The sequence below is a fragment of the Tursiops truncatus genome, chromosome 8 (assembly GCF_011762595.2).
Source record: "Tursiops truncatus isolate mTurTru1 chromosome 8, mTurTru1.mat.Y, whole genome shotgun sequence".
Taxonomy (NCBI): domain Eukaryota; kingdom Metazoa; phylum Chordata; class Mammalia; order Artiodactyla; family Delphinidae; genus Tursiops; species Tursiops truncatus.
The window spans coordinates 82,589,651-82,660,819 of record NC_047041.1 but is presented as its reverse complement, the minus strand read 5'-3'; the positions used below and the strand labels follow the sequence as shown (position 1 = coordinate 82,660,819).

The 71,169-nt window shown below is 45.8% G+C and overlaps 1 protein-coding gene across 11 annotated transcripts; it reads left to right on the top strand.

Annotated features, from left to right (window-relative positions):
• Positions 1-22,053: 22,053 nt before the first annotated feature.
• WT1 (WT1 transcription factor) lies at positions 22,054-70,281 on the top strand. 11 transcript variants are annotated; one of them, XM_019947897.3, is made up of 10 exons: positions 22,054-22,632; positions 28,312-28,434; positions 28,879-28,981; positions 38,924-39,001; positions 40,053-40,103; positions 59,802-59,898; positions 62,291-62,441; positions 66,135-66,224; positions 66,840-66,923; positions 69,633-70,281. In XM_019947897.3, the coding sequence occupies exons 1-10, from the start codon at positions 22,188-22,190 to the stop codon at positions 69,752-69,754; spliced, it is 1,344 nt and encodes a 447-aa protein (XP_019803456.1). In that variant the 5' UTR covers positions 22,054-22,187; the 3' UTR covers positions 69,755-70,281. The 11 variants fall into 11 exon arrangements, with proteins under 11 accessions (XP_019803456.1, XP_073664039.1, XP_019803457.1 ...); XM_019947896.3 differs by having other exon boundaries at positions 22,079-22,632; positions 66,840-66,932; XM_019947899.3 differs by lacking the exon at positions 22,054-22,632 and adding an exon at positions 26,525-26,534.
• The last annotated feature ends 888 nt before the right edge of the window (positions 70,282-71,169 follow it).

Here is a 71,169-nt window from a genome sequence, read left to right as displayed (position 1 = left end):
CATAAAACATCAGAAAGAAAAGACATTAGGGGTCATCTAGTCCAGTCCCTTTATTTTATGGACCAGGAAGATCAAACCAAAGCTGCGGGAAGAGTCCACGTAGCTTACTTGTGGCCAGGCTGGGACCTGAGAAGCGCCCGGGTTCTTGCCCGCTGTCCCAGTGAGCACGGAGCAGCCTGGCTGTGCCTTTCCAAGCATCCTCAGGGAGGTCATCCTTCCTCCCGCTCCCTGCACTGTATCATTATCAAACCTGCGCAGGTGAAATCAGCAGGCCTTTCAATGGAGCATCACATCGCGCCTCAGTAAACAAAGAGCAGGAGCTAAGGCAGCCTTTCCTTGACATTTGTATCCAGAATTGGATTCTGTCTGCTCAAGTGCTCGCTACAGTTTCAAGTGTGCCTTTCCCACCTCCCTTCTGCTGAGCACAGCCAAGTCTTAGACTCAGGCAGGAGGAAAAAAAAAAGGGGTGGGCGTGTTTTGTTTCATGCAGAAATAAACTCCACCGGTCAGCAGTTCCTGGTCCACCAGCTCAGAAACATTCCATCTTTAATGGGAGTCACTTTGGGAGGGCAAAGGCAGAAGGGCGTGAAGGTCTTTTTGGGGGAAGGCGGTTCCTTCTAGCCACCCTTGAGCTGGTGGGGCCAGTGTGATGCTAGACGCATCTCACGTGCCAGCAAGACGGGCTTCTCCTGAGGACTTCTTCCCTACAGTTTCCTACAACTTTACAGAGCCCATGAACACAAGCGCTATCCCATAGAATCCTTGTGCGGTAGGCACCACGCTCAAGTGCGCATTGGTGGCAAGAGGCTGGAAACCATCTCTCCTGACTCCATCTCCAGGATGCCTCCCTCTTCCACATCACTCAGCCCCCGGCCTCATCACATACCCTTCACAGCTACCATGGACCTGGTTCCTCTTCTTCGTCTGTTGCCTACACCCCCAGCCCAACTTCATTACAGGCATTAAAAATAAAAACTCACTTGCTTAGGCTAACTCATGTATTTAAAAATCAATTCAGACATCTTAATTCTATTGAATTTTTCTTCCTTTCCTGTCATACACCCCCTCTTTCTGCCCAAATATAATACTTTCTTCACATATGGGCACCAAAAAGCCAAAATCCAGACAGAACTCTCCTGTTTTTGCTATATATTGCCAAATAGTTCATACTCCTAAACTTGGTGACTCCTTTTGGCCCTGGTTTTTATTTTTTTGATGTTTCTTTATTATGTGAAGAAAGGAAAGAGATATCACAGTAGGAAAAGATGGAGGGTTATGAGAGCAGAAAAGCAAAATAAGGATTTATTTCATGCTGTTTTAGCAGGGCATTATAAGGCTTCCAACTTTGTCATCCAGAGCCTGTGCTCCACAATGGGAGAGGCCACAGCAATGAGAGGCCCGCGTACTGCAAAAAAAAAGAAAAAGAAAAAGAAATATCCAAGTAATTAATATTTACATATATGGCAATAGCGGAGGGGTCACAATCAGGTGTAAATTTCTGTACAGACCCCATGGGATGGCAAGTGAGTTGCCTTCCACTGGCTGATCGGGAGTAACTGCCTGGACCGCTGGGCTGGGAAACATCATGAGGCTGCATCTGGGCCCAGTAGGAAACTGTGAGGGATTAGAGATGTCTGTCCTGAGCCAAGTCGTGGCTGGAGTATGGAGTGTATTGGTTTCCTACCGTAACAAATTATCACAAATTTAGTGGCTTAAACAACACAAATTTATTATCTAATAGTTATGGAGATCAGAAATCCCAAATGGGTCTCATTGGACTCAAGGTGTGGGCTGGACTGCATTCCTCTCTGGATGTTCTTTCTAGGAGAATCCATTCCTTGCCTTTTCCAGCTTCCAGAGGCTGCCTACATTTCCTGGTTTGTGGCCCCAATCCAGGAATTGCATCACTCTCACTCTGCTTCTGTCCTTACACCTTTGTCTTTGTCTCTGACCCTCCTGTCTCCCTCTTCCACTTTTAAAAGGACTCTTGTGATTACATTGGGCCCACCTGGACAATCCAAGATAATCTCCTCATATCAAGATCTTTAATTTAATCACATCTACGAAGTCTCCTTTGCCATGCAAGGTAACAGGCACAGGTGCCAGGGCTTAGGTGGTGGACATCTTTGGGATGCCATTTTTTTTTTTTTGGAGGAAATCTTTTTAAAGAAATCTTAATGGGGTCCCACATCTGGGCAATGCCAAAATTAATGGTGGTAAACTGAGGTTAATATTCAACAGACCTGGGAATTCCCTGGTGGTCCAGTGGTTAGAACTCTGAGCTCCCACTGCCAGGGCCTGGGTTCAATCCCTGGTCGGGGAGCTAAGATCCCACAAGCTGTTGCAGTGTGGCCAGAAAAAGAGAAAAAAGAAGAAAAAAAATATTAAGCAGAACTCAGTGCTGAATGAATTTTTAGATCTGCCCGTTGTCTTAACCAGTTTGGGCTGCTATAACAATTTGCCATAGACTGTGGCTTACAAACAACAGAAACTTATCGCTCATAGTTCTGGAGGCTGGAAGTCTGAGATCAGGGTGCCAGCAGGGTCCGGTTGTGGTGAGAGCCCTCTTCCAGGATGCAAACGGCTGACTTCTCACGTAGTGAAAAGACAGCAAACTAGTTCTCTGGCCTCTTCTTTTTTTTTTTTAATTAAAAAAATTTTTTTTTCTTTTCATTTATCTATTTATTTATTTTTGGCTGCGTTGAGATACGCAGGCTTCTCATTGCGGTGGCTTCTCTTGTTGCAGAGCACGGGCTCCAGGTGCGCGGGCTCAGTAGCTGTGGCTCATGGGCTCGGTAGCTATAGCTCGCGGGCTCTAGAGTGTAGGCTCAGTAGTTGTGGCACGCAGGCTTATTTGCTCTGCGGCATGTGGGATCTTCCCAGACCAGGGCTTGAACCCATGTCCCCTGCATTGGCAGGCAGATGCTTAAACACTGTACCACCAGGGAAGTCCCTCTGGCCTCTTCTTATAAGGGCACTAATCGCATCTGTGAGAACTCTGCCCTCATGACCTAATTACCTCCCAACGTCTCCACCTCCTAATACCATCACGCTGGGGATTAGGATTTTGATACAGGAATTGTCGCTGTTAATGTTGTTGTTGTCAGGACACAAACATTAAGTCCAAAGCATGAGTTGTTTCTTGACATTGCTGTCTTTTAACTGCACCAGAGGACAGCGGTCTGATAAGAACGGAAGTGTGCAGCATCCATTTACTCCTACAGAAGACAGTGGGAAGGAAGGGCGAGTTGCTAGCCTAGCAACAGCCTCACGCTTCCATGGGGAGAACGCCTCTCTTCTCCCAGCTGTAGCAGTTGGGTCTGGAGCAATACCAGGTCTTTCAGGAGCTCTCCCTCTGCTCAGGATATGGTTCAAGATTCTCATCAGGATTTACAAGGTCCCACGCGCTCTAACCCTTGCCCACATCTCCAGCCTTACATTTCACCACCCCTGCCCCCCACCCCTCCAGTCACCCCAGCCTCCAAGACCAACTCCTTCTGCCTCAGGGCCTTTTGACATCTCATTCCCTAATTCTGGAATACTCTTGTTACCTTCTTGTGCCCAATTAATCTCTAATTATCCTTGGGCTAGGCCTAATATCATATACTGAAAGAAATTTTCTTTAATCTGCAAATCTAAATCAGCACCCCTTCCCCACCCAGGTCCTAAAAAATGGTGTAGTGTCAGGAACTTGAGGCCTGGACTCAACTGCCTGACCCCAATCTTAGGCCCACCACTCATTAGCTGTGTGACCTTGGGCAGGACATGCAGACCTCCATGCCTCCGTTTCTTCATCTCTAAAGTGAGACTAGCAATAGCTTCTCTTGCAGAGTATTATGATGAGGATTAAAGGAGATAATCTATGTAGAAAGTTTGGAAGAGTGTACTACGAGTATAAGCTGTTATTTTCCTTTATAGCAGTTATCCAAATTGTAATTATAAACTTGTTTGTGTTATTATTTGTTTAATACCTGTTTTCCCACATGCAGTAGGTTCTGCAGTGGCATGGCAGTGTCTCTCTTGTCCTCCACTGTACCTGCAGTACCTAGTACGCTGCCTTCCATGCTGAAGGCCCTCGATAGGTATTTCCTGGGTGGATGGATGGATGGATGGATGAACATTTGACCTATTCCTGAAGTGGGTCCCATGAAAAAGTGTCACCTTGTCAGAAAATAATCAATATGATTAAAGAGAATTATCTGGAAATTTTTGATTGTCAAATTCTGGGCTGATTAGTAGCCTAAAATGAGATGCGACATTCACCATCTCTCCCTTCCTGGGGCCTGTTCTCACCCAGAGCCTTGTGATGCCCATTGCCAGGCAGATTTATGAAACATCTCAACAGATGCTTACATTCCATATGTCACCATTTACACATTCCTGCTGGGGTCAAGGTGGGGAATGGCATGTGTGCTAATAGCTGCATTTCTCACGTGAACTTTCTCATAAACCCTCTTCTCAGCTCATTTTACTGATACATTATAATATGCTTTTATAAACAAGTTTTCAAGGTCATGAATAAATGCTTCCTAATTTCCATTTTTTGAGGATCACAAGTCTAGCAAGGGCAACTAGAGGTTTCTTAGCCTCACCCCTTCCACAGGCCAGAACTCCATCTGAACTACTCTAGAAGACCTCTAAGGAAATAGGACAACATTTTCCAGTGATTCTAAGCTCTTGCCAGTTCCTCCTTCCTTAGGTCTCAAGGATACTACGTCTATACGTGTTAACCGTGCATTTCTTCTGTCTGAAGTCCTAGAAAAAGTGCTCTTTTGTGGGCTTCCCTGGTAGCGCAGTGGTTGAGAGTACGCCTGCCGATGCGGGGGACACGGGTTCGTGCTCCGGTCTGGGAGGATCCCACATGCCGCGGAGCGGCTGGGCCCTTGAGCCATGGCTGCTGAGCCTGCGCGTCCGGAGCCTGTGCTCCGCAACGGGAGAGAGGCCACAACAGTGAGAGGCCCGTGTACCGCAAAAAAAAAAAAAGTGCTCTTTTGCCAGAAAATAGCCAACAAGATTGCCAAATCCAAAAGGCCACCGTTGAGCCTGTTCGTCAAGTGGGTGGAAACCTCCCACAGAATGTTTGCTTCTTGGCAAGGAGGTCAACCAACATCAGTCTTCCTGTACCTTCATTTTCTTTCTGACCTGAATGGTCAGCCAAGCTCTATCTTTGTTTCATTTGTCAAAACACCATTGTTCTCTCTCCTCCCTGTGGCAGTTTCATTTCTATTGTTAAAAAAATCAGAAGTCAGAGCAGCCTTGGGTTGATGGACGCCGGTCTTACTGACTGTGCAGTCTGGCTTGTGGCCAAGAGCCGGTCTCATCTTTGGTGTTCAACTGACTGTGGAAATCATCTCATGCCAACCAACTTTGGTTCCATCGGGGGACTACAACCCACAAAAGAAATTTCTGTCACCAATTGTTCTGCACTGGGGCAACAATTTATCGGATGGTGGTTTCTAAAACCGGGCAATCTCTTCTCCCAGCTATAATATCTTCTCGTAAAATAATAAGATCATTAAGAATAAAACATATCATTTTTCTAAGAGAAATGTCTGATAAGTCCGCATTTTGGAGAGTCTGAGGCCCCAAGTTATTGAAAAGACACACACAGCTCAGTGCTAACCTAGGCCTATCTCATTCAGCAGCAATTTTCATGTGAGGATAGGATAACTGAGGCATTTTTAGATGCTGAATAGAAATACTATGATTTTTGGATGCTCCCACTATCATGAATTTTTCTCTCCTCATCTCTTACATCATTTGCCCAGAGAATGTATTTTTAAACTGAATTTAAAATTCAATACCTATGTTAGATTGGGCTTTAAATGCTACTTAAGGGAAAAGGGATTTCTATGAAAATGGGTAAGTTGTTTCTTCTATCTCTGTAAATTCTCATTCTAAAATTGTTGGGATAATTTATTTAATAGATAGATTCTTTTTAACAAAGATTATTGGGAATTGAATTGGGCAGTTTCAGGAATTCCTGAGGAAAAGATCCTATCAACTCCTGAGAGAAAAAGCTTATTTCACATATGGGCGCAAGAATCAGATGGCTTTGGATTTCTCAAAAGCAATGCTAGAAGCTAAAAAGCAAAGAGCGATGTCTTCAAAATTCCAAGGGAAAATGATTTCCAACCTATATAGCCAGCCAAATGTCAGTCAAGAGAAGGCTAGAATAAAGTTATTTTCGGACATACAAGCCCCCTGCAAGTCCATCTCCACCTTTCTTCACCCGACCCTGGGCCCCAGGAGGATTTGGCCAATGGGAAATACTGGCAGAACTTGGAGGGAGAAAGAAGGTGAGGTCAGGCTATTTGTCCCCTGGCTCCCTCCCTGCCAAGTCAGCTCAGGTTGACTTCCTTACCCGAGGTCAGCATTCCTGAAAGGTGGGCCTCTCCACTCTCTCCAACAACTTCAGTTCCTCTCTCTGGGCTCTGGGAATCACTTCCTTTGCTTGCCTCTCTCTCAGTCCCAGGGAAGGTAACAGGATCCCTGCAGTGACTAGGGTCAGGGGTCTTCACCACCCCTTGTTGGCTTCCCTTAACCCTGCCCATATCTTTTTTTTTTTTAATATTTATTTACTGGCTGCATCAGGTCTTAGTTGCGGCACATGGGCTGTTCGTTGCAGTGCGTGGGCTTCTCTCTAGTTGTGGTGTGCGGGCTCCAGAGCACGCGGGGTCAGTAGTTGCCGTGCGTGGGCTTAGTTGCCCTGGCACATGGGACCTTAGTTCCCTGACCAGGGATCAAACCGGCGTCCCCTGTATTGCAAGATGGACTCTTAACCATTGGACCACCAGGGAAGTCCCACCCATATCTCTTAATATAGACCCTTGACTAAACATTCCTCAATTACCCCATGTGAATGTGTCATTCACTTGTTTCCTGCAGGACCCTGACCTACGCAGATGCCTGGATGACCAGTAGATGGTTTCCCTCACTCCTTGAAGGCAGTACAGTTATGATGAAAGGTTTCAGTATCATATCAACCTGGACATGTATTCCAGCTCTGCCATTTTGTACCTGTGGGACTTTGGACACATGACAAGCTCTTTTGTCCTCTCTTTCCTCACAGATAAAATGGGGATGTTTACGTGACTTTCCTCCCAGAGTTTCTGTGAGGATCAAAAGGAAATAATCCAGGAGAAAATGTATTGCAGTCCCAGTCATTTAACGAGCACTCAATAAAAGGTAGTTATTAATTATTATCCTTGTGCCATTCTTAGCCTGCCAAGAGCTGCCCATTCTTCGAAGGGGCCAAATGACTCAAAGGGCAGGGATGCCACCCTCATAAGCCGCAAAGCCTCATTTGTGAATCCTGAAGGGGTGCCCAAGGAAACTGAACTAAGTGGGGAAGCCTCGTGCCCAGCCCTGAAGCGTGGTTTGGGTTGAGAGGGCTGTTCTCGCTTTTGGGGGCGGACCCTGACGGGCAGGGTGGGGCATCCTCTGGCAGCTGGCTCCAAGTTCCGCCCACCATCCTTCTGTTGGTGATCACAGTGTTGTTTGCAAGAGATAAAGGGGAAACTGAAACCACGATGCATTTCTCAGAGGAGTCGTGATCCCAAATACCTGGCTGAGGATCCCTGGTTACCTTCCTAAGGTGCTCAGCCAGGCCGAGCTATGTTAGCTTTTGAGAGCTTGACTTCCTGCCTGGGGTATTTAACCCCGCTCTCCTACCAACATATGAGAGCCTCCGTAAAGTCAACTTTGATGGAGTTCTGTCTTTTAGTGTAATTGGAAGTTTCCAACTTGCCCCTAAGAAGCCATCTTCCTTTCTAAATTTGCAATACCTTTAGCTCAAGACTTGTGGACTGTTTGTGTGAAAGGGGCTGTGGAAGGGAGAGGAGGTATAAATAGAAGTTTCTTTTTCAGTAGAGGTAAAAATGAGAAAGCCCAGGCCTGTAAATGTTAGAAATGTGCATATGTGCGTGTGCACGCATGTGAATGTACCCTCACGGGAACAGCTATATGTACATATGAGCTTCTAGGTTTATATAGGTGCACTTCCTTCTTCCTGTGACCACCAGAAATAGCCTAGTCTGAGATCTTTCGAGAGCCACCTTGTTAAAAACCTGAGTGGATTCTTCAGTAGAGCTGCCTCCTGCTTTATTTCGACACAATATGGGTGTGCTCCTACATTCCACCTCTGTCCCCATCCCATCCTGGCCTGTAAAAAGTCTGGAGAGAGGGAGAGAGAGAAGCATGATTCAGGGGAGAAAAAAAATCACCTTGGGATTCCTTGAAATAGCACATTCTTTTTGTAACTCCCCCACAGTGCATTGACATGATATTCACATATTTAACAAAAAAAGTAATTTCAGGGACACAGCCATCGTATGAAGTAGGGTATGCCAGGATTTGATATAAACAGGAAGTGGGTGGGTTAGACTTTAGTTGACACTTTGTGGTGGAAGCAGACCCTGTGGCAGAAGCAGTTTGATTTTACTTTGTCCCGTGGATCTTGTCATAACTGGGCAGGACAATAAGTCTGATTCTGAGGATAAGCTCTCTGTCAAGGGCTGGGGCCGAAGTGGATCCCTGAGGTTTAACCCCGTCACTTCCTTCCAGAATGCAGAAGCTACATTGTACAGAAATGATGACTGTTGCTCCGGCTACACCACCTTCTAGATGGCCAACAGTGGACAACCCAAACCTACTGGCATCTATTTCCTCATCTTGCACATGGTGATAATAACTGCTAATTAAAATATGAGAAATAGAATGCATGAGAGCGCCTAGGCACTTAATAAATAATGGCTGATAATAATAACTATTATGCAAAGAAGAGAAGGAGGAGGGAAGAAGGAGGGAAGGAGGGGGAGTGCTGAATTTAATTACATAAAGAAGTCACCCACAGGGCCATCTGGGGAGCATAAGAGTGATTTTATAGTACCCTTTAAAGAAATCATATTCAACATTCTCTTAAATAAGCTTGCTAATTTCCCTGATGGGATTATTTCTTTGTTTCTAAGCTTCAGCATTTTATTCCGTTTTAATTATACAATATTTCAGGTCTGACATCAAAAAGTGCATCATCTGTTTTTATCTTTCTTAGCCTCATCCACATCCTTAGTTACTGTTGCCAGGTATCCTAGGGTCACCCAAAGTACTTTTGTTCCAGAGACCTTTCGAAGTAAGCCAGTGCAGCAGTTTAGAAAACTTCTCTCATTTGTGGACAAAAATACATTAAAACAACCAAGGGAGTGATCACTCTTTGGGATTTTTGATGCCTTACTGGACACGTTTGCAATGCTTTTCAGGTCCTTTGGGATTCAAATTAGGAGAAAATCTTTTTTTGTTTTATTTTGTTTTACATCTTGGAACTTGATCTTTGGTAAATGTCTGTGATGTTTGCACATTGTGTAACACTCCATCCTCCCACCCCCACCCGCGGTCCCCGTCCCAAATGCTATCAGGATTTCATCAGCTTAAAAAGGCAACAACAAAATATACTGTGGAGAGAATTAATGGTTTCTTTGTGGCTTTCTGGTTATCTCCCTTTGACCGCACTACTAAATGCAGCTCTGAAAGAGCCTTGTGCTTTTGGGTTTGATCAGCCAGGCACTTCAATTCAGTTCCAAACCAGAAGAGCTCCCCCTTGGGGTATCCTTGTTGCTAAACCTCTATGAGGCATCATTGACTAATTCAAGCGAAAAGATGCTGTCAGCATCTTAGGTATCTTGTTGAGTCCTCTGTAAAGTACACTGATGCTTTCCTAATATTAACAATATTGTGGTTAGTTAATTATTTTACAGACCCACAAGAGGCCCTCTCTCTAAAACCTGATGAAGTGGCCTTTAGTTTCCCTGATCACCATACAGAGCATTCTTGGACTGGGTCTAAGTGAGGGCTGTTACAAGGATACTTCTTATAGCACAAATTCCACATGCTGCTTCCATTGTGACCAAGTCCTACAGCACAGCCGGACTGTGAGCAAGTTGAAAGCAAGGACTATGTATCTCTAATTCAGTTGCTGGGTCTGTAACAGGTACACAGTAAGTGTAGAACAGTGAGTGCTATTCTACAAAGATGGTTCTCACCCTCCACCAGCCTTGCTTTAGGGACAGCTCTGCCACTACCTAGTTGTGTAATCTTGGGTAAATAATGTAATGTCTTGTCTGAAAAACAAGGGGTAGGACTAGAAGCTTTTTAAAGTCCCTTACAGCTGTAACCTGCTGCAAAACTGCTGCTTCGCCTCGGAGGGAATTTATCTTACATATCTTGTGTGAAATGAGTGGTACCTGGGAAGGCACCATATTGAGTTAGGAAAAGGACATGGTGAAGAACTTACTTAGTAAGTGATATTTGGATTCCTCTTGCCCCAAATGATTACTTAAAGTACGTGCAATGTGAAAAAGTCCAGCTGTCTCAAATATTCTCATCTTTTGAAAATGGTTCTGTTGATAGAATCCACAAGGTAACTGAAGTCTCTATGGGATTCTCCATGCAAGTGACCCATCTGAGATGAGCAGGTGAATTGTTTTCTTTTTTAAACCTGGTCTCAAACACAGAGATGATCAAAGAGCAGTTATGGCATTATAGATCCATTTTAGATCTATCTGTGACAGACATAATTAGAACTGTGTTCAGTGAATTCAATTGCCTTAAGGAAATGGGGCTAAATTGACCTAACAGATGTTCATGCTTCTCCAATAATAATAATAATGATACACTGTTTGTTTGGAACACGATTAAATTGTTCCTGCCGACTTCAAGGTCCCAGTGCAAAATCCTGGATTCAGATCCTGTGGATTTATCACACCCACTGGAGGACACTGGCTTTCCAAACCTCTGAATAGATTATCCTCTTCCATTAGAGTGGGCTCATCCTTTACAAAAGATAACATCTTGTTTCTCTGGCCTGAATTTCCCTTGACTTCTTTCAAAACACAATTTGTGAAAACAATGTGTGAGAACACATGACAATGGGAAGTACTCAGCGGGAATACTTCAATAAACATGTCAGGTATATAAACTAGCTGATGCTATTTATTTGGTCCTTAAGAAGAAAGTATTGGGATACGATAAAGTGCAATCATCTTCCAACATCTCAGATTTCTCCAGTAACGCATATATGTTGGCAGACTTTAGTGGATCATGCTAATTTATCTGTAGATCATCAAAGGAAAGAATAAAATATATGACTTCAGGCAAGTGAATGGACTGGAAAACCAAATTGGGCAACAGCAATATTTTCTTACGCCAGAAATAAACATGACAACACAGTGAGGAGGGTTTTGTCCCGCTCCTGGCTGAACTTTGAGGGGTGAGATGGCTAATATCGAGGGACCCAGCTTCGTGGTCTTTTCTCACAAATCGTTCCACGATTCAAGAAAAGGACAATCTGCGGCGTGACATGGCAAACTAGGTCAGAATAATATTTCTTCATGGCGATTCCTACAATGTTCTATTAAGTACAGCGGTGGTTCAGAATTTTCTGTGCCTTGATAGGTTGTATTTTTAAGCAGGCACACATTTTTAAAAATTTAATGTGATATATAAAACTGAGTTCCAAGGAATCTCTAATATGGAAGTGGTGAAAATGATGTGGGGGAGAGGAAGCAAAACATGTGCCTATCCTTATACACACCCCAAGCCAGTATTCCGAAGATGAGCTTTGTGAACATAAAAGTTTATGCTGCCTTGATTTGTGTGGTTTTAAAAAAACACTAGCAATATTTAGGGATCTTGGAGCATAACATCAGAACAGAAACTCTTTGCCCTAAATTTGCGTGTATTCTCTGGCTTTCTCTCTTATTTGCTCCACATGGATTCTCCCTCTTTTCTAGCTAAGTTAGTTGACCCCCAATTCCCTTTGTGGATGGCATCCCTACAACACGCCTTACCTCTTCTTACCTGCTTGTTTCTGTTCCCACCATTTCCTGAGCCTGGGGAGAGGCATCCTCCAGCTCCTCTGGGGTGGGGTGGGGGAATCTAGTTCAAGGGCCCCTCTTCCATGAAACGTTTTCCTTTTTACCCCAGCTAGAAATAGTGGTCTCTTCTACTGGTAATACTCTAGAGAAGGGTTTCTCAACCTCAGCACGATTGATGTTTTAGGCTAGATAATTCTTTGTTGTCGGGGGTAGACTGCCCTGTGCTTTAAAGACTGTTCAGAAGCATCCCTGGCCTCCACCCACTAGATGCCAGTAGCACCCGCCTCCTACTCCCACAGAGTTGTGACAATCACAGATGTCTGTAGACATTGCCAGATGTACCCCCCGCCCACAGGGGGGGAGTGGGCACAAATCACTTCAGTTAACCGCTGCCCTACAGTTCTCCCCAAATCAGATCACAGATTCTGAAGAACAACGGTCAGGTCTTTAGTAGTGTTTTGGTTCATGTTCAAAGTTATCTGATGATTAACAAATAAAAGATGTTTTTCAAAATTATCAGTTGGGAGTTTTTGAAAATTAACACAGAAGGTTAATTTGAATCAGGTTAGATCCTCAGAAAACTTTAATAGGAGTATGTTATTGCCTCTCCCCTCTTAGAAAAAGCTTTATAGAACTATAATTTTAATACTACGCCACTGAGTTGAAATGAGAAACCACCAGAGTGTCTCTGCACCTTTTGAAACATTATTGTTGAAGTTACTAACCATTGCAGATGACCCTTACAGAAAAGCCAGTGAGGTCAGTTCCTCTTAAAGTTTAGTGCTAGAAAAGTTTGTCTCTTCTGAAACACTGGGTTTCTTCCTTCTATTGCATAAAGAGAGATATGTAACCACTTTTATTTTCCCTTTTTGACTTGGCCATCAGGAAGCTTAGAACTAAGATTTATGTTCAGTTACAGGAGCTATCCTCATCCTTTCATTTCTAATATTAAGCCAACCTTTCCTTCTCACTAGCTCCACTTAACTCTTGTCTTTCACCTTTGTTGTAACAGCTTTCTTAAATCTTTTTTATAAAATAAAAATTTAAGCAAATGGAATCCTTATCATTTACCATCGAAACTAGGATGCTTTTGGGAATAAAGGGAAAATAATAATTAAGCTGGGACAACAGCTTAAACTGAGGCTTTCCTGGGCAAAATCAAAATGTGGTGTCACTCTAGAAATAGATAAATATAACAGATAACAACAGTTACTCTATTCCCAGTTTGGGGATAATTAAAGATAAACACGTGCCCTAAATAGTCAAAGTTATGTGCTTCTTATTTATCGTGTGTCAATCTGTTGATTAGAGTTAGATATTTATTATCTCTTGGAAAATTTTGTAATTAGCCTCTGTATCGGCAGAGAAAAAACCTTAGGCGTTCTTAAATGTATTTAATTTCTACCAAAGGGGAGACGGGTTCCCTTTAGGTCTGGAACAGTGATCACAATAGAAGTTTCATTTGTCTGTGATTTATGGAGACTTGGAATAAATGCACTATTGACCAGTATCAGATTTCTAATGACTCTATCTTGTTTTTCCTAAGCAACTTCTCCATAAACTTTTGTAATATGTTGAGCAGCCAGCTGATACTATGTTCAAGCCTGTTTACAGAGCTATTAATAAATGTTATGTGGCCACTCCAGGAAGAGAGTCAAACTGCTTTTTCTCTCCATTGGCTGAAAACAGTTTCCTGCTTATTTTGAAAGGGCATGGGATTGCCAAAATCCTTGATATATGCAAGATATTCTGCAAAGAAACCAGTGGAAATAAACAGGATTCTAACTTCTATCCTAACAGGCTCACAGTCATAAAGGAAACCTTGTCAATGTCTTGACTGCAACGCCATTCATATATGAAAGAGTGAGATTTCAATGTGGCACGGGGTAGTTTAATAGAAGATGGTAATTCGTTTCTCTGCGTGCTCAGAATCATGCTGTAATTCACGTTCTTGATAGCTGATCTGTTGTTTGAAGTCAGCTAATATTCTCTGATTATACAAATTAAATTTTTAATTACTACCATTTACTGATTTCCGACTACATGCCAGGCGCCATGCAGGTACTTTACACCTCTTGTCTTAATTTGTTCTCAAAACAACTCTGTGAGGTGAAGGTATTATTAGCCTTATTTTACAGTTATGAAAATTAAGACTCAGAATAAGGAAGTCATCCAAAGTCATACAGAAAATAAGTAGCTGAGGAGGATTTAAGCCCCAGCCGTCTTATCCATAAGCCAAATTATTTATACTAGTCTGTGCTTCCGGAATAAGAAGTTGTTGGTGTGAAAACTTAAGGCCCACCCCTGAGCCCAGAAAAATGACCAGAGAAGGGTAACAATAAAAGCAACAGCAACACCCACGTAGCACACACTCTATGCCAAGTATTGTTCATGTATCTCATTTAATTCTCACAAGCCCAAGAGGAAAGCCCTATGCCCACTTTACAAATGAAGAAGCATGAGAGCAAGCCACGTACCCCAGTGCTCCCAAGAGTGTCCCTTTCCACTGTTCCCATGTTACAGATCATCCTGATGGTTCCGTGCATTGCCCAGCACTTTACAGTTTTCAGATCACTCTGCACACTTTACTTCATTGCTATCATCCTCCTCCTTTTCCAGATAAGGGTAATGAAAAACCAAGAGCTTAAGTTATTTCCCCAAGGCCATGGTCATTGGCAGAGACAGGACTTGAGCCCAGGTGTTTTTGTAGCTAGCCCAGGATTCTTTAATTCTTTATTCTGGACCTGGCTGCACACCTGAAATGTGACTATGAGGAAGAAGGCAATCCTAAACTTTTCAAGCTGACGTTAGCCTAGAGCCTTCTGTACTGAAAGGAAAGAAGTTGATTTTGAAGCAAAAGCCACGTATCTCCCATTTCAGGGCCCGGGCGTAGGACAAAATGATTTCAATTTACTTTGAGGTGGCAACATCCTTGCTTGAGGTCGGACTCTTGTGCAAAGGGCTTCCCTTCCTGCCCTTCTCCCTGACACAACAAGAGCAAAGATTGTTACCTTTTCTTAACTCACACCAATATCAACTCTAAGTCTAGAACTCATCAGTTAATTAGAAGCAAAAACCAAACCAAACCAAAACCAAACCAAAACCGGACTGTATGTTAATATAGATAACAGCCACCATTTATTAAGTGCTTTCCATGGGCTAAAAAATGTACATGCCTTACCTTATCTAGTTCTTGCAACTTGAATAGGCGCCGTTATTGTTACCTTGAAGAGGAGAAAATCAAGTTTTTCAGAGTTTATGTCACTTTCAGTCACTCAGCTCGTGCTGGTAATTTTAATCCAGCTTTACCTGAACAGCTGCCCCACTGAAAAGTTCAGCTGCCTTGTAGGCAGAGACTTATCTAGACCAACCATTCCAAATCCTTCAAACTTTCCCTGCATCTCGACTGTAGGGTGGGATACTTACTAAACACATTAAAATGTGGCAGTGTGGGTTGAGGGCGGAATGAAGTGAGGGTAGTATGTTGTTCCCATCCCCATCTCGCCTTAAACCATTCTCAGACTAGCAGACCTCCTTGTTCCTTCAGCAGTTAACCACTATCTGAAAGCACCTGACTTGTTTCTTGTAGTTTGTCTGTCGTTCCTACTGGAATGTAAGATCCATGGGAGCATGTCCCCACGCTGCTGTATTCTCTGTCCCTGCCACAATGCCTGGCACATAGGACGTGCCAATGAATAGTTGCTGCATGGCCAATGAATGAATGGAAATGAAAGGGTAAGGATGATCCTGCTGGAAAAAAAAGGGGGACTATTCCCTTTCTCTGGTTGACTCCTTGATTTAAAAAAAAAAGCTTCAGAATAATCATTTCTAAAAGGTAAAAAAAAAAAAAAAAAAAAAAAGCCCTGATTTGCCAAGATTTACGGAGAGCTGCAGTTATGAGCTATGCGAGCCATTGCTCCTGAAACATTTTATCTGATTTTTGTCTTAGTAAACCTCTGCTAGGAATTCTGGCAATTCCCCTCCCTCACTCCCCCAACCCCTCTTCTCCCAGTCCACCTCCAGTGAATACACATCCTTCTCCTGCGGACCAGCTGCATATCCGGGTTACCAGATGAAGGCCCAGGTGGCTCTTCACTAATGGCTCATCCGTTATCTGTATGAAGAGCCAGTGCTTTTCTGAGCAGATTTTTTTTTTTTTGAAGCTAAATTGACCTTCGGAGAAAAAAAAATGCATTCTATAGAAAGCAATGACTTTTGTTCTTTATTTATCTCTTCCTTCCTCATTCCTGTGCTTCCAGTCAAATATATCCTTAAAAAAACTGTTTACTGAATATTCCAAATGCAAACTGTTCAGATTTTTCCTTTCTGTCACACTTTCTGAGCACTACAATGCTAATAGGCTGCTCTAAAAATATTCCCTTCCTGCCCTGCCACTGCCCCCATATTCCTAGCTTAACATTTGGATATTTTTACAACATATATTCAGTTTGAAAGATAATACTGATACCTTGTTTTATATGAACATTTATACAGCAGGACCCTGGCAAGGGACTGACTTCATTGGGATACTTTATGGCTTAATACATCTGAATGATTTATATCTCGTTTTGTCTAAGCATTTATGCTAATAAATTTAACAGATTCCCCAGTACTGCCTGGTCCTTCGTTTTCTTCAGGGGGTCAAAGTGAGAGGAAAATAAAGCAGCATGCAACTAAAGAAAGAAGAAACTGGCACAACCCATTTAGAACACAAATAAAATTACAACACACATAACATCTCTGATTACAGTTAAGGTGGAGCAACCGTCAAAAAGAAAAAAAAAAGTTCTTAGATCCAGATAGATTTCAGTAATTAAGCTGTTTCTCAAAGGCAGAATCACAAAAGTAACAATATTTAGCAAGCTAATTTACTGAGGAATGTTTTGGTCCTACATAATTAAATCCAACACTGAGTAAAAACTGACAACAGTTAAACTGAGTGCACTCGGGAGAGGGAAAGGGGATAAGATAAAATCCAATCTATAAAATATATTCCATTATCTTTTATAGGTTTAAAAAACACAAAAGAAATACTTGGAAAGAATCTTCTAAGATGGAAAGATTTTAAGGTTGTGCGAGGATTTTTTTTTTTAACAGGTGCAGAATAAGTTCGTGGGGTTTTTTTTGTTTTTTTGTTTTTTTTTCCTCTTGGTTCTTTCTTTTCCCCATTTTTTTCTCCTGTTGTTTGCAAAGTTGAATCTGGGGTCAGTAGTTCTAATTGTAACCTCAGACTGGAATTCCAGATGGTGCGCTCAGGACTGGAAGCAACTCTCAGCTCATCAATTTCATGGGCCTGCGTATCTCCTCTGGCCACAGCCCGGCCTCCATCCCCACCGTGGCATTAATGCAGAACAAATTGAGACATATCCTCTATATAATTAGTTCCAGAATTTAAAAAGATTTACGGTATAATAATAGAGGCAGCGCCGCGCAATCCTTTCTTTGGGGACTCTCTCGGAGCTCGGAGACCATCTCGCGGTGGCATCAGAACAGGCGGTTAACCCTGACCGCTCTAGGCACTGCGAGCTGGGGGAAAGGGGGAGTTTTGCTCTGCGCACCTGCTAGTGCGCACCGGTCCTGGCCCCCAAACCAACTGAGTTTGAACCGTAGATGGGGGATTGGCCAAAAAGTAGAGTTAATTTTCCAACGAACAGAGGAAGCCGGGGGTAGACTATACCAAAAGCCCTTCTCTTACTTTTTTTTTTTTTTAGTTTAGATAAATGAAACTGGGATTTCTACCACCTGCGCGGGGATGGAAACCAGCCTAAGCGGCTGCCCAGCGGCCCGAGGTAGGCAGAATGCTAAGAGCTGGAGGCGGCGGGGGGCAGAGGAGCAGCGGTCGGGAGCGTGGAGCTCGGACACTGGCCTCTGCGCGAGGCGCTAATCGAGCGCTGGTTTCTCCCGGGCGGCCCAGCACTCCTTTTTGCTGTCTACGGCCCCGGGCGCGGGCAGGCGGCCCCAACCCTTGACAGATCACAGCGCTACGGTGTGTTTATTCAGTTGTCGGCGCCCGCGGGGTGACGCCCGGAGCGCGGCTCGGGAGTACGCGCTGGTCCCTGGGGCCGCGGCTGCAGGGCCGGGCTGGGCTCTCGGTCAGATGCAGTTGACGGCGCCGGGGTCAAAGTGGGGGGCGGGGGGTAGAGGACCTCACTGCCCCCTCCCACTCAGCTACCATTTTTAAAGCTTGCAATAATTAAGCCCCTTCCAGGCCAGGATGAACTTTACCAGTGATACAAAGCTACATGGGTTTCCAGCGTCTCTCCTCCTCCTTTCCTTTACTCTCCATTCCATTAGCTCTAAAGAAGCGAGGTGTGGTGGGTTAAGCCCAGAGAGAGACCAGGGTTCAGCTCAGTTTTGCCACTAATTTGTTACGTGTCCTTGAACAATAGTAACAAAAATTGTAACGTACATTGAGGGCATAGGCCAACACTCTCTGCCGTCTAATCCTCAGGACCCCTTGAGGTGGGTACTAATATCCCATTATTCCATGTGACCAATAAGGAAACTGAGACTCGCAGCGGCTGCGGAGCTCGTCCATGGTTGCACAGCTGCTGGTTACCTGGTGGAGCTGAGATTCCTTTCTCTGGCCACCAATCTCTTGCTCTTAACCAGTGCACTCCACAGCTGCCTTTCCTCCCTCTGCCTGGGCCTCAGTTTCCTTTTCTGTAGAACAAGGAGTTTAATTTCCAGCTCTGCCAATCGGTGATTCAGACCACATCCACTGCCACAGGTCTCAGTACTATCGAGGGTGGGAAGGTGATTGAGAGAAAGGAGCGGCCAGTTCTCCGCAGCCCTCAGATCCCTGGGACCTTGGGCCGGTCTCGAGCCACAGGAGGCGCAGCAGAGAGCGCTCTACCTGCTGGGGCGGGCGGAGGTTGGACCTTCTTCCCGGCCAGACTGTCTCCCCCTCTGCCCAGCTCAGGGCGTCGAGGCCAGCAGAGCGGGCGCGTCCGCCTGGGTAGCTGCAGATCTCCCGCAGAGAACGTCACCTAGTGCAGGGACAAGTGGGGAGCGTAGGGCACCCCGTGAGAGCAGTAGTGTGCGGGTTCCCCAGGGTTGGCCCCGGGGCACCTGGGCTCCCGGGCATAGGCACGGGCTAGGGGCGTTCAAAGACCTCGTCTCGGGTGAGGCCCTCTGGCTTCGGCTTCGGACGCGCAGCACTTACTTCTCTGCCCTGAGGGTTGCAGGGAACTCCTCCCACCGCTTCGGACTACAAGGTCTGGGAGAGGGGGTACCCCAGGGTTGAAATGGGGATCGCACCACTGCTCTTCCCTCCCTCAAGAGTTCTCAGGCGGGGGCTTCCCTGGTGGGGCAGTGGTTGAGAATCTGCCTGCTAATGCAGGGGACACGGGTTCGAGCCCTGGTCTGGGAGGATCCCACATGCCGCGGAGCAACAACTACTGAGCCTGCGCGTCTGTGCTCCGCAACAAGAGAGGCCGCGATAGTGAGAGGCCCGCGCACCGCGATGAAGAGTGGCCCCCTGCTTGCCACACTAGAGAAAGCCCTCGCACAGAAACTCAGACCCAACACAGCAAAAATAAATAAATAAATAAATAAACTCCTACCCCCAACATCTAAAAAAAAAAAAAAAAGAGTTCTCAGGCAACAAATGGCGGGTGAGAGAGGAGTGCTAAATTTGCTAGCCCCCTCCTTTCCTCTCACCCCACCCCCAGGCAAAAAAAAAACAAAAAATTTTTTTTTAACTCAGAGAGTTAAGAGCCCTTGCCCTATCTGGGATTCAAAACCGCAAAAGCTCACAATCAAGCCACCTTCCTCCAAATACCCTCCCCCCGAAAATTGCAAAGAAGGATTAAAAAAGAAACAATCTCGACCTTTTTCACTTAGAAGTGGAAATCCCGGGCTTTCATAAAGGGCTCGCCGCCTTTCCTCGTAGCGCTTGAGTGAGTCCTAGTTAAGAAAAACGACTTCGAAGTAGAAATAAAAGTGAAGGGTGTGAGACAGTGGTCTGGGGCGTCCTAGGGACAACTTGGCCTGAGAAGTTTTATCTCGCTGGGTCCTTCTCCACCGAAAATACAAAAAGCGTCTGTCCTCTGCCCAGCCCTGGAGCCCCGTGCAGGTTTAGAGATGCGACATGCGGGGCGAGGAGTGGGCGGCCCACAGGGAGTGTAGGGGAGAAGCAGCTGGCCTCGAGTGCCTTTTCACTTCTTTTTTTAAAAAGAAAAAGAAAGAAAAAGTTTCTGAGTGAAGACTTCGCAAAGTCAGGCACCAAAGTAGCGCAGAGAAGTGTCCACCACCGTGAAAGCGGTCCGGCGATCAAACGGGTAGAGCCTGTTCCTGACCTTTGCCCTCACGGTTTCCTGCGCCTCCAAGACAAGCGACCCCAAGAGGAGGGAAATGCACTTAGCGTGTAGGTCTTGAGCTGGCACACGCTTCTGGTCCGCAGCGAGAACTCCTGGCTACCGTTTACGTAGTGGAAATTAACTAAAACCAACGTGTAAGAAATTGTGAGTAAATCAAGGCCTTAAAACTTCCGGCTTCTTTATAAAACTGCAACTACCTTGATTGTTGCTTCACATGGGCTTGGGTGAAAAGCTTCGGGCGCCATCCCCGGCCAGCCTCGTGTCAGAGGCCAGGCGGCCACAGGCCGCTTCCCGCCCGGCGCTCCTGGCAGTCCCAGGCTGCGCCGTCGCCGCTGCCTCCTGGGCGTTTCCACGCGCCCCTGAAGCGCATTCCCATTCAGGTTCACGGCTCTTCTAGCCTAGGGTCTGTTTCCCGATAGAAGCCGACTCTTTTGGAAGAACCAAAAGAAACAAAACAAAACCTCAAGCACCTGCTCTGGGGCGCGGGGCTCCCAAAGAATGAATGGGTGGAGGGAGGAATCTGATTTGGCGATGCCAGGCGCTGGGAGCTCTGAACAGTAAGAACCCTGCCTTGGACCTTGGGCCGCTGGAGGCTCTCTTCCGTCCGCGCACCCTGGCTTGCGCCTCCTGATCTGTCACTACGCATGCAGAATGGTACTCCCGACTGGAGTGAGCGGAGGCAGAGCTCAGCAGGAGCGGCTCCAAGAGCCAACCTCGCCCCAAGGACTTCGTATCTTAAACCTTCCCCACCCGCTAACCTCCAAACTCGGCGCCTGGATTCTCCGACCGGAATCTGGGCATTTCCCTAAGGGTTTTCTTCCCTCCCAAACTAGCCGCCGTTTTGTTTTCCCGGTTTCCCCGTAGAAGAGTTAGGTGCTCCTCATGAGAAAGGGAGATTAAGTGCCGCTGACACCGATTTTAGGTAGGCGGCAACCGCCCTTCTCTGGGCGCAAACCTCACCATGTCGCCAACTACCAGACGGTGGATATACGCCCCGTTTATCACAAATGATGCAACCTCCAGATGACCCACGTTCGCCTGAGTCTGGCCTCTGGAATCCACAAAAAGCCACCCCGCTCCCCAGTGACCCCAAGATTATGACCACCAGTCCAGTCTGACGGCTCTAGAAGCAAGAGCCGCCGCCTCTTTGAAGTCCGGTAAAGTTCTCTGCGTTATCCTGAAGTTCCCGCCCTCGTGGAGCCCCCTGCCCCTCCCTCCAACCCGCCCTCCCTGATTAACAACCCCTTCCCTACCCCCATCACACAGGGATGCAGAGGGGACATTCAGTGCTCACCTGGAGAGGCTCGCCAGTGCCCCAAGGCGCCCACACTCGCGAAGGCCGAGAAGGGGAGGTGGGGGGAGGATTGTGTCCCACAGGCCTACGGAGAGCGCGTGGCGGGTAGGAGAGGAGGGTGTCTCCGAGAGGGACGCTCCCTCGGGCCCGCCCCCCACCCCCACTGCGAGGACGCCCCCAAGGAGTCGCGCGCCCTGCCTAATCTGCTAGGGCTGCGGTGTGAATGGAGCCGCCGAGACTCCTGACTCCTCCTCCTCCCCCGCCGCCGGCCCCTCTTATTTGAGCTTTGGGAAGCTGGGGGTAGCCAGGCAGCTGGGGTAAGGAGTTCAAGGCAGCGCCCACACCCGGGGGCTCTCGCAACTCGACCGCCTATCCGCTCCCCCCTTCCCGCCCTCCCTCCCACTCATTCACCCACCCACCCACCCACCCATAGCCGGGACTGCAGCCCAGGAGCCGGGGCCCCGCCGCCTCCTCGCCGCGATCCTGGACTTCCCCCTGCCGCAAGAGCCGGCATCCACGTGTGCCCCGGAGCCAGCGTCTAAGCACACGCTCCGCTCCGGGCCTGGGTGCCTCCAGCAGACCGAGCAGCCGGGGATCCAGGGCCCGGAAAGCATCTGGGCCAAGTTAGGCGCGGCGGAATCGAGCGCCGAGCGTCTGCAAAGCCGGTGGGGCCGCGGAGCGTCCGGGGCTGAGCCACAGCAAATGGGCTCCGACGTGCGGGACCTGAACGCGCTGCTCCCGGCGGTACCCTCCCTGGGTGGTGGCGGCGGTTGCGCCCTGCCCGTGAGCGGCGCGGCGCAGTGGGCGCCGGTGCTGGACTTTGCGCCCCCGGGCGCCTCGGCTTACGGTTCCTTGGGCGGTCCTGCGCCGCCGCCTGCTCCGCCGCCACCACCTCCGCCGCCGCCGCCTCACTCGTTCATCAAACAGGAGCCGAGCTGGGGTGGCGCGGAGCCGCACGAGGAGCAGTGCTTGAGCGCCTTCACCGTCCACTTCTCGGGCCAGTTCACCGGCACGGCTGGAGCCTGTCGCTACGGACCCTTCGGTCCTCCTCCGCCCAGCCAGGCGTCGTCCGGCCAGGCCAGGATGTTCCCCAACGCGCCCTACCTGCCCAGCTGCCTCGAGAGCCAGCCCGCTATTCGCAACCAGGGTAAGCAGACTGGGGAGCGCCCCCTACATGCGGGGCGGTGGCGACGGGGCTGTGGCTGCGCGCGGGCACTCCCCTGTCCTACCCCTTACCTGGCCACAGCTTACTCGGCTGCCTCCCCAAGGACTGTGAGGGTAGAGGAAGCAGCAGCTGGGGGAGAGGAGGGCAAGACGAGGGAGTCCAGGGCATGGGCCCCTGACATCCTCCAGAGCGGGGAACCGGACTCTTCGCATGAGCCGGGAGGTCATCTGGGGCTCCTCGGACCTCGGGAGATTCTAAGACTATTCCCCGTGGGAGTGGGAAGCGGGAACCGGTGCAATGCCTGGCTCTGCCTCGGGAAGAGGTTTTGTCGCTCAAGGCACCACCAAACTGTCGCCAGGCATTGGACTTTTTAGACCCTGGATTCAGAGCGGGACCAGCGCAGGGTGAGCAGCCTTTGCTGCCTCTGCCACGGCAAAATGTCCAGGAGCCACTCTAGACCTAAGGGGGGCACAGTAAGCACCTTGGAGCACTAGAATGCGTAAATGAATGAGCTAGAGACAACAGTGGCTTTCCTGGACCCGTGTCCGTGTTGGCCTGTGGCTCCAGCGCATGGTAGTGTATAAGTGGATCTCTCCTGGGTTTCAGCTCAGGTGGCGGCCACGCGGGCCCCAGGGCTGGAAGAGAACCCCGTTTATCTGATTCCAATCTCTGCGGGACCGGGTCCTACCACAGGCGGTGGAATGAGGCCCGAGCGTCGGCCTTCCTTCCAGCCCGCCTCTGGTGCCTCCTTGTCGTTGAACACGGGACTTAGCTGGAGAAAGATTTTTGCAAGACTTGGAGGTTAGAACAAGGACAGGTTTATTTTCCCTTTTCAGTCATTGTACATCGACGGACACAGCCGGTGGTTTTCTCATCCCGCGCCGGCGCCCTCTCACTTCTCTTTCTCAGGGACCAGCGCGGAACCAGTCATGCCGAACCTTTGTATTTTCGTTTCTAAGTTTATTCTAATTAGACTTGTGCGCTGTTGGGAACCTAAACCAATTCGGGTTGATTTGATATTTTAGGAAATGCTTTAAAAAAGGCGTGGATGCTTTTCCTAGAGCAAAAATTCCCTCGGGCCTAGGGACTGGGATGTTTCTAGAATGCGTGGGCTAGGAGGAACAGAGTGTGTACTGTTTGCAGGAGGTGCTGCGGCTCCCGAGGCTCAGAAGAAGGGCCCTGTTCTTCCCGCCTTCTCACGCACATTCTAAAACCGTATTTCTAGGCTGTTCGTATCTTACCCCAGCCCCGAGCACCTAGCCCACCCGAAGCCCTGGCAAAACCGAAACCGCCCTCCTCTTTTCGTTCGGGGAACCTGGGATCCATGTTCTGTGGAAGAACCTCAAGCCCGTCCATGGGGTCCCTCCACTCTAGGTCTTTCCTAAAGGAAATTCGTGTTTCAAACTCAGGGAGTATTGGAACAGCTCAGTGACTGTTACAGATTCTTTTCCTCTGATCGTACCACCTCTAATTAGCAGGCTGGTGTTACCTCTGGCAAATCTCCGGGTCTCAGTTTCCCCATCTGTAAGAGGAGAGCCAAGATGGGCAACCTGGTGTTTGGCTCAGGTTTGAAGTTCTATGCCACAGAAGCAGAAGTCCGACCCTCCCCCCGCAGGGGTTCTAAACACAGAAGGCAGCAGCCACGTAAACTTGGTTGGACCAGAAACGGCAAGACTGGCAGGCAGGTGTGTGACATGAGTGAGTCTCTGTATGGATGCTTGCTATTTGAAGACACCTGAGAAGCTATTTGATCTAAGTACCCCCTGTGCAAAATACTACCATTATCATTTATTTGAAACCATCTAGGTTCTGTCGGGGGTTTTGGAACCTGGACTCTGTGGCTTTGATTGGATCCCTGGGTCCATCCTTCTACAGGGTGCTGGTGCCCAGAATTTCATCAACTCAGCCTCAGGAGTGAGACTGTGGGCGTCCTAGCCAGTGGGCAATATGCTAAAAGGAAAAATCCCAATTCTTTTCTAGAGGATAGGCCCAGGATGTTAAAGAGAAAAGGGGCTTGGGAGCTGGAGACCGACTAGCAGGTAAAGGAGTCCCATCCTGGGAAATAGCCCAGTAGAGAGGCGGCCCCAGATCCAGGCCACAGCCTGTAAGCGGGTTCCTGTCTTCTTCGGGCTTAGGTTCTCTCTTGTAATCAAAACATAAAGGGATCACACTTGACCAGTCCTTGGGACTCAGCCAGCAGCTGGGAGCTGGGGTCGGATGTCAGAAGCCACTTGTGCCTCAACCCTGGCATTGGCAACCAGAGTGGGCCCTGGGGCCCTGAGATTTCAGATTTATTCTCTCGACTTCTGGGCTTCCTGCAGCTCTCCCAGCAATGTAGAGTCTTGGCAGGAGGCTTAACCAGGGGAAAGCAAGGGCATCAATTCCTTCCCCAAAGTGTGGGAATGGCCATCAGCAGGCCGAGGCGGAGAGGAATCAAGCTTCGAGATCCCTGTCCCCAGGCAGGGCAACCTAGCAATGGCCCAGGGGTGGGGACAATTGCTGGCACTCTTGAACCTCCCCCCACCCCAAGGTATCACACCTCATTTTTTCCCAATTGCTTAAATATTATAGCTGGTATTCTAATCTTGCTTCTAAATATTAATTCAGGAAACATTTATTGAGCACCTACTCTGTGCCAGGCACTGGGGATTGAATGTTAAGACAATTAAAGTGCCTCAACCTTTTCAGGAAGCTCACAGCCTAACACTGGAGGAGCCCCTTATTTTTGGATGAGGAAATCTAGGCTCTAAGAGATAATGTGTGCAGGAGATCTCTCTGTGGCAGAACTTGGACTCAAACCCAGACCATTCTAGGTTATTTCTACCTCCTTTCCCAGGGATCTAGGCCCCGCTGTTGAGATGGATTTTCTCTTGCCTGCTGGATGGGCACCCAACTCACTGTAGTCTGTGTGAGGGGTGGGGAATTTGCCGGGGCAGAAGAAGGGCGAGGACTTCGATAGCCCTAGACTAAGTGCAGGGTTTGGGAAGGGAAGACAAAGACTGCTTGACAGTCTGCCCGATTCCCCCAGACCGGCTGGCGCGCAGCACCCTATACCTACAGGAGGCCTTGTTATCACCGGGCCACCCTAGTGTCACGTGGGGACACCAGCTCAGCCCTAGGGCCAAGGGCGCCCCCCTTGGGTCGCATTGGAGAGGGTATTTCGTTGCGGGACAAATTTCCCCGTATGCTGCGGCAGCTGCGGAGTCATGATTTTCAGCCTTGGGACCACCTTCCTGACTGAGCCTGCTGTCCACTTCATCCCTCTCAGCTCCCGAGGGGCCTGGCGCGGCCAGGCGGTTCCCGGGCTCCTCCGCTGCGTCGGGCGGGGGAGAGAAGCGCACAGCGTGTCTCGCCTCTCCCCGCGGTCAAGGTTGCATTCCCTTCCCCGGCCGAGACTAATCGTGGGAAAGGCACTACCTTGGCCCCTCGAGCCTCTCCCTCTAAGGCCTGTACAAGGAGCCTTTGAACACGCTGCCCCTTTCTGCCGGCAGCTGTCCCTCCCCCGGCCTCCGCCCCCGCGCCCTCCGCGCCTGGCTCAGCGCTAGGCCCCGGGACAGCACGCTCTGATCAGTTCCGCATCCGACAAGTTTCTAATTTAAAGAGCTCTCCCTCCTCTCTGAGGGCCCTTTCACCGAAGCCCATCCCCTCTCCGGGGAGGGGGACTGCGAGAGGGGGTTGGAGGCCAGCCTCTGCCCAGCGGTCCGGTGTCCGGTCTGGGACGGGTCCTTGGGAGCCTCGCAGGGTGCGGAGGCGACGCGGCCGGCGCAGGAGCTGCAGCCCGCAACCCGTGGCACTAGCCGCGCACCGAAGGTTGCGGAGCCTGCCTCCGAGGACAGCACGGTGCCCGGGCCACTGCCTTCTCATCGGTTCAGGAATGGAGAAGGGTTCGTCTAGAGACAACTCCTTTATTGCTTCTGTTTCTCCTCTTTATTTAAAAAATGGTCTTTGAAAATTCGGCCTTCCCTCTGCAAAACTGGGTGCTTGGAGCCAAATTTCGTTTGTCAGCGGCCTGGTAGGCCTTAAACACAGCCTGGCCTCCGCTCCCAAAGTGAAGTGCCTGGAAGCCCAAGCGCGCTCACCCACTCCTGACAGCTAACGGGGCGGGGGTTATCTTTGCCCACTTAGCAGGCCAGAAATGGAGGCCTCTGGGGTCATGTAAATTATAAAAGCTGGTGGCTTCTTAAGTTGTCAACCTGTGGCGCCAATTGGTGCGTGAGACTTGGACTCCCCTGTACAATCCGGTAATGAAGACCTGGTCAAACCCTCCCTCCCACACTGACACACCACATTCCCCGAAGTGGACTGTAGAAGGTCGGTTTTTGTTTTTTTTGGGGGGAGATGTGTATTTGAAAGATGTGAGTAATGGCCACCTTTCACTGTTCAATCTGAGTCTTCACTGGACACCTGTTGTAGAGTCTTGACCATGTCTGGGGCGAGAGTGGGGGAATGGGGTTCATTTGACTTATCCCACTCCCAAGAATTGAGCGGGGTTTGGAGACTCAGCTCAGTGCCCAGAGGCGGGGCTGAGGGTGGGGGGACTGGGTCTGGCCCAGTGGCCCTGCAGGGAGCCGATGTGAGCGTCTGGACCAATCTGATTCGTCACTTGGTCAGGACCTCAGGCCAGAGACTACTGAGCCTGCGCATAGTCAGGGACCCCACCATTGGGTTCAGGGCTCAGAACTGATCTTTATCTTAGCTGGAGGATACTTTTTCCCCAGAGGCAGCTACAGCTTTGCGGAAGCTAGTTGGGTAAATGTTTAAAGTAATTTAGTGACAATAGTCACAGAAAGAGACTACGTTTCTCAACCAACACGTTTTTGGGTTTTTTTTCCCCCTCACTTTTGGAGAGCTGGGGAAGAATACGGGCGGTATTGCCCTCGGTTTCTCGGCAGGGAAACTGAGGCAGAGGACCAGTGCATACCATGGAGGGAAAGGGAGGTAGAGTCTCAGGCACACTGAAACAAACAGGCTTCCTGGACTGGTGCGCGAGGAAGTCCGCCCCGGCAATGGTGGTCACAGTCCGACCCTCTGGGCGCGAGGTGGGTCCGAGGTAGGAAGGAGGAGGGCGCAGGGTCGAGGCCTGTGGGCCCAACTTGAAAGGCCCCTTCTTTTTTCCCCCTCACCAGCTTTCCCGAGGGCCTTGGGTGTCAATGGTGTCGGGTCGCTCGCGCAGCCTCAGACAGATAACATTACTCTGTAATTACTCTCCCCATTTAAAGCCCATGCCGTTTAACTGGCCCCGAGTAATTAATGAAAGTTGGTGCGCGGGCCTCTGATTTACGGCTGCGAGTCAGCGCCGGGTCAGGCGAGCAGATTCATTTCGGTCGCTCGCGCTGCCCAGTTTTGGGGGGAGAACAACTTTCTCCGCCGAGCGGTTGTCGGCTTTCATACTTGCGAGGTGTTCGGTGCAGAAGCGGCGGACACCGTGAAAGACAAGGGCGTAAATAAATTGGGAAATGGTGGGGAGGCCTGGGTTTTACTCGGGAAAGGACGGGGAGCCTGTCACGAGGTCGCATTGGGCCCGGCTTCTCTCTGCAAGCCCTGGGGGCTGAGGCAGCGGGATCCGAATGAGGGGCTGGGCGCTCCTCGCCCGGGTTCTGGTTCAGACACACGGTCCCTGACTCCCCGCCGACACTGTTTCTCTCTCGGCCGCGCCCGCAGGATACAGCACGGTCACCTTCGACGGGACGCCCAGCTACGGTCACACGCCCTCGCACCACGCGGCACAGTTCCCCAATCACTCCTTCAAGCACGAGGATCCCATGGGCCAGCAGGGCTCGCTGGGTAAGAGGAGGGAATGATGTGGGGTCTTTCTCCCCTTCTTCCATGCTACCCCTCACTCCCCAGGAATTTCCAACCCACAGCAAATTGGGGAAGGGAGGAGAGGATAGCTAAAAGAATTTTAGAAATAATTAGCCTAATCTCACTCAAAAGAAAAGATTGTTTCCCCCCACCCCAAGTATGTTAACTCCGCTCAGCCGAGACCGCGAATGTCCAGAGGGTCTTTTCGGTGCTCTGTGCCGTGACTGCTAAGGGAATGTGAAGTGAGAGGCTTAGCTCGCTGTGACCTGTAGGCCGTCTCTCTGCACGCCCCGGCATCCAGGCCCTAGGGCCCCCAGTGCAGCCTGGGAGCCCAGCTCAGGACGCTCTGCCCCAGCCCTTGACCGCGGCCTCGCACCCCCTGCCCTTGGTGTGCTGCTCTCACCCCGCTCTCCTGGCTCTCTGCAGGTGAACAGCAGTACTCCGTGCCGCCCCCAGTCTACGGCTGCCACACGCCCACCGACAGCTGCACAGGCAGCCAGGCCCTGCTGCTGAGGACGCCCTACAGCAGGTAGGAAGGCGCTCGGCACCTCATCTAGGTCCTCGCGACCTCGGAGGGGGCGCTCGAGCCAGCGGGCACGGGAACGTCCGACGCGGGGCAGCCCGGATGCGGCCGTGCAGGGTCCTGGAGGCAAAGTACGCCTCTAGCCCACTCGTCTCCATAAAGCAAGTGAAAGCCTCTCTCCTGGCTCCTATTTGAAAGAAGTAGCTTTCCCCGTCTCCCGGCGTTCTTACTTTGTGTGTGTACGTTGGTTTTTGGTTTTGGTCGCGCCGCGCGGTATGCGCGATCTTAGCTCCGCGACTAGGGCTCGAACCCGCGTCCCCTGCAGCGGAAGCGCGGAGTCTTAATCACTGGACCGCCAGGGAAGTCCCCCCCCACCCCCACTGTGTTCTTACTTGGAATATAAATGAGGGCGATTACTGTTTGGAGATGAAGAAGAAAGAGCGGCGCTTTAAGGAGTATTTTTTTTAACATCTTTATTGGGGTATAATTGCTTTACAATGGTGTGTTAGTTTCTGCTTTATAACAAAGTGAATCAGTTATACATATACATATGTTCCCATATCTCTTCCCTCTTGCGTCTCCCTCCCTCCCACCGTCCCTATCCCACCCCTCCAGGCGGTCACAAAGCACCGAGCCGATATTGAGGAGTATTTTTTAAAAGGGCTCTTTGCTGGGAGGACTTCAGCTTCCTAGGGATCAAAGATTAAACACGGGGTCCACTCCCACTCGTTTCTTCTCACTCCTCAAGCCTCTCCTCGCGCACTGGCCACACCCGCCAGCCTTCTCTGGGACGAATTCGAGGGCGCGTACACTCGAGCCACAGCCTTCTCCCCACCCCTGTCCCCCAGAGTCTCGGGCTGCAGCACCACTCTGTGGGCGTCGTCCCCAGCGCCCAGCTACCCCGGACTGTGTGCGGGACTGTGGTCGGGCGGCAGCGGTACCTGCGGGGAGACCGCTCCAGCCCGCGCCCGCCGTTCTTCCTGTTCCCGTGAGGCCGAAGACCAGCTTCTTTTACTTGCAGACTCTTTTCCAGCTCCTCGTGCCTTCTCTAGGTTCTTGCTCCACCCTCCACCTTCTCTCCCCCAAATTTACTCTTCAACTTTGGGTGAACTTGGCCGGCATCCCGCGTCACCGATAGGGTTGCCTAGTAACTATACCGGCTGGAGCTGGGCGGGATGGTGGGGCGGAGGGAGGGAAGTGGCAGATCGCGGCCTTGGATGCCGGGGATTGGGCGCGCATTACCTCATATTCCATCCGTATCCCCCACCCGGTGCTGCGGGGATCCTGATACCGACTGCCCCAGACTCATCTCCATCCTCCCTCCTCTCTGTTGGAAGACCCGGGACTGACGTCAAGGGAAGGAGGTAGTGAGGTAATAAAGGAAGGAAAAGCGTCTGCCCTGGGAGATTGGTGGAAGGAATGGCCGCGCCTGGGGGACCTGCAGCCCCACAAGTGGAGGAGGGGAAGGAATGTTCGCTCCTGAGCCCGCAGGCGGCTCATGCCAATGTTCCGACGTGTTTATGAAACCGAGCCTAGGACTGGTCTGATTCTCCCATCCCGGGGAGGGACAGGGTGGAGCCCGTCTACTTCTGTACGCCTACAGTACACAGATTTTGGAAACCTTTCCTTTTGATCGGGAAATCCGGCATATCTAATCTGATCTTGGATTCAAGATAACTTTTTTTCCTCCCTACTCCCCCCCCCCCCGCCTTTTTTTTTTTTAAATTTTAGAGAGGGGGGGGGGGAAGACATGCATTTTGCCCAGATAGAGGTATTGAATGGTCACACCTTCTCACCCTCCTTTTCTCCCTCTCTAGTTAGAACCCAGTTCTGTTCTTTGGCACCTCAGGCCCAGTGATCTGTCCCGAGCAGCCATCTTTGCACCAGCCCTTGGTGGGTCAACTCACTGGAATAGGTACAGGATCTGAAATCTCTGTTGTGAACCCCCTCTCCAAGCAAAACTGAGATGGTAGGGTCATTGCCATCCTTTTTAAGGAGCTGCTCCTGCCTATTGCCAGAGTAGCATTGCTCTTATTCTAGCCATTGGGGGAACAGATGGAATGGTTCCCAGTGAGATGATCTTGACCCAGTCATTCTCCCTTGGCTCCTGGCTGACGCCTCACCCCAAGCAGAGAGGAAGACCTTGATGCTGGAATGGGTGCTATTTAGATGGGTCCGGCTACGTGCTTGGAGGTTGGGGACTGGGAGGCTTTGGAGTCTGGTTCAGGAGTGACACAGTTACACACATTCCTTACTCTCCCCTCTTCAAGCCTAGATCCACCCTGTGGGTCCCTAAGAAGGGACTGAACAGCCTAAAAATGAGTAGGGGATAAAGTGATCACGACTTCTGTCTTAGCAGCAGTTCTCCAAACTGAGTCCCTGTGATGGATTTTGACTTAGGGCTGAATGAGTGGTTGCTATGGAAGCAGGAAAAATCACTTGGATTGCATTTTATACATAAAAATTTCACATTTTCTAATCCATCTTCTAACTGGCCACTGTATAAAGCAATTTTGTCAGGTTCATCTTTCAGAGATATTTGCTTATCCCTTTCTTCTTTCTACATAATTGGAACTTCTTTGCTCATTTTTATATGAATGTCATAAAAATACCATTTTCTCTTGTTACAGGAAAATCTCTAAGTAATATCTCCTGAAACAAAATTTGTGACCCCGTAGGAAAAGTTTGCTTCCTTGAAGTTTGTGCTGAGTCTTTGAAGCTCCATCCACTCTAAATTGACAGCATTTCTAATCACTTTTCAAAGATCAGGTACTTGCCCTGCAGTAATGATGGATGGACATTTGTAGGGATGTTTTAAAATTGGATCTGCGCATCAACATTACTACCATTATGGTTATGTCATTTCCTTCTTCCCTACTCCTAAACATGTTTGAAGGATATTTAAATGCTTTTGTGAACACAGTGTTTGAAAAAGCATAGGAAGTACAACTAAACTTTAATCACTTAACGGCTAAACTTTTAGATTTTAGATATTCAGTGGTTCTTCTGATCCCTGGCTCTGGTCCCTTTTCTGTCTAAACCTGGGACCTCCTGTGAAAGGCTTGCCTGTATTTTGTTTGACTTGTTGCACTTGACCCCCTAAGGCAGCCTGCCCAGCTTCTTTGCCCTGCCCTTCCAAAGCTTCTGTCTCCCCATTCTTGGATTTAGTCTCCCTTCCCACATGACCTAAAGGTACATACACTGACATTAGATAAGCACTGCACAATGTGAATTTGCTTTGAGGAAATTCTCAAAATTCTCTCCCTAGTCTGAGAGAACTGTAAAGTGATTCTCTCCTCTCTTTCAGGTTACAGATCGGAGGAGTTACAGCTATACACAGATGTGATTAGTAGTGAATAGAAAATGACACCCCAATCAACTTACGGGAAGTGTTAGGAGATAGTTTTCTCCGTACTCTCTCCCCACCGTATTGAGAGTGGGTAGAATTTTGTCTAAAGAATTCTGGAACAGATTCCAGCCCTTCTGGAGCCCAGCACTCACAGCCCTTATTACGTAATCACTAGGCTTTACTGCATATTGTGTGCTGCTGGGCACTGCGCTGCGTGCTTCCCTCAGTTTACTCATTTAGTTCTTCTGATTACCCACGAGGTTGGTACGGTCATCCGCACTCTACTGAAGAGGAGGTAGGTTCAGAGACTCCAAGTAACCTGCTCAAGTTACACAGCGAGTGAGAATCAGAACCAAGATTTGATTCTTAGTCTCTCTGCCTTCAAAGCTCATGTGTGCTCTGAATCGCTGAGGGATTCCAAGCCACTCAGTGTCCTCCACCTGGAATATTCCCCTTATACAGTCTGTGCCAGCACCTTTGCTAATAAATAGTAAGAACAAATGCTTATATAAGCTTACTACTTCCAGAAACCATTCTGAGCACTTCGCAAGTATTGACTTATTTACATTTGATCTGAAACTCTTTGAGGTAGGCAATAGGTTATCACCCCCATTTGACAGAGGGGGAAACTGAAGCCCTTGGAGGTGAATTTGCCCAGCGTGACACAGTAAGGGACAGAGCAAGTGCGAGGCTCCAGAATCCATCTTCCCACCCTCTGCACCCTGCTGCCTCTCCTGATGGTTAAGGCCATTCCTTTCCAAACGTGGCATCTGCCTTAGGTCTTGCTAGAGGAAGGTCTTTATTCCTCGCATTGGTGAAAGAAACCCCGTTATCCATTAGTTTTACCCATAGTTTTCAATTGAAATCGCTCAGTGGATCCGAGGCGGTATTTTCGTGGGTGAGTATTGTAGGAGCCAACTGGAACTTTCTCCTGAAGTCTTAACTCACAAAGCAGCTGTCTGTCAAGCTCCAGACTCCTCCAGCTTTCCCTTTACCGCTCACTGGGCGTGAACTACTGAAGTTCAGTCCAGGCTCCTAAAGAAACAGGCAGAAGTGGCAGAGACCTTTCTCCCTTCCATCCAGACCCAGGGGGAGCGACAGCTTCCAGGGCCACCCTGGTCTGTGCTTGCTCAGAGGCAAGGTCCCAGGGAAGGAGGGACCCCATGCTACCCTGAGGGGAAAAAGTAGTGAAGTCCAACCACACTAAGCACAGTTTTCCCCTGATTTTGACCTAGAACAGGCAGCTAGCTGGGCCTTCCCTGCTCACTTCCCTTGAATCCTCTTCCACAAGTCCCCCTCTCTCCGTCAGCTTGCTGAGCTCCTTGGAGCCCACAGTCCCTGACCATGCCCATTTCACGGGTTGATTCTCACAGCTACTTTGAAAAGGAGTTCTGTGCCCTGTGTTTGAAAAATATTCCCCCATACACTTTTTTTTAGACATTCTAGTTTCCTTTTCTTTTTGCACTCTTATTAGGTTTACATATTCATTTTTAGCAACTGTGCTACTAATTTAAATGAGAATGCATGTTTCCTTTGGCCCTCTAGCAGGTAAAACTATTCCAATTCAGAAGCAGTCATTGCTAATTTGAATATTTTTAATTGAATGTTGACAATTCAATCCAATGATGAAGTTGACAGTGGAGCCTGTTACCGGTAGACTGTCTTCCATGTGAGAGAAGCTTCCTTAGCAGCCATAGAGCTTCTGGGGAATCCAGTCAGTGGGAAGTACATGATCTACCATTTAGGTTAGCCTTCAATGTAGAATTAAATCAGAGGACATCTGTCACCGAAGAAATAAAATCATAATTAATAATGCCTCTTCCTACGTGTCGTCTACAAACACTGTACATGGTGTCCAAGTTTCGTTTAAGACAATACTGATATTTGTTTCCCATATAGGTAGGCATGAAGGCAGAAAGTCTGAAATGGTTTCCAGGGTGGTGGGCAGTGTTATCAAAGCCAAAGAAAGGCTTGAATTGGACTTGTCTCCAGGGAGCGGGAAAAATCTAGTTTCAATTATTCCTGCAACATTTGTGCTGACCAAGTGTTTATTAATAGAAGTGGAATCCCCTGTGGGTTTTTCTTTGGTTAACTGGTGAGCTAGAGAGAAATTACAATACCAAGAGATTGACTGTAAAATGATTATTCACCATGGCCTGCTGAGCAGAAATTTCTGAACAGGCAGCCTCCGTGGCGCCTTGGAGGGAAGAACGCAGGAAAGAGTCTGCGTGGAAGTTTGGCTGCAGCCTCTGTGCACGAGCGTTGGGTCGTCAGGTAGAGGCGTGGGGCAGAGCTATTACAGCAAACCCTGGAAACATCATGAATTCTGATCACAGATGCCAGTTACATGTGCCTTTTTCTTATGAGGAATTTTTTTCCTTGATCTCGGGAAATACTTTTCTTCTACCAAGATGCTGGTTTGCCAGCCAGCAACCGTCTGGCAGAGGTAACTCCAGTCTTAATCAGGTTCAACAGTTCCATTCCAGTGGTAATAAGGACTTTTCTACTTTGTTCTGCTGGATATACTTAAACACACTTAAAGATGAAAATGTACTTGAATTACACATGCATTTGAAGAGTGGGGGAGTTCTGGTCCAGATAATAGCCGAGAGCTTTTCTCTTCCTTTCTTTTTGTGCAGAGGTCAAGAACTCAGTAATACTGCAGTCCAGGCCAAAGCAAACTCTATATGATCTACTACTGATTTCCTTTTAAGTTCCCCTTTTTGCTAGGACTGACTTCCTTTTATTTCACTCCAACTTGCATTAATCCCAGTTATAGAAGTTTCTTTCCTCTCTCCCTTGCTTCCAACTTCAAACATTTCTTACATAGGAAACCAGTGACTTTTTCTGTTTAAAGATCTACTTAAAAATATAAAAGACACCATGACTTTTGGAATATATTTTGGCAGCCAGCAATTTCAGAGTTCACTTCCAAACAGACAGAGTTAGATGGGGAGCAGAAATGCCTACATGACCACTGTGGCCACTGTGAGCCAAACCACCTGCTTATCTGATCTCCTCTGGGAATGAGGTGGTCGACACCTCCAGTGGTTATTTAGTAATTAGATGCTTTATTTGCCAGGGATCATATTTTCCTCTACTGGTGCTGCCTCTTTTCGTGGCTTTTCATGATGAGAGCTGGGTGTTGACCAACTGCCCAGAGAGATCATATTTTGAGCATGCTTGGGACCAGTATTTTTAGTTCAAATTCGCATTTTGTCCTCTCCCAGCAGCAGCTATTGTCACTACTGTCATTGTCATCCAGCTGAAAGATGGTGCCAGCCAAGCTGACTGACTGAGCCGCTGAGGAGTTGCAGCCAACAGAAGGCAGGATGTGGTTAAGGCTGTGCTCTGATCCTATGGCCAGCCTCAGGAAACCTATCTGGTGGTGGTTGTTGTTTGTTTGGTTTTTGCTTGGGGATTTTCTGAAAGTCCTTCCCCACTGGCCCTTTCCACCTTCTCTCCCCTTTTGAGGATTTGCAAGCTGAGCTATCAGGACCACTGAAATCGAAGTGAGGGTCCTACTGGGATCTTGGCACACTGTTCTTAATCAGGTGAAGAGGATGTGGTTGGGCACCACATCTCGGAGACAGAGAAGGTCATGATGTTCCCTTGAGTATGTTCTGTTTCACCTCCAGACTCCTGTTTGTATTATTATATTATTTTTACTATCATTTAAATGGTAGTGAGAGGACAAGGTTCAGAGGTCAAATAATGCCAGGAAGCCTTTAAAGGGGCCTAGCAGGGTAGAGGTGGGGGCATCAGGCAAGTCAGCACTAGGCACTTCTCTGAGCCCCTGTCCTCCTCCGATAAATGGGGATCATAATTACACCTGCCTCACAGAGTTGTTGTGAGGAGTATTGGTGATGTGTGAATGTACTATACAAAATTTGATGGATTAGAAAAAGTTAAAATATATTATCTGTATAGTCTTGAAAGAGCCAGTATTAGAGCTTCACAACATCCTGGTAAAGTTAGACTGATTGAGATTAATATTCCCATTTAACAGATGAGAAAACTGAGGTGCAGAGAGCTGAACTGATATGCTCAAGGTCTTAACATTTACCGAGTAGCACTGTTCGATAGAAACGTAATGCAAGTCATCTATGTAATTTGACATTTTCTAATAGCCACATTAAAAAAAAAAGAAACAGGAAATTAATTTTTAAAATATTCTATCTAACCTCAAAAGCCCAAATCTTATTTCAACGTGTGGTACTCTCCATATTTCAAGTGCTCAATAGCCATGTCTGACTAATGGCTACCATATTGGGTGGTGTGGTAGAGAGTATTTATCAAGCACCCACTAGGAAGATACATATATAAGACATAGATTCTGTAGTTTAGAAGGTTTTCTTTCTGGGGGCCAAGAAAATGTCCTTAAAATTATTTTCCCTTTAGGAATCTGCTGGACTATTCTTTAAGTCTGTGAGAAAATTCCTAAATCATAAAGTTAGATATTTGGGACTCGTTGACCCATATGTGTAAACGTCTGTCACTCATCTTGCTTCTCAGACCTCTTGAAAATTACAGTGTTCTTAGTCTTATGCAAGGAGGAAATAATTTCAGAAAGATCCCACATCCCAATAGGACCTAGGAAAATTGTCAACTGGGGCTGAGTGATTTTAGTTGGTGAACAATTTTTTAAAAATCAGTGACAAAAATAGAGAGCTGCCTGGGGAATACAATGCCTGTTGGCTGAGATTAATGGCAAGATTAATAAATGGATTGCCTGATGAAAAGGCGCAGGAGAACAAAAACCAGTAGAGATTGTGGAGGAGGCCGCTTATTAATGAACTGTCAGCCCAAAGAAAGTTCAAGAAACTCTCCCATGTTAAATGCAGCAGGCTGGCACTTCTAATAAAAATTGGGGTCCTTCAGGAATTAATTACACTGGCCTTACAGCAAGAATTCGTGGAATTGCGAAACGTAGTGGCACAGACCAGCACCGGCCGCTGCTGTGAACAGGGAAGCTGCAGGAGAAACTAATCATTTTTTTTTCATTGATATGTAGGATATTGTGGTAGCATAATAGCCAGTCAGACACAGGGATGAATGATGGGGTCCAGATATGCACTGACTAATGAAACTACGCGTACTTCGAGTTTGAAGTCACTTCACATTTCATACGTAAAATTCCCTCCTGGAATCTGATTTCCTCCTTATCCTGTGTACCCACCACTAAGGAGTTCCAAATAATTTTCAGTGATTATATGAGAGGCAGATGGACTCCACCATGATTTATCAAGCTATGCTGAGAGAGGGCATGGTGTTCATTTTTTCCAAGGGATAAATACTGTAATTTCCCTCACCCCTCCACAAGTCCCCAGTTTGGCTGGCCTTACAAAACCTTCTCTTAATTAAACTTTGGTGTTACCTCTGCCCGATGGATGAAGCAGTCCAAAGGAATGCCGTGACAAGGTGGATATTGTCCAGAATTTGCAGTCTGGTATCATACATTACATACTGAAAGCTTCTTACCTTCTTTCCCTTCTGCCATGAAGGTGGAGTGGAAATGTTCTTCTGTAATGTGTTTAGACCAAGCGTTCCCAGACAAACCATTAATCTCTTGGGTCTCAAATTTCATAATTAACCATTTCAGTTCAGAACTACATTTATTCCTAGTTGAGCTTGGTTACTTAGGAGATTTCTGGTAATTGAGTTATGTGCTAGTTTTTTAGGAAGGAGATAAATATAAAATTAATAAATTAATAAACATAAAAGCATATAATAAAGATGTTCATGAGTTGTGCATGCGGGATACTTTGAGAAGGATGTTGTTTCGGGAAATAGATGTGATAGCTCTTCTATAATGCATTTAGAGATGTGTTTTAAAGCATATGTAATAATGATATTTTTAAGAGTTGTATGTGCAAAAAAAAAGGGAGAGAAAAACTTTTGGTTGGTTTATATGGTGAGATATTTTTCCTTTGGGGTCTTAATGTAAATGATCAGCCATTGTTTTCCCTCATATAATCTAGAACTGAGTTGGGGGCTTTAAAAAAACACTCCGTGACTATACAATTTATAGAGAATGATTCCTTCAGTTGTATCTAGAGTTTATCATCCCCTTTCTTTCGCTTGTCACATCCTTGAGTATTAGACCATCCATCACCCATCACTCTTTGACTTTTCAGGCCCTCATAATCCACATGATACTTATCCTTTTGATTAAAACAACTTAATGGCCTTTTCACGAATAATTAATCTGCTGTCTTTTTACTTTCAGCTCCAGGCTTTTAACTTTAATGTTGAGCTATCCAGCCTGTGTTGCCTTTCAAAGTTTCACTCCCTTCAGCCTCTTCCCTTCAGAGGTTTAATACCTCTTTAGAAACTTCAGTGTTTGCTCTACTAAGGTTTTTTAAAGGCTTCCAAATTATTCTCACATCCTTTCTGCTGTGTGTGAAGTGAATGACGTGCAGAGATCAGTGGGATGAAATGAAAATCATTTCAGACTCCTGAATTCTGTCATTCTGGAAAGTGTGGAGGCTTTCATTGTAAAGAAAAGTTAAAAGTGGATTGCTTTTTGGAGAAACAGTTGCATGTGTATGTGTCTTTTGTATTATGCATTTCTAACTCTGAATGTTTTTCTCTAACAGTGACAATTTATACCAAATGACCTCCCAACTTGAATGCATGACCTGGAATCAGATGAACTTAGGAGCCACATTAAAGGGGTAAGGTCTTCTCTACTCCATTTCCCTTAAACAGTAACTTACACTTGTTTGAACCATTTTAAAGGTCCTTATACCATATGAAGAGAGTACAGTTTTAAAAGAATAGGCATGGCCGTCTGTAGAATTAAGATGCTTTCCTCCCTCACCCAGTTGGTCAGTGGTGTTCAGTATTAAATTTTTAGGAATATAAACAGGGGATGTTCTTGTCTAGAACAAGGGGGTTGAGAATACTGGGGAAATTTAATATGGCCTTTCCTTATTGAATGTTTTAGAGTTCTTCGAACTTTTGTCCATTCAAGCTTGTTTAATGTTTGTGTTTTGCTAGTGATATCACAGAGGTTAATCATTACATTATCTTATCAAGAAATGCTTAGAGTTTACAAAGTCCAGGATCCACACTTCTATTTGAGTGAAGATGATTTGGACCATCCAAAGTCAGATGTGTTCACACCTGGTTGCCTGAACAGGCTTTTATCACACTTGATACACAACCAGAATAGGGAGAACATAGCAATCAAACATAGGTAGGGGCAATGCTTTGCACCTGGAACTGAAAAAACAAAGCAGGTGGGACTTGCTTTAAACCGTAAAAGAACTCACTTTTAGTTTCAAATCTGAGTTGGTGGTCAGTAGGATGTGACAGTCATGAAGCGCCTGTGGTGTATCAGGTACTCGTCTAGGTCACCTCATCTAATCTTCCTGATGGCATTATGGTGCCTAGGGACTGTTATCCTGTTTTCCAAATAAGTCAGTCAAGCTCAGAGAATTAAGTAACTTCCCAAGTTCGCATCATACTATGTGGTAGAGCTGGGATTCCAAGTCCAGATCTGATTCCAAAGCAAAGGCTCTTTCCAGCCTCCCTGTGATGCCTTCCACACCCCCACTCTATCAGCCCCAGTGGGATCAAGTCCTCAGTTCAGCACTCTTGACTAGACAGCTGGCTTTACATCTCTGTGTATTTAGTGGCTTCTCATTGGACTGTGGGATCTGGGGGGCTTGCTAGAGCCACGCATGCTCCAGTCCCCATTCCCCACCTCTTCTTCTCTTCTAGAGTTGCTGCTGGGAGCTCCAGCTCAGTGAAATGGACAGAAGGGCAGAGCAAGTGAGTGGACAATGCGATGATGGCAAAGCAAATGACATAGGCCTTGTTGACTGGCACCTGGGGTGATGCAGGAGTTAGGACTGATGATGGGTAATCAGGGTAGCAGTTGGTGCACAGGGATGGGAAGAATCTATTCATTTTTTCCCTCTGTCTCTCTCTGCCTGCTCTTATTTATTGTAGATATACTGTGGGTAAAAATGGAGGTGGTGACATTTCTCATCAACATACTCCTGAAAAAAAATTTTAAAAATGATGCTGTAGCAACCCTGCTCATTTCCTGGTGAACGTTTCAAAAAAATATTAAATTTGTGGCATTACACATATTCCTGTTAGATCGGTCAAATCTTTCAGCCATACTTAACTTGCCTTTTCTCTATTTACCTTTAAATCTCTCAGGGAGAACTTAATTTTTACCCCAAGTCTATGGCCAGACTTTCTGCAAAAACTTTTTAAAATTCCTAAACATCTGTGTTTTCCCCAGCCTTAGAGCCCGCACCCTAGGACATTTCTGTAACTGTTTCTTTTGATTTTATTTTCTCTGCTTGAACACCAAAACCAGCCTTCTTCTTCTCATCTTTCTTTTGTTGGTTCAGTCCTGTTTGTTGGATCATCCTTCAGTGATTAGTGAAGTTGTTTTTCATCTTCTTAGACTCACTATTAGATCCTTCTTTCCACCCCCAGCCCCCAATTTTTCTATTTTAACCAAATCTCCACTTCGTCTCTCTAGACCCAAAAGTAAAAAAGCCTGCTATGGACTTGGATTTTTTTCTCTCCCCACTTCCATCCAAGGGGCTGCTGACAGTTTTAGGACTGTATCTTTACACCTACTCAAAACTTGTCCTATGTTTCGTGGTCCCAGCCTTTCTTTCTGGATCCCTTGCTTTTCTTCTCTCTACTGTAATCAGAATTCAGTAACTCTCCCCAAACTACATGCCAAGAATAGGTAGAACATGATTGTGAAGTGAGCGGTGTGTTTTCAGTTTTTTAAATTTCTTCATGCTGGAGTACAGGGTTAGTTTATTTGCTTAATTACAAAAATTACATATAAGGAATCTTGGCATGTATTTGAATCTGGGTCTTTCCGTAGGTGAGATAATTTTGGTACCTTTTAAGATCTTTAGACACATGATATTAGTCACTTGCTAGGGAGTCAGAGGCTATATTATAAAGATGAAGCACAAAATGCAAATAATTTGTTTTGTTCAATCCTGTGTAAGAAACGAAAACTAGAAGTGTTTTCATTGATCTGGTGCTTACATTTTGGAAAAGGATTCCTGAAATTAAAATGTATTTCTTGAATACTCTCTTCAGAGAGTTGTATAAAAAGCATCAAGGACTCCTCCAGTAGATAGTCCTATAGAAGAGTAACTCTTTGGAGAGCAAAACATTACAATTGTCTAATTTCCTAATATCTTCTCTCACACTGTGTTTTTCTCTCTTTTGTAAGTCAACTAAATGTTTGCTTCCGAGTGTGAGCTGAACATTTACCTGAAGATGGATGTTAACATTATTGGGCAGGGTGTGAAGGGCTTTATATACTTCTCTTTTGATCTCACGACAATCCTAGGGTATTATGTTCACACCCATCTTTCACATGAGGAGGCTTGAGAGGTTAAGCCACCTAACCGAGTTCACTTAGCAAGTAAGGGTCAGAGCCACGTTGGAACCCACTTCTGTCTGACTCCAGCATCTGGGCCCTAGATTAGAGTTTCTTAAACTTTCTAGACTGTGACCACAGTTAGAAATACCTTTTACACTGAGATCAGATGTACACACACACATAGAAGTTTTCACAAAACAATACTTACTACATGCTGTGCATACTGATGCTTTCTACTTTATTCCATATCATTTAGAAAAATGCTGGTTGAGATGTGTAGATCGATTTTACAGCTCACTAATACATCATTACCCACAGTTTGCCTCTCCTAGCCCTAAAAATAGCAACTCCTTAGCTCTTTCCTCCAAGCCCATGAACAGCTGAGAACTGGATTCAATTGAAGCTGATATCCCAGTAGAAAGTGGTTTTTCCCCAGGGGGTACATAATCTGGGTAGGTATCTTTATTCTCTGTACCAAATTTGCTTTCCTTTGCCATGGTATGAAAATGCTGTTAATACGGAAAATACATTTGCAAAAAGATATTCCATGAAGAAAGACAAAGAGAAATAACTGTGTTTTTGCATGTATCTGTTACCAGTGTCTGGACACTATCTGAAATCAGTAGTAAGAAAAATCATGGTGACAAGGTAGATCTGTAACATGAATACTGGAGGTTTGAGTCATGTTTTGGAGAAAAAGGATATAGTTTCTAAATCACTCATAAAAAAGAGGCATTATAACGTTTTTATTAAAAGATCACATGCCTCCCACTAACGCCCACTAAATATTTGTTCACGTCGTCTTTCCTTGAGAATTTTACTTTTTAAAAAAAGAGTGAGCTTGTTTCCTTGCTTAAGCAAGTCCACAGAGACATCTTTCATTAGATGTTGGGGAGCAGTGTTATTATACTGGTTGGGGATAGGATTGTAGGGGGGACATGGGCAAGACGAGATGAAAACATGAAACGGGATGGCGAGGAGGGAATCTTACCACTGATTTACTCCTCTCTCCTCCTCCCTTTACTCATTTTCTAATCTCTGCGTGCCCATAGGGATCAGAGCTACTTTTATGACCTCAAATGGGAGAATATTGTGTTTCAATTTAAGTCAAAGAGAAGGTCCTTTATGAAGCCACTTTCTTAACTCTGACCCTTTTCCTTACCAACAAATGAAATTATATTTTCTAAGTGGGTCATTGGGAGAAAAAATTGCAGGGGAATCTTTCTAAGCACTAGTCCACCTTTATGAATAATTCTGTGTACGGTGCCTCGCATTGCTGTCTGCTTTGTATTTCTTTAGAATCATTTTCTGTGTGTTCCTAACGCCTGCTGATTTCTTAACGCTGCTCCCAAGCCCGGCTACTCTGTCAGCCTCTGTTTTGTCTCTTCTGAAGAAAATATCCTGCAGAATGGAGAAACACATCAACCTTGACTGCGGTCCAGGTTATTAAAACAAGGAAGAAGTTATTCTCTGGGGACTTGGGTAGGGGGAGTGGGAAATCGAACACAATAGAAATGTGAAAGGAGTGCTGAGCAAAATGAATGTCCTTTTGCTGGTCCAAGAAGTTCAGACCATTGGGAACACACAGTATTTGACCTGTGGATGCTTGAAAGGAAAAACGAAAGACTCAGGTTGAGTGATGTATGGTGAAAACAAAGCTGCGTGTTTTGGTAGGGCCAAGGCTGTCGAATCTGGAGAAAATCCCCACTAGACATGGTCTCATCCCTGAGAACCTGTGCCAGAAGCGATAGCTGGAGTTTCAATACACAGCCCAGCACCTTTCCTCTCCAGCTAGTGAACAGAAGGTATTCGTCCAAGAGATTTACTTCTTGAAAATGGATAGCTTGCTTTTCAGGGGCTCCTGGAGCTTGTGATGCAAACACAAAGGTGGAGAGAAGCAGCTCTGGGAATATACCAGCATTCCTGAGGGTACTCCTCCACTCCCAGGATGAAGCTGTTAATTTCTTCTTTTATATGGTTACATTTATGCATTTCAACTGTGTTGGACTTGGCTAGAGTCTGCTAGCCATACTTACGAGAACAAAGCAGGGGACTCTCCTGGGTTTGCAGGATAAAGATGGGGACTGTGATTTAGAGCTGTCTGCCCCGTACCTCTCAACGTGGACTAATTCAGCGGTTTCTTTGCCACTTCCCTGCTGCTACTTTCCCCTCCCTAGCTTTTTGTCTTTCCCCTTCTTTTCTCTTTGGGCTTATATTCAATTCATGTATTTAATTTTTTTTATGATGTAAGTAATATGTATAAATTATAGAACAGTTAGAAAATACAACTTTATAGGAAAGGAAATTAACACTCCCCCCACTAGCCCAGATGAAACTACTGTTACTATTATGCCGCATACACTTTCAGACCTTTTTCCATGCATAGGTATACATTTGTGTCCTTTTCTTTTTTATAACAAATGATTGGCTTCGGCTTAGATCTAATTCAGCACATGCACTTCTATAGGCCATTGCAGAGTTCTGTGTTTCGACCTTCATGGGAGTGTTTTTGAAAATATTCTCAACCTCTTAAAAATACTTTACTTTAAAAAGTATTTTGGGCTTTATAGACTTACCATCTCCACACTGTGTTTCTAACTGTTCTGTTTTAAAGCAAGGAATTAGTTTTATCTCATAAACGGGAGGACGAATAACAGGTTTGTTCAGGTCAGGAGAAGAAAGAAGCCAAGCAGGAAAGATAGCAAAGGAAGGTGGTGATGAAGGGGGTCAAGCTGGGAATGAGGATCATGGTGGATTCGGTGCAGGGAGGGGTTAATGAGGGCTCTAGTCTGTTGATAAAGGGGTGTGTGTGTGTGTGTGTGTGTGTGTGTGTGTGTGTGTGTGTTTTGGAGGGCGAGAAGGTATATCAGATGAGTGGAGGATCTCTTTCATGACCTCAAGGTGCCTTTTGGACCTCTCATGTCTGTGATCCCATCCTAGGCCCTTCTGAGACCCTCTGCTCACCATTTATCCTTCTCCCTGTCATCTAGCCAAGGAAAAAAATCATAACCTCTAGCTAGAAAGACGTCAATATAGAAGCTGCACTCATAAAAAGTCATCCAAATAAATGCGTCTCTGGAATGAGGGGTTACTGCTTATTTTTAGTAGGGTTTTTTCCCTCTTAAAAGTGAACAATTTCATTTATTCTAGTTTTATTTCTAGCTCTTCATTTTAAAAGCAAAGCCACAGATGTAGTGTTCTTAAGGCTAAGATAGTGACTTTATCAAAATGAAAACAACTTTTTTCACCTTGATTATAAAAGTAACACAGGCTTATTATATATTGAAAAAATTCAGACAGTACCAAAACTTTATAAAGGAAAAAAAGAAAAGTCATCTGTTATCTCACCACACAGAGATAACTAGTTTTTAAACGTATCGGGGTATATTTGTATCTGCAGAGAAGAAATTCTGGAAACATTTACTGAACTATTAACTGTAGTTGCCTCTGAAAAGATTAGAGGGAAAGGGCAAAAGCCTAATAGAGATGGGTTTAAGAGATCATAGGAGGAGATGAGCTGGAGACGTTGTATTAAGTTAACACACTTCCATGGAGTTTTGCAGCAAAAGAGAGCAAAGAAATGGGGTTCTAGCTCAATGGGGAAAGAGGGTCAGGAGAAGGTGGTTTTTTATTGCTTTGATTTATTTATTTTTAGATGGAAGTACCTGCATGTTTGCTGTTGAGAATGTTCAAGAAGAGGGAAAAAAATTAATGATGGGAGGGGATAGAATTGCTGGAACAGGGTCCTTGAGAGAGAAGAGGCTCCGCGGGCAACTGGGGTTGGTTAGCTAGGAGCTGGGATAGTTCATCTATTAGTAAATTGGTTTACAAGAGATCTTTGTATCTAAGGATATTAACCCTTTGCTTATCATATGTACTGCAAATGTTTTATCTGGTTTGTATTTTAACTATTAATGTTTTTTTTCTGTCAGAAATTTTTATTTCCATAGTAAAAATTATCAGTTTATGTTTCATAGTTACAAGTTTTTGGCTTTTATATAGAAAAGATTTCTCCAATCCCATTTTTTTTTTAATTTTATTTTTGGTTGCATTGGGTCTTCGTTAGTGCGTGCATGCTTTCTCTAGTTGCAGCGAGCGAGGGCTACTCTTCGTTGTGGTGCGCAGTCTTCTCATTGCGGTGGCTTCTCTTGTTGTGGAGCACAGGCTCTACGCACGCGGGCTTCAGTAGTTGTGGCACACAGGCTCAGTAGTTGTGGCTCGCGGGCTCAGTAGTTGTGGCTCAGGGGCTCTAGAGGGCAGACTTAGTAGTTGTGGTGCATGGGCTTCATTGCTCCGTGGCATGTGGGATCTTCCCGGACCAGGGATGGAATCCATGTCCCCTGCATTGGCAGGTGGATTCTTAACCACTGCACCACCAGGGGAGTCCCCTCATTTTTAAAAAATTTACTTATTGTATTTTGGTATATTTTTTGATTGACTTCTTAACACTTAAACATTTAATTTATTCTGAATTTATTTTGCCATTGGATTCCACCTTGATTTGTTTCTAGATGACTAGCCAGTATCCCCAAACTGCTTTGAATAATCCATCCTTTTCTCATTAACTTCGTATATTACCTTTATCAATTCTTGAATCCTATCAGATTCCTTGGATCCATTTCTAGACTCGTTATTCTCTTCTTTTGAGCCTATTTTTTTTTCAGCCTATTTCTGGCTATTATCTCTTGTTTATTCTTCAAGATGAACTTTAGATTCATTTTGTTAATTTCAAAGAAAGTCTTTATCAATATTGGTTCATTAATTGTGACAAATACACCATACTAATGTGAGATGTTAAGAACAGAGGAAACAGGGCTTCCCTGGTGACAGCAGTGGTTGAGAGTCCGCCTGCCGATGCAGGGGACACGGGTTCGTGTCCCAGTCTGGGAGGATCCCACATGTCGCGGAGCAGCTGGGCCCGTGAGCCATGGCCGCTGAGTCTGCGCGTCCGGAGCCTGTGCTCCGCAACTGGAGAGGCCACGGCAGTGAGAGGCCCGCATACCGCAAAAAAAAAAAAAAAAAAAGAATAGAGGAAACAGTGCAGAGTACATGCCAACTGTCTATATTATCTTTAGAAATAAAGACCCATTCTAAAGTAACAAGTTTATTTTTTAAAACTCTTAATTGGAATTTTGAATGAATTGCATCAGGTTTAAAAATTAATTTTGGAGAATTTTGACCTTTGAAAAATTGCTAGTCCTTTCTTCAAGAACATGAATGGCATTTCTCAACTCTTTTTCAAGTCTTGTATGTCAGATGTCTCTATTTTGAATTTCTCCTTTTCAGGAATTTTAACAGTAATGCCTCTGGCTTCATAAATCTCTTTGAGAATGCCCGTGATTCCTGTGAATGTATTACAAGGTATTTCTTTTGTTTCTTCACCTTGAAATACTTTGTTGTGTTACTAATGTCAGCTGAAAGGTTGTGCCTTTGGTAGAGATGATTATGCACGTGCCCTTCACATGTACAAACCTCCATTTCAACTGGAGAAGCAGAGAAGGGCTTAGTCTTAAGAGCACTGTGCTTGATTCTGGGGTTTTAGGGAGGACTTCTTTTTTTTTTTTTTTAAGTAATTGAGAATGGTTGAGTAAAATTTTTCAGATTTAGGAGTGTGTGAGCAAGCTGGGTGGGAGCCTTTGAGAACCCAGGCTGAAAAGATCCTGCTCATTTTCCCTGTGTAGAATTTGTCTATCGTGAATTTGGGACAGCTGTTCTTGGGGTGAATCTAGCAGCAGCCTCTGGCCATAGAGCCAAAGCATTGATATTATAGAACCCAGTGAGTTAGATGAAACTGGAATTCTGATGAAGTAGCACTTCAATACCAGATGCATGTAAGGGGAGATCCAGATATTTCATATGGTCTGATGAGGTGATCTATGAGGACGTGCGTTCCTATGTTTGTATGTGTTGAAGTAGGAAGGAAAGTCATGCCTAAAAATATTCTTCCCAGCAGTAGGAGCCAGTAAATAGTGTGGAGTTTTATTTTTGGAGGGGAGCTGTATTCTCCCCAAACTGTTTTGGGAAACTAGATTTAAAATAGCTTCTAGCTCTGCTCTGAGTGTGAAATAAGAGAAAAAAGTCAGTTGGAGGAGGTTTGTGTACCATTTCAAGTGGTGAGGAAAGCTTGATGGTTCATAATGGCTGATTTATACAAGCGTTGTTGTCAGGTTATTAACCACTCAGCCTGTATTTCCTATTAAATAGTGGCTAATGACTAGGCTGCATGGAAGTGAAAACATATGAGCTGTGACTATAAAGAAACTTTCAAAAGAGGAATACAAACAAGTTTTAGCAATAATAGCTAGCATGGTTGGAACAAGTGAGCATCTTCCAAAAGGTAATATATTTTTTTAAATGAATACATTAATTTTTATTTTTTACCTTTTTCTTGATGTCATTTCACTGAGTTTTGTGTCTATCATGAAATGTGGATGGAGGGCTATTTTTATTTATTTACTTTCTTAACTTTTAATTTTTATTGGAGTATAGCCAATTAACAATGTTATGATAGTTTCAGGTGCACAGCAAAGGGACTCAGCCATACATATGCATGTATCCATTCTCCCCCAGACTCCCCTCCCATCCAGGCTGCCACCTAACATTGAGCAGAGTACCCAAAAGGTAATACTTTGAAGGGACCTTTTGCAGTACTCACTTATAGGTATTGTGTTTTGATATATTTGCTGAAAAATAAATCCAATTGCTTCTAGATAACTGTTAGATTATGTATTATCAGGACTTTTTCTACAGCAAGTGGCAGAACCCTAGTTGTAAGTGGCATAGGTCAAAGAGGGAATTTAAATTTAGCGGCTTATTGTATTGTGTTTTAAAACCCCATGTGTGGATTCAGGGGCTGAGACAGTGTCTTTAGAACACGATTTCATTGTCCCTTGTCTTTGCTCTCCTCTGTGCTGGCTGTCCTCTCAGAAAGGCTCTATTCACTGTGGCAAAAATAGCTATTTTTTGGAACCTACAGCTTCACAAGAAGGCTGCCTCCCTATTGGTTCTTCTCCACCAAAAGACCCAGGGAAGCCTCTGATTGGCCTGGATTGGGTAGCTAGAGAATGCAGTGGTCTGATTGGCCAGGCCATAGGCATGTACTCACCCCTGGAGCCTGAGGGTGGGATTAGAGAGAGGTGGTTCCCTGAAAGGAGAAGAGGCTGTGTTACCAGAGGATGGTGAGCAAAAAGAAAAAAAGATACTCAATAGAGAATTTTAAAAGTCAGAGTTAGTGAAAGTGGGGTGAGTCCTCTTCCCCTCCAGATATGATGTGGAGCTGGATGCTGCAGGGATGTACAAGACCTGGATAGAAAATAAATGAAGGATGGAGTGGGCGGGAGGAGCCTTCTTTCTAATGCTCATGGGAAAAGTGTTCATTAAAAAGTACAATAGTTAGAATTATTACCATAGTATAATTTTTAATGAAAAGTGACATAAAATATATTTAAATTAAAAGTAAAAAACGTGTCTTTTTCTTGAGGTCTGAACTGAAATGAGACACCTGAGGGCAGGAGGAAAGTAAATATTTCAAGTAAAAATATGGCTGATTGTTTTCTGTAGGCTACTGAGGAAATTTTATACTCATAAGTTATCAGATTACAGATATTACTTGTGATTTTTTTAAACTCAGTCAAATTTAACTTGGTCGTTTCATTTTTAGATTCTACTTTCTATGCTGGAGTAGTAAAAGAAACTGCATCTTTCAGCCTTTCCCTTTATGTTCTCAGTAGCAGGGTAATCCTTTGTTTTTTGTATTGATATATACTTTATATGTATTATCTTATGTATTTATGTGTTATATTATGTATACATATATGTATACATTATATATCACATATATTTATATACATTGAGCTGTTATGCTTCCACTATAAAAGATTAAATCACACAAATAAAAGAGGATGGCTCGATGGCATTGCTGATAATATTTGTGCAGAATTTTATTTAAATATTGCCTGTATATGAGAATAACAGCATTTGTATTGAACTAGAGGTAGTTGTGCTAGGTCGACACCAGCTCTGAATATGTACAAAAAGATAATTCTATATCTATTTTCCCAAGTCAGATTTTATAAATGGATATGAAAGTGATGAAATTACTCTGGCTGTAGGGAAATTACATTTGCTTTAAAGTAAAGCTTTAAACCCAAGCATTCTGATGTGACCACTGAGGCTTCCGCGGGGACTTCTTGACTCTAAGGCCTCTAGAACTGAACGGTTCAAGTCCGGCTGTCTCTGGCTCATCCTTGTGCACGGTGAGCATTTGTGCAGGGGCTTATTGTTTTGTTGGTTTTTATTTTGTTGATTGTCCTCTCTTAAGTCTCTTTTATGCTGTAACTGCCCTCCCCACCTCCACTTCCTCTTTTTTTCTCATGTTATGATTTGTTGAAGATGGCAGGTCAGTTGGTCAGTAGAATATCTCATAGTCAGGATTTGGCAGATCACTTCCTCTTATAGTCTTTTAACTTTGGATGTCCATGCCCTGTATTTCCTATAAGTAAGTAGTTAGATCTGGAGGCTTGATTAGATTTTGGGTTCCTTTTTTTTTTTTTTTGGAAAGAATAATTGAGGAGTGGTGGTGTGTTCAGTCTCATCTCTTGTGTTTAAACTTTAAGGAAGCACACTTTTTAAACATGGTTCCATTGATCTTTTCCCTCAAAACTGGCACACTAGACAGGGATGATGGTTCTCAAGGCAGGCAGCAAAGTGTATTTTCTTTTTTTTTTTGCAAAGTGTATTTTCAACACCAAAAGGAATCAGGCACCTAAGCATCTCATATATAAGCCTGGAGGAGCAAAGGTGGAGAGAGAAGAAGGGTTGATGGGTAAATTCCATTTTCTAGATACACAAGAGTATGAAGTTTTCCCATGTGCTTCCGTTTAAATCTGATTAATTCTGCAGAGGTGAGAAGACAGAGGTGAAGATGGGGGGATGCCCACCTGGCCAAGCGTTAGAGGTGGGAGAGAGAAATCACAGGTGGTGGTTTCCCCTTTTTGAATATTCTTATCAAATGCTAGTTGCCCTCAAAAGGCTCTTTTTTTAAAAAAAAAAAAACCTCTTCTGTTGATAAGGGATTTCAGGGCAGCTCTGGTTTTCCTCACGTGTAAAACCTCAATTCCTTTTTATTAATCTTCTCGTGCCTGTGAAATCTCAAAATTAATCATTTCTAAAGAAGCTACTCTTTAAACATTAAGTTTTTTCTGGGCCGAACCTCAATGTACAAGTTTTTAGCATGAATAGGGCTCATAATTTGTGTTAGATGAGGGACATTTTTCTCTTTTTACAAACTTTCTAAGGTCACATGTTTAGGTATTTTAAAGCTGTCTAGGAAGAGCACACTTTCTCAAGATACATTTTAATGCGTTTTCAAGCTGTTTAGGAAAATGTACCGTCCATGCCACCGCCAGAAATGACGTGGCGAGATGTACGCTCTTCTGATAACTGCTTCTGCTTAGTTTATTTTCCCAGTTAGGTAGAAAGAAATTTTCTTGTAAAAATTGTCCTCAGTTTCAACTGCTCTATCGCACATAAGCAGGCCACTTCCTGCAGTCTACCTGGCGCTCTCTTATACCAAATAAATATTGTGCCTCTGAGCAGAAGCTGAAGTATGCTGAGTGCATATTTTGAACTTGCTCCTCCTCCCGGCCCCCATCCTCCTGTCCTACCCACTCCTACTGCATTTTTCAAACCTTCACATGTAGCTAATTTCATTCACACCCCTGGAGAAAAGAGCTGGGAATTATTCAAGTGTCATGCTGGTAGAAGTGAACCCAGGATGGGCTTGCACCACCAGAATTGTCTAGCTGGTTTCAAAGGAAGAAGAGCTACACTGAGCTGGACGCAAACCCCATTTCTGCCACTTGCCATCTATTTGACTTTAGGCAAATAACTCAATCTCTCCTTAAACCTCAGTATTCTTTGCTGTAAAATGGGGATAATACTATTGAGTAACATTTATTGAGGGCATACCATGTAACAAGCATTGTGCTTTACTTACCTAACCTCATTTGACCTTATAACAGTCTAATGGCGGGGGTACTGTTTTTCTCATTTTACGTGAAGCTGAGGCCAGGGAGGCTAAGTCATTTGCCTAGAGTGATACCCTTAATGACTTCTAGTGTTGTGATAAGGATAAAAGTATATGTTTTATAGATCTCAATCAACAGGCTTATAAGAAGCATACAAGAAATAATATCTGTGGTTGTTAGTCACCTAATGCGTATAACCATAGACCTGAACTTTCTTTGTTTTCTGCGGTACGCGGGCCTCTCACTGTTGTGGCCTCTCCCGTTGCGGAGCACAGGCTCCGGACGCGCAGGCTCAGCAGCCATGGCTCACAGGACCAGCCGCTCCGCGGCATGTGGGATCTTCCCGGACCGGGGCACGAATCCGTGTCCCCTGCATCGGCAGGTGGACTCTCAACCACTGCGCCACCAGGGAAGCCCGACCTGAACATTTTGTTAGGATAAAGTTACTGAGTGATATTTAACTTTTGCTCCCCATATAGCTTAGCTCTTTGGTTTTCAAACACATGTATAAAATAGGTCATTGCTTCATTTTGTAGAGGATGAATCTCAGTCACAGAGGGTTTAGATGACTCACCCATGACCACGGAGCAAATAAATGATGGAAGTGGGCCTGGAACACATGCCTTCAGATGCAGAACCCATGTTCTTTCAGACTAGTTTTGCAGATTAATCTGGAGATAAAGGATCCAGGTTAATTTAGCTCTGGCAAGTGTATCTGGAAGAAACCAAATAAATCCAGTTCCTTTGGTGGCTGAATAATGACCCCCCAGGATATCCAAGTCCTCATCCTTGGAACTTGCGAATGTTGCCTTATATGGCAAAAAGGGACTTTGCAAATGTGACTAAGTTAAGAACCTTGAGATGGGGAGATATACTAAATATCTGAGTGGGTCCTAAGTATAATAAGTGTCTTTATAAAAGGAAGGCAGGCCTTCCCTGGTGGCGCAGTGGTTGAGAGTCCGTCTGCCGATGCAGGGGACACGGGTTCGTGCCCCGGTCCGGGAAGATCCCACATGCGGCGGACAGGCTGGGCCCGTGAGCCATGGCCGCTGAGCCTGCGCGTCCGGAGCCTGTGCTCCACGACGGGAGAGGCCACAGCAGTGAGAGGCCCGCGTACCGCAAAAAAAAAAAAAAAAAAAAGGAAGGCAGAGGGAGATTTGACCCTAGAAGACAAGTAGGAGATGTGATGCAGGGAGCAAGAGGTCAGAGTGATGTAGTGAAGTGAAGAAGGGGCCAAGGAATGCAGGTGAGTTCTAGAAACTGAAAAAGGCAATGAAAGAGATTCTCCCCTCGGCCTCCAGAAGCAAATAGCCCCGCCAGCACCTGGACTTTAGAGCAATGAGGCTGACTTTAGACTTCTGGTCTCCAGAATTGTAAGAGCATAAATTTGTGTCCTATTAAGCCACTAAATTTGTGGTAATTTGTTACAGTAACTGTAGGAAATAGATACACTTAACTTACTGCACAGCAACTGCATTTTTCTATCTGTAACCTCAGTGCTTAAGCCTACTTTCAAATGGACCAGTGACATTTTAGAGGTAAACCGCTGTTAGCAACTTATGGATTTTGCTCTAGCAACACTGGCCATTCCTGCTGTTCAAGTACAGCATCCTTTCAAGCTTTCAAGGGCTTGGAAGATTCTAATACTCAGTTCTCAAAGAATCAGGCACATCCCCACCTCCACTTTGTTGCCATGTAGGAGGAAGCAACAGAATCCAGGTGGAATTTTCCAGTTTGCGGCTTAAACTTCACTGCTCAACCTTTAAAGCAGAGGTTGCAAATTGGTGGCCCTTAGGCCAGGGGTACGTTTTGTTTGACCTGACAGTGATTCTTTAAAATTTCAATAATTTGCCAGAATTTAAAACTCAGGTGATCTCATATAAAAGTCCTGATTTCTGACTTTTCTGGAGACTGGAAAGATCTGACAACACTGAGTTTATGTGATCGACAGCACTTGGCTGGTAGAGTGGGGTCCTGGCTGCCTCCTTTGAGCAGGGGGTGGGGTGGCTGTCCCTGCCAGTTCGGTGCCGTCTTTCTCTCCAGGGCCTTTGTCATTTATTTTTCTCACTTACTTGGTCCCTGTAGGTACCTGAGTTTGTGACTTTGCTTTAAGGAAAAAAACCCAAATCTGTATTCTGACCAGTTTAGCAAAATTATTGACCCTTGGCCAATAATCTGGAAATTCATGGAGAATTAGACTTTTGTCTTAGTTTTAGTCTTAAATGAGGCAAATATCTTAAAGTAGGGAAAAAAAAACTCCAGTGGATTCTGGAACCCATAGAGCAGTGAGATTAGCATGAGTTGTTGGTAAAGCTATTAAGCTGGATTTTGGAAAGCACATGGGGAAGAAAAGAGAGATTAAGAACGTATAAAAGAAACGAAATTGAGCTATTTGTAATAAGGTGGATAGACCTAGAGTCTGTCATACAGAGTGAAGTAAGTCAGAAAGAGAAAGACAAATACCGTATGCTAACACATATATATGGAATTTAAGAAAAAAAAAATGTCATGAAGAACCTAGGGGTAAGACAGGAATAAAGACACAGACCTACTAGAGAATGGACTTGAGGATATGGGGAGGGGGAAGGGTAAGCTGTGACAAAGCGTGAGAGAGGCATGGACATATATACACTACCAAACGTAAGGTAGATAGCTAGTGGGAAGCAGCTGCATAGCACAGAGTGATCAGTTAGGTGCTTTGTGACCACCTGGAGGGGTGGGATAGGGAGGGTGGGAGGGAGGGAGACGCCAGAGGGAAGAGATATGGGAACATATGTATATGTATAACTGATTCACTTTGTTATAAAGCAGAAACTAACACACCATTGTAAAGCAATTATACTCCAATAAAGATGTAAAAAAAAAAAAAAAGAACGAAGGTATGTTAATCGTATGCAAGGCAGTGCTCAAGTCTATTCTAGAATTAGTCTCAGTGGAAGGTCAATAATGTAATGGATCTTTATTGCAAAAAGACATCTGAAAGTTAACTTTTGCTCCCCATATAGCTTAGTTATTTTTTGATGTCCTTGTGGATAAGATCATTATGGGCCAAGTGCTTAAATGAACGATTTGTGCCTAGTTGAACAATAAAACCAAAGGATCTGTCTTAAGTGTCTTTATCGAGCTGGTGAGTGGTTTCTCATGCGGTGCTCCGGGCACAAAGGAAGAAGCAGTTGCATTACTCAGCCTCCTCATGTTACCACTGGCTCTTCTCCCCACCTGCTGGACCCATGGCTGCCCTCATTACACCTAACTGTACCCCATTGTGCTCTCCCTGATTATCTTGGCCAAAGAGTCAACAAATCCATTTCCCCCGTCATTCAGCCAAGTCCAGTATCTTATCTGTCAAAGAGAAATTTATGAGGCAACAGAACAGAAAAACATGAAAACTTTTTATAAAGCACCAATTTTTTTCCCTAAGAAATTCCAGCCTCACTCAGGCTTGGTGCATGTGCCTTTCTGTGTGTAGTGCCAAGGTTCCTTTACTTTCCCCTCATTACCTGGCTTGGAAGGTAGACCCAGTCACTGCATGCATTTCTACCCTAAGGGAGATACGGGGTCTCTCAACTGCTTGGTCTGGTGGGATTCATGCTGTGCTCTAGAACCTGCTTTCTGATATCAGCTTCATGAATGATAACACCCTTGTCTCTGGGTCATGACCAGTTTTTACCCCACAACTATCCGGGGCTCTGTGATTCCTTTATTTGAAGGGTGTATCATTGGCCCCAGAAATCTCTTCTCTAGGCTGATAGCTCCTTGCCCTTTAATGGTTTCAGACCTCTAGGAATCCTACCTTCATTCCTGTTTGGTTCATCCACAGCATACTTATTGGAACTTTTAAAGTCTGATCTCTTTGGGGGTAAAGCTTTGTTTCACTTCACCATTTAAGCTCGCAGCTGGGTCTTAACAATAGCTATTGACCCAACGGCAGCTGCCACGTTCCTGAGCTTTTCTGTCTCAGATTAATTCCTGCTTATGCTCTGTTGGACTGGACCCCATCTAAATGACCAGATTCTTTATGATGGCTTCCCTCAGGCTGCCCTATGGTGAGACCTTCTAGGATCTTGTCACTGCCTTGGATACCAGAGAATAAGTATACATACTGTTAATATAATAGTTCCCAACAACAGCAAGGAAGAGTTTTTCCTCTTATGAAAACAGAAAAGGTGCTTTTCAAATGTTGAGATAACATGAAATGGGATGGGAAGCAAATGCTTTGGAAGCCAAATCAAAAAGATTTCAACAGTTGAGGATAGCTTGCTAAAAGAAATAGAATGGGATTCGAAGGAGAAATGTGTAGTCCTGAATTGCAGTTAAAAAAAATCACGCCTTCAAGTTCAAGGTTGGAATACCTGCCTTAATTGTGGCTGGTGCTAGGGTGGGAGTTGGAGATTTTATTTGACTAAGGAAGACCACTCTGACCTGAGTGCTAAGACGGCGTGTGCTCTTCGATGTGTTAGCAGTACTCTGTCCAGGTTGAGAAGGGAAGCCCCAGACCCTCTGCCCAGGGGTTGAGCTCTGGCAGCCTGTGGGCACAACACATTGTATTGACTAGCATACTGATTCTGAAAACTTCGGAATGGAATCTCTGGGTAAGGCATATACTCTCCGGTGTTAGGTATTTATGTTATTTCTCTGTTTCTAAAGACTTTTTAAAAAATTTTATTTTTGGCTGCTTTGGGTCTTCGTTGCTGCGTGTGGGCTTTCTTTAGTTGCAGCGAGCAGGGGCTGCTCTTCGTTGCAGTGCGCGGGCTTCTCATTGTGGTGGCTTCTCTTGTTGCAGAGCACGGGCTCTAGGGCGCTCGGGCTTCAGTAGTTGTGGCCCACGGGCTTTAGAGTGCAGGCTCAGTAGTTGTGGCTCACGGGCTTAGTTGCTCCGTGACATGTGGGATCTTCCCGGACCAGGGATGGAACCCGTGTCCCCTGCATTGGCGGGCGGGTTCTTAACCACTGCGCCACTGGCGAAGTCCCTCTAAAGACTCTTGGGATCCTCCTTTCTCAGTCCCTTATTTAAACACTGTTCACGGGTACCGGGGTCCATCCTAAGCCTACGCTTTGAGAGGGACTTCATAAAATGAAGGGGATGAAGAAGAGGATGATCTGGAAAGCATGGAAATTAGATGCCAGTTCACATTGTCATAGCTGTGAGAGCCACAGCTCTGTAGTCTGGAGAGCTGTCTTCAGGTACCTGAAGGGTTGTCATGTGGAAGAGGAGTTAGATTCAGTCCATCTCTGGGAATTTTTCAGGACTACGCACCTTACTTCAGTCACAAAGTTGAGAGGATACAGAGGGGAGCAAGTCAGTCTGTCTGTCTTCAAGGCCAAGTTTACCATACAGTGGAGGAGATACACAGAGACGGCTGTAAATTAGTAATACTCTCTGGTTCTCCAGAAAACAGAAATGAGGAGGCAGATTTCTGCTCAGTTTAGAAAGCCCTTTCCTAACAATTAGAGCTCTCCCCAAGTGGAGTGGGCTGCCTTCAAAACTAGTCACCAATCCTGTTGTCCAGCTCATGAGGATGAGCTGGAGAAGCTTTGAATGGGGGTCAGAGTAGATGATTTTTCTGCCTTTATTAATCTATGGTTCCGAGTCCCCTGACTTGCTTTCCTTTACTTACCCAAAGGGAGTTATTACCATACTGAATGCCCACGGGTTGTACTCAGTGTTTTAGGCAGACCACGCTGGGAAGAGTGTGCGGTTGCAGGGTTTCTACTGGGTGGAATTGCACTGGTGAGTTTGGAGACACAAGAGCCGATAAGCAGGGACCTGGCTGGTTTTCTTGTTCACGGACCTGGTAGAAGAATCTAGTGGCGTATTTGGCAGGTACAGTCTTGTTGCTTCTTTTGTTTGTTGGTTGCATCTGGCTGTGAGGATTATGACATCCCCTTTGAGTGGTGCAACACTTCATTTACTGGGACAAGTACCCTGAGAGAAGTCTGTTTCCTATGTCCCGTCCCCACCCCGCTCCAGGAATCCAGATAACATCCAGAGATTAGCTCCCAAGACAGGAGATTCCAAGTTCTTCCTCTTTGATGGTGGAACTTTAAAATAAGTCAGACTTCTATCGTCGGGTCCCTAAAAATCCCTCAGCCCTACAAAACACGTAAGTCACGTTTTGGCTCCATGCAGAAGGCTAAACCAAGCAAAGGCAGCATCTCTTCACAGCCTTTGAGGCAAAATCTGGCAGCACCATTCTTTATTCTTTTTGCGGTTCATGGGCCTCCCACTGTTGTGGCCTCTCCCGTTGCGGAGCACAGGCTCCGGACGCGCAGGCTCAGCGGCCATGGCTCACGGGCCCAGCCGCTCCGCGGCATGTGGGATCCTCCCGGACCGGGGCACGAACCCGCATCCCCTGCATCGGCAGGTGGACTCTCAACCACTGCTCCACCAGGAAAGCCCTAGAGTATAGTTGATTTACAACGTTGCGTTACTTTCTGCTGTACAGCAAAGTGTATCAGTTATACATATACGTATATACTCTTTTTTAGATTCTTTTCCCATACAGGTCATTACAGAGAATTGGGAAGAGTTCGCTGTGTTACACTGTAGGTTCTTATTAGTTATCCATTTTATATATAGTAACGTGTATATGTCAGTCTCAGTCTCTCAATTTATCCCTCCCCCACCCCCAAGGTAATTTTTTAAGCAGATTTCTATATTTCACATACTATACCGTTCACCCATTTGCAGTGTACAGTTCAATGGTTTTAGTATATTCACACAGTTGTATGACTAGTACCACAATTTGAGGACATTTTTACCAGTCACTCTCCATTTCCCCTCAAAATCCTCAGTCCTAGGCAACCAACCACCCATCTCCTTTCTGTCTCTATAAATTTGCCTGTTCTGTACGCTTCTTATAAAGAGTCACACAACAGGCGGTCCTTTGTGACGGACTTCTTTTTCTTAGCATAATGTTTTCAAGGTTTGTCCCTTGTCGTGTACCAGTACTTCGTTCCTTTTATTGTCAAATAATATTCCATTTTAGGAATATACTATATTTTCTTTATCCACCGTCAGCCAATGGACGTTTGGGTTGATTCCACTTTTTAGCTGTTGTGAATAATGCCGCCGATAAACAATGTATACAGGTTTTTGTGGAGAAATATATCTTCATTTCTTCTGGGAATATACCTAGAAGTGGAATTTCTGGGCCATATGATAACTTTATGTCTAACCTTTTGAGGAACGGCCAGACATTGTCCAAGCAGCTGTACCATTTTACAGAGGCGTTTCATAAAAGCTCCCCGTGGTGAGTCTAGATACAATTATACTGTGCTGCCCGTGTGGGCTGGAACCCTCTCTCTGCCTCATCTGGAAGTAAGATAACTGCAGAACAGAGATCAGCTTGTACCCGAAGGGGAGAATACTTTTAGAGCAGAACATCCACCCCTTCCAAGGTGTTCTTTTCAACCTTCTCCATCCCTCAGCTCTTGATAGTAGTCCAAGGTCAACTGAGCTCTGACTAGAGGACTGGTCAGAGGAAGGAAGGAGGAAGATTACCTATGCAGTGTCCACCTAGGGTACGGGTTGGCTGCAAAGAGTTAAGCTGATCTGGAAAACTGATCTGTGGGTTAAGTGGAGCAGAGCCACAGATGTGTAATCCCCACTTCTGAGGATGTGACATCTCTTCTTGTAAGTGTCATCACTTAGTTGGTGCTATCTGGTAAAAACTGAGTCATGAGGTGCTGAGAAAAATTCCTTGCACTCAATGTGAAACTTGAGGCATCTGCTCATTCCTGAGATACTCACAGCTGTCAGCCCCGTTTTGATGGTAAACAATTTGCTGCAGATGAAATCCTGCACTGTGACTTTCCCCCGCTTGTCTGAGAGACGCATAGACCCAGGTGGTGTGCCCTTGAGAATCTGAGCGTGAGGGTGACCCGAGGATTGAGCAACCCCGCCTTTCACAGAGCCCTGTTTCCAAAGCAGCCCCAGTGGAGGAAGACAGAAACCAACCGTATCGTCCCAGGAGCTTTTAAAGAACATTCCTTCCGCTGCAGATGTGCGTTTCCAAAGGATGCCTGTGAACCAGCCTGAGTCTTGCTCTCCCTTCTTTGTGTTTGCAGCCACGGCACGGGGTACGATAGTGATAACCACACCACTCCCATCCTCTGTGGTGCCCAGTACAGGATACACACCCACGGCGTCTTCAGGGGCATTCAGGTGAGTATGCAGGGGCCCCAGATGCCTCTTTCCTTCCCAACAGTCTTTCACTTCCTTGCTGAAGGCCGTTTGGCCCTGGCAAGTCTGTTCCTACTTGTAGGCTCCTGTGACAGCAGGGACCCCTCCTCTTCCACTGGGGCAGGTTGGGGGCCTCCTCCTCTCCAGAGGCCAGTGTGGGTGTGGCCGCCTCCCTGACTCAGACCAGGATGCTTCCTGCAGAACCCCTTCCCTTCCTCCTTCACTGCCTAACTCACCTTCTCCCGGGTGGACCACGCACATCTTGCATCGGGGGGTAAATGAGCTTGAATTAATGACCTGGACTCTTGACTTGTAAGGAGACTTGGTCTGCAAGGTAAAGTGCCCAAAGTTAGAGTCTATCATTGCTAATAATAACAATAACAATAATAACAGCACCATGTATGGCTGGACACTTTCTGTATGCCAGGCATTGTGCTAAGTTTTATACATGGACTTTCTTTTAAAGATAGAATTCATTTTTTTCGAGCAGTTTTTAGGTTTAAGGAAAAACAGAAAGTACAGAGAGTTCCCATATCCACCCCTCACCCCATCCCTTGGTCTCCCCTGTTATTAACATCTTGTATTGGTGGTACATTTGTTACAATGATGAGCCAATATCGATCCATTATTAACTGAAGTCCATAGTTTACATTAGGGTTCACTTTGTGTGTTGTGCAGTTCTAAGGGAGAGTAAAGAAAGTAAAGTAAAAAGGCTGACGTTTTCTGAGAATTCGGGAAACTCGATGGAAGGCCACATCCAGGGAGCCTCTTTTCGTTGCTCAGAACCATGCGCAGCTACCAAGGGTTTGTGTTTGTGACTGTGGCATGTGACTCAATGTCTGCAACGTGAGGAACGGCTGAGACACTTTCACCGGCCTAGTCAGCACACTAGAAACAAATTGTGTGTGGGCCAAGTCCTCACGTGATGTGTGGGGCAAGTGCTCTGAGATGTCCTGATTAATGTTTCCAGAAGCATCATGGTGATAGAACAGCGTGCTCCCTCATCTCAGGCCTTCCAATGGTGGGAATAAAGGCAAGGGTTACAGAAATATGATGGAAATCAGATGGAAATTTGACAAGTACCGTCAGACTCTTTTCCACCAGGACGGACATTGACAACTCAGATTTATAGCCTATTGCCGTGTGTGCTGCCTTCAGGATGAATTAAAGGAAATGTAAAAAGCTCCTTTTGCCTTCCTTTCCACCAAGCGCAGTTTGTCAGACTCGCTGTCATGGCCTCTGATACACTCCAGACCAGTCGGGTGTTCATTTTCTGCTAGAGTAGACCAATCGGACACAGCTGGCTCACCATTTCAACTTATGCCACATTTTGCCTTGAGGCACCGTGTATGAGACTACTGTACGTTTTCTTCAAAAAGATCTCACGGTGCAAGGCAGTGTGAAACAGGAACGCAAACAGGAGCTTGGGGGTGGTGTGGGAAGTGCACGGGGCAGGAGTGCGTTAAGCGCAGAAGTGTTTCCAGGTCTTAACACAAACTATGGCCGTGCTCTTGGGCCTTGACTGCACATCTGTGAGAGCACAGGGGATACAGTGATCCCTCAGGCACTTCCACTGTTCCTGTCTATGACTCATTGGTTCCAGCAGCCTAAGGGGCTTTTGCCTCACTGTTTCCCTGTAGCTCCTTTTCATGGAGGACCGGCCATGCACACACTCACTTGCACAAGGTAAGGGGGATCAGAAGAATGCCCTGAGATGGACACGTGAAGTGGATGGAAAGCGGACACAGTGTTTCTGAGTGTCTCTAGTAAAGGATTGGCTACACCATGGCCCTCCTGGAGTTTCAGCTCCCTTCGCAGACAGAACCTCCATATCCCAGGAGCTCCTTCTTCCTTGTCATTTTCTCATATGTGGAAGGTCTGCTCAGTTGGGGGTTCATTTAACATCCTTTGTTTTTCTCTACTAAGGACTTCCGAACCCATCGCAGATTGGGCCCAAGGTCATGTGGCTGGGTGTCCCGAGGGGGAGGGAATAGAATAGAACCTGGAGCTTTGGACTTCCAGACCTCACTGCCTCAAGAGGAGAAGCTGAGAGACAGGATGGATGGGGAGCTCTTCCAGTCACCAGCGTTTCTTTTCCAGATGCTCCAGATCAACAGCACCAAACAAACCTTATTTCAAGCCCCCGTTCTGGTTGACAGCCATGATGCTGTTAGAGCACCGCATTGTAGAATATTCTGCTCTGTCACCCCTTAGTGACATCTGCTGCGGGCGCCTCGGGTGTGGTGGGGAGTGGCTTAGGCCTCACATCTGCCATCCCTTCTTTGGGAATACTTCAACGCTCACTTTCCTTGGGACCAACGTGAATGTTCACATGTGCCTTAAAACCTCCGTTTCTCTTACACTCTGCTTGCAGGACGTGCGGCGAGTGCCCGGAGTAGCCCCGACTCTTGTTCGGTCGGCATCTGAGACCAGTGAGAAACGCCCCTTCATGTGTGCTTATCCGGGCTGCAATAAGAGATATTTTAAGCTGTCTCACTTACAGATGCACAGCCGGAAGCACACTGGTAAGTGCGTCCACTGTCCAGCCTTGGCTCTGGTGGCCTTTGGGCAGCGGTGGCCCAGGAGCCCCTGCTCCTGGCTCCTGTGCTGCCGGGACACAGGCGATCTCTGGGATGGAAAGTAGGTGCTGCTTTCAAAGATCTGGCCCAGGTGATGGGAAAAGGATGCCAGGTCATTTTGTATCCTGATTGTGCATCCTTTATTAAAGAAGGGCAGAGCAGAGTAGGTGGAGAGAGAATCCCACAGAATTAAAGAGACCTGTGTTTGAATTCTGGCTTCACCACCAGGTGGTGTGACCGTGAGCAAGTTACCTAACTGTTCTTCAAATTTCACTTACCTCACCTACCTTATACAATGGTTGAGACTAGATTAACTTCTAAAATCAAATTGAATTATAGGAGTTAGAGATATGAAACATACAGTTCCTATGTTAATAGGTCTGAATAGATGATAGTGTTACTTTTATAATTCTATTAGTATCTCTTAAGGGAGAGGAGCTGGCCTGGGAGCTTGGTAATCAGATGATTCTGAGAGCTTGATATGCAAGGTCATCATAAGACTTAGGAAGAGATGGTCCAAAGAAGAACTTAACTGCTTGGGTTAGTAATAACCAACCAGATAGGAACGGGAAAATGGCTTGTAGGTTTAGTTTTTGATTTCAATCTTTAAAAAAAGGGATGATGAGTTTTGATGATGTTTTAAAGAAAACTGGATTTTCCCACAGGTCAAGGGGTCTGCCTCTGGGAAAGAGAGAGTTGGCCATGTGCTGTTGTTGGCTGCCTTGAATGTGAACAGCCATTTCACAAATGTCTGCCCCTGGCCTTGTGGGCACTGGATAGGAGTGTGGCTAGGTCTCCCCTACAGAAAAGCTGGGCAAAGCGCAGGTTTTCCTGCTGGGGAGTTGGTACCATTCTTTCCACGACAGAAGGGAAGATACATTGTTACGATTACCATTATTATTTTATTGTTACTGTGGACTTTGCTTCGGAGAAGCTGGAGAAGAAAGGGAGCTGCATTCAGATCTCTTTAGACCATTGGTCTTTGCTAAGCCATTGCGTCTGGAGGATGCAATTCTGGCATAGCCCTGAGTGTGCACTCAGTAAACCCCTTGCTTTGAAGCTGAAGATGAGAGAACCGGTTGCATGTTACATTTTTACATATTTCCCCAAATGGGATCATTTGAAAACTATCTGTTAAGATTATAAGGAAAATGATAAGGTAAAGTTCTGCCTAGACGGATGTAATACATTGAAGGCAATGTGGTTGTAGAAATTTTAATGGGAAAGAGGCACTTAGAAAACAGTGAGGGTTAGATGTCTGGGGGAAGGGAAGGCAGTGGGCAAGACAGTCATGACCCCCAGACCCGCTGGAACCTTTAAGAAACGCTTCCTTGGGCTTCCCTGGTGGCGCAGTGGTTGAGAGTCCGCCTGCCGTTGCAGGGGATGCGGGTTCGTGCCCTGGTCCGGGAAGATTCCCACATGCCGCGGAGCGGCTGGGCCCGTGAGCCATGGCCGCTGAGCCTGCGCGTCCAGAGCCTGTGCTCTGCAACGGGAGAGGCCACAACAGTGAGAGGCCCGCGTACCGCAAAAAGGGCGGGGTATTTAACAACGCTGAAGTCCCCTTCTTAAAAGAGTGCCATCTTTTTGTATTTATTTATAATAATAGTACAGACTATTATGTTAAGTATTTTTATATTAAATACTTTCTATGTGCCAAATTCTCTACATGCATTATTTCATTTAATCCTCACGCACAATTATCTGGTGGTAGGATATAGGGAAGCGGGACTTAAACTCATGACTTTCAACTCCAAGTCACAGGCCCCCTTCTCAAAGAGTCTGTGGTCTGTTTTGGAGCCAAGACATACACAAATGAAAAGGGACAGAGAGTGTGTGAATCTGGAGGTGCTGAGAAGACTTGCTCGAGTGAGCGTCGTTCGTTTCTTGGAGGAGGAAGGGCTTGGGTTAACCATCAAAGGGTTGGCAAGGTTGGGCAGAGGAAGTAAAGGATAAGCAGAAGCAGAAAGGCAGAGAAAAGACATGAGACTGAACAGGAGTGTTGCTTTTCCCAGGTTGAAGAGGTGAAGCTTGAGTTGCTGGGCTGGATATCAACAGAAAGTTAAGGAAAGGCTCCTGCCCTCAGGATTTTCCAGCTCGCGGCAGAACTAGACCTGGACACAGCCCCATGTTAGACGTTCTGTAATAAGTTCTGTAATGAGGGAAGGAAGGGCTTTCTGTGTGAGCATGAAGTTTCCAAGAAGGCATCGCAGAGGAAGCGGCGTTTATGAGGGACGTGCAGTAGAGTTTTGGATGGGTTAGGAATCCGGAGATAGGGATGGAGGATGTTTAGTGTGAGCAAAGTACAAGGCAGTTTTTGGGAATGGTGAGCTCTGTAGAGCAGGAATATAGATTAATCAGGGAAACAGAGGGGGTCATGAGGCTGGAAGGGTAACCAGGCACTGCCCAGCAACAGAAAGAGCCAGCTGATCCTGGGAGGGCTTGCTCTCCATCCCAGAATGCTGGTGACTCAGAATTCTCATAAGAAGGTGGGCTGGCCCAGGGTCGCTCAGTGCATTCAGAGGGCGCAGTTCCCAGGATCTGGCTGAACTTTCTCCAGTGAGGACAGGGGTGAGGCTTCGCCGTTCTGAGGCAGGAGGTTGTGTAATCCCACTCCTGACTTCTCTTGGGTAAAGGGATACCAAAAACTCTAAAGGCTCTGGCTCCTGGTTTAACTTGAGCACCTCACAACCATGCAGCTGTGTATGCCTGACTCAGGAATGGGCAGTCAGTAGCAGAGAACACCACATCTTCAGGCCATAAAACATAAAACACTTCCTTCACGGGGCTGGCTCCGAGGCACATCCGTCCCAGAATTCTGCCTCAGACTCAGCCTAGGACTTAAGACTGCTTTGGTTTATTATTTGTTTAAATATTCTCTGCCAGTACTTTTTGAGCACTGTCTCTGTGCTAGGCACTGGACTAAGACCCTTATGTGGATGGTCTGTTGTAATCTGCTTATAAATCCTTGGAAGTTGTCGGATTATTGGCTCCATTTCACAGTGAGGAAATGATACCTCAACCAGCCCTTTAAGTGGAAGAGCTGGATGTGACCCCAGCGTCAGACTCCAGAACCTGAATTCCCTTCACTTCTTTTTTTTAAATTTATTTATTTTTGGCTGCGTTGGGTCTTGTGTTGCTGTGCGCGGGCTTTCTCTAGCTGCAGAGAGCGGGGGCTACTCTTTGTTGCGGTACACAGGCTTCTCACTGCCGTGGCTTCTCTTGTTGCGGAGCACGGGCTCTAGGTGCTCAGGCTTCAGTAGTTGTAGCACGCGAGCTCAGTAGTTGTGGCGCACGGGCTTAGTTGCTCCGCGGCATGTGGGATTTTCCCGAATCAGGGATCGAACCCGTGTCCCCTGCATTGGCAGGTGGATTCTTAACCACTGCGCCACCAGGGAAGTCCCCCTCCATTCACTTCTAACGCATCCTTATTCACGCAACCCCCTTCTATGCCTCCTGCCCATGAGTGTATGTGTAGGCGGGTCTTTAACCTCACACTGCGGTTGGCAGCCCATCCCTGAAACCTTCCACCCAAGTGCCTTCAGCATTTTGGGATCCCTTCAGTCCCAGTAAGAGAAGTTGCCTCTAATGAGATCCTCATTTCCAGTATCATTTTCAAACGGAATATGTGTCTTCCCCAAGGTGAGAAGCCATACCAGTGTGACTTCAAGGACTGTGAGCGAAGGTTTTCTCGTTCAGACCAGCTCAAAAGACACCAAAGGAGACACACAGGTTTGTAGGCTCCCTTCTCGTTGCTGGCAGTGTGTTCCCTCGGGTCATGGTTGATTTTGTGATTCTCTTCATTGTTCAATATTGATGTGAGAGGGTCAGCCATTTGTTTGTTTAGTTTCTCCAATAATTTTTTCCCCCTAATCTCTGGGGATTTACCTTCCCTTAAAGGGAAAAAAAAAAAAGAAGAAGAAGAATGGAAAGAAAAAGAAACATCCCATATTTCCCCTGAAAACCACAGAGCCATGATATTCCCATTAGCAATTTGCTGTTGATACACTGAGTGTCAGTAAAGAACATGGGTGGTGGAGAGCAAAATCCCATTTGTAGTGTGTGATTCACTTTTTCAGTCTCAGACACAGCTGAGAACTTGGTGAGAAGCTGGACATTTGTGGTTAAGCAGTAGTTGTTCCCAAGACCACAGGTCTTCAAGGATTACTGTGTAGAATCAGGTGGTTCCTGCTGGGCCTGGGGTACTGGGGAAATCTGAGGGCGAGGCAGATACTGTAGGCATGGCTGGAGATGCCTGGCTCCTCGGGCCGCCGGGAAGCAGGCCTCGTGGGCCTTGCTTTGCCCCACATGGTTAGGGCCACGGCTAGACCTTCTCTGTCCGTTTAGGTGTGAAACCATTCCAGTGTAAAACTTGTCAGCGAAAGTTCTCCCGGTCTGACCATCTGAAGACCCACACCAGGACTCATACAGGTAAAACAAGTGCGTAAACTTTTCTTCACATTTATTTTTCATTATTTTTTTAAACTACTGTTGAATGGAGTTGCTTGTGATGAGAGAGACTGGAAAAAACAAGTGTAAAAGTTCTAAGCAGGTTTAGATTCAGTGGAGAGAAAGCACAGTGCATGGCTATCTTTAAATAACAACATTGTTTAAGAAGGAATGAGGGTGTGGGACACAGAGCATAAGAGATGTGAAAAGAACTCTTTTCATGAGTGTCCAGAATGAAGTGAAGAGATAAGCTAGGTCCCTGCTGTTCCCAATTTGTTGCATCACATTTTTATCAACTCAGTTTGATAGGATAATCAACCTTACAGAAAAACAGCAAAAATTCTAGCAAGCCAAACACTTATTTTCCTGAAAGTTTGCGTTTCACAACACTATTTTCAGAGGACTGAATCTTTGCTCTGCTAAAAGTTAGTGTTGCAGGAGCAGTCATGGTTTCTGCCAGACCCATATCAGCGCGTGGGTATTGTTTCCTTCGTACTGGAATAGAGAGGAGAATAGGACATCAATTCACTGGCTGCTGAAAGTTTTTGCTTCTCCACAAGGCTGGTGTGATTCATAATGAAAATAGCACCATCTTTGTTGTGTGTTTTCTAGCTTTGGAGGGAGGGCCAATGCTTAGGTTATCTCATTTTATCTTCGCAACATCCTTGGAAGAAGAGGAGGGTAGGCACGTTTTATCCCCATTTTACAGATGAGGAGGCTGAGGCACGTGATAAAATGACTTTGTCTAAAGTCCCAAAGCTAGTAAGTAGCAAACCCAGTTCTGTCTTCTCCCAGCCCACCTACCCACTGCCTTCTTTGTTGGGGAAAGAGCCTGGGTTCACCTTGCAGCCCAGGGAGGATAGAGAATAAAGAAGAGACCCAAGGTCAGCAGAGTTGAATTCCATTGAGAGACTGAGGAGAATGATGACTGACAGGAGGAGAGGTTGGGATTTGTCCATCAGGAGGTGTTCTTTGACAGTATGGCTGGCGGTTGGCGGGGGTGGGGACAGGAACCAGATCAGAAAGAGCAGAGGAACAGTGAGTAGGAGGTGAGGGAAATGGGAGGTCATGAGCCCCTGTGAAGTCCTGGATTCTCAGCCCCAACAGGCTGTACGTACTGACAGTCAAGGCACCTGTGCCCCAGAGTTGGTGGGATGGGCATCTCATTCCCTTACTCACGTGCCTTTGGTGTTACTTCTTTGCCTTCGTCCTGAGCTCATAACTTGGTGGGAAAGAGTTATCGTCGCTTGTACCCTGCCCCCTGCCCGGTGCATATCTGTATATGTACAAAGTGACCTATGTCACCAGCAGATTGTTTAATGCTCTATTTGACTGGCCTCCAGTTCTGACCCTGGAACAGCACCTCTCCTGGGACATTTCTCAGTGCTTGCCCCATCCACTAGTTCTCAGAGAACGCAATATGGGACTAGCCATATCCTGAGAACATCCCCAGGTGGTACGGGAAGAGGCTCCTGCAACATTTTTACTTAGGATTAAGCTATGGCTGTATTTCCATTATGTCGAGGTCCAATGCATCGAGGTATGATGCAGCAACGTGTGTGGGCTTTGGAATCACACAGACCTGGATTTAAGTCTTGCCTGGGTCTGCCCTCACCAGAGGTCCAGCTTCACCCGTAGAGTGGGGATAATAATGCTGGCCTTACAGGCTGCTGTAAGGAGTACACGAAATTATATATGTATGTGTGTGTGTGTGTATATATGTATGTATGTATATATTTGAATATATATGTATGTATATATGTGTGTGTGCATATATGTATGTATGTATTTGAATATATGTGTATGTATATATGTGTGTGTGTGCATATATGTATGTATATATATTTGAATATATATGTATGTATATATGTGTATGTATATATATATTTGAATATATGTGTATGCATATATGTGTGTGTGTGATATCCCAGCACAAGGCTCGGCACGTACTAGGCATTCATAAATGCTGATTATCTTCCAAAATGAGTCTTGGGAGGATCTTCTGAGGCCTCCTTAGGTGGAGAAGCCTCGATTTTTTGGCAAGCTTGTTAAAAATCTCAAAACCATGCCTCAGTTAGAATCTTCTGTATAATGGGTATTATGCTGAGTAACCCTTTAAGGTGAAAGAAGCAAATACCATGTGCACTGATGTCAGTGATTTATTTAAAAAGCACCCAGCCCATCCAGAATATCTATACAGACAGAGATATTAAAGCTACAGTCACAGCTCCGCTACTGGGTGGCTATCAATCAACAATATCCAGGGTGATGATCCTGAGGCCCTTGCCTCCCAAGTAAGCTCAATTCCCTCCTTAAACAGCAAAGGGGAAACATTGACACAGTTCACAAAACAGTCTAATGGCAGGGGTTTTACCAAATGTTTTTCCCCCTTGATTAAATATGAATCGCCCAGACATTTCCATCAACTAGACTCCTTCTTTCTCTCCCATTTCCCAAGTCTTCTGACTCAATAACACTTTATAATTGTCACAGTATTTTCATCCTTAAGGCCCCAGAGATGCTGCCACTTCAAGGCTGCTTGTGAGATGGGCCCGATTTGTTAGCTTAGGGAAAGAGTTAGAGAGAATCTGGAGTGGGTGTCTCGTGATGATTTAATTTGGGCCTTTGATGCTTGAACTTGCGCCCCATCTCTCCACCGCAAGTATCTCTGACTGGCCATTGTGTCAACAGGTGAAAAGCCCTTCAGCTGTCGGTGGCCCAGTTGTCAGAAAAAGTTTGCCCGGTCAGACGAATTAGTCCGCCATCACAACATGCACCAGAGAAACATAAGCAAACTCCAGCTGGCGCTTTGAGGGGTCCACGCCAGGCACCGTTCTGTGTCTCGGGCAGGACAGTGTGTGAACTACTTTCAAAGCTGACTTTAACATTCCTCCTCACTCGCCTCTCTAAGAAGGAAACGGAGGTTGATCTTCTTCATCCAGCTTCTGAGAAAGATGCCTGTACTACTGGATCCTACCAGGTTTGCCCAGAGGAGTTGGTCTCTACTTAGCCGACTTTTAGTTGACTCATAAGGCTCTGGAGAAGTGGCTGTCAGTGTCCAGTTAGTTAAAAGCCCATTGCCATTTGGTCTGGATTTTCCACTGTTAAGAAGAGCCGTTGATGGTAATGGTCCCCCCTGCCCCTTCTCCCTTTACGCTCATTTTCACGGGGAATGGAGTCATTGTACCTTTTTCCATCATAGAATATTTATAGGCCAGGGCATGTGGATGTGTCTGCTAATGTAAACTTTGTCATGGTTTCCATTTACTAACAGCAACAGCAAGAAATAAATCAGAGGGCAAGGCACTGGGGGTGAGTCCCGTCCGACATTCCGGAGCTTAGGCAGGCCGCTAACCTGGAAAGCAGGATGTAGCGCCACCAGGCAACTTTTAAAACTCAAGCATTTCAAGCCGCTGAAAAAAGAATCAGAGCTAACCGGTACCTCTGCAGAGATATCTAAAAGAATCCTTTATCATTCAGTTAATTCAATGTAACATTAGCACAATGCTCTTAAGAAACCGTGCTTGAGGATCTGAGATTTTGTTTTCGTGTTTCTTTTTGACTTTTCTGAGTTGTAATCATATGCATCTTCAGAGATGTACATATCTCCTCACACAAAGGAAGTGGAATTCATTTTTATCATTTGGGGTGTCCTTAAGCGTATACAGACCACACTGGTTATGTGGCTTCAAGTTGTAAAAAATTAAAGTGACTCTAAAAGAAAATAAGGGCTGGTCCGGGATCTCCACTGATAAGACTGTTCTTTAGTAACTTAAGTAACTTTGGGTCTACAAGTATATGTGAAAAAACATGAGACTTACTAGTGTGAGGAAATCCATTGTTTAAAGGTGGTTGGGTGTATGTGTGTGTTTTGTTTCTGTTTTTTAAGGGAGGGAGTTTATTATTTACTGTTGCTTGAAATTATTGTGTAAATATATATATCTGATAATGATTTGCTCTTTGACAACTAAAGTTAGGAAATGTATAAATGTTAGATGCATCACTGTTTTGGTGTTGATCTTCCAACATATAACACTAAGTAACACTAAAAATGTAACCTGCATTTTTCACTTCGCTCTCAATTAAAGTCTGTTCAAAAGGAAAGTGGTAAGATTCTATCAGCTGTATTGTGTACAAATCTTGAGGACAGTTGAGCCTCTTTTAAACAGGTAAGATGCTGACGCTGACATCAATGACCGCTTAAGTCTGTCCAGGTCCTGACCACTCG

What these genes read in the sequence shown, in the direction of transcription:
- WT1 (XM_019947896.3), top strand. Translation starts at nt 22,188, where the DNA reads ATGGGCTCCGACGTGCGGGACCTGAACGCGCTGCTCCCGGCGGTACCC. An exon ending in GGGCCAGCAGGGCTCGCTGG is followed by an intron (nt 28,435 to 28,878) that starts GTAAGAGGAGGG and finishes GGCTCTCTGCAG; the next exon opens with GTGAACAGCAGTACTCCGTG. An exon ending in GCGTCTTCAGGGGCATTCAG is followed by an intron (nt 59,899 to 62,290) that starts GTGAGTATGCAG and finishes CTCTGCTTGCAG; the next exon opens with GACGTGCGGCGAGTGCCCGG.